The sequence below is a fragment of the Pogona vitticeps genome, chromosome 4 (assembly GCF_051106095.1).
Source record: "Pogona vitticeps strain Pit_001003342236 chromosome 4, PviZW2.1, whole genome shotgun sequence".
NCBI lineage: Eukaryota > Metazoa > Chordata > Lepidosauria > Squamata > Agamidae > Pogona > Pogona vitticeps.
This window is the reverse complement of record NC_135786.1, coordinates 26,514,519-26,579,844: the sequence shown is the minus strand read 5'-3', so window position 1 is coordinate 26,579,844 and position 65,326 is coordinate 26,514,519. Positions and strand designations below refer to the sequence as shown.

At 40.9% G+C, this 65,326-nt stretch overlaps 1 long non-coding RNA gene across 1 annotated transcript; it reads left to right on the top strand.

The window, feature by feature from the left end:
• Positions 1–11,923: 11,923 nt before the first annotated feature.
• LOC144588966 (uncharacterized) lies at positions 11,924–60,574 on the top strand. The gene is made up of 2 exons (XR_013544753.1): positions 11,924–12,763; positions 47,145–60,574. It is a non-coding gene; the product is annotated as an uncharacterized LOC144588966 (long non-coding RNA).
• The last annotated feature ends 4,752 nt before the right edge of the window (positions 60,575–65,326 follow it).

Genomic DNA, 65,326 nt, shown 5'->3' with positions numbered 1-65,326 from the left:
TAGACATGAACCTACCTGACACAATGGTCTGCTTTAAAAGAGGAATCTTCCTGCACCTTTCTGTGTTTTTTTTTGTTGTGGTCAGCAGCAGATCATGGACAAGGACTGCTCTCTGGTGGCTAACCCTCCACTTAGACAGGTAATTTATTGGGTCACCATGAGCCTTTTCTACTTCTTCCTGCTGGCCTCCTTTGCAGGGCTGTTATGAGGATAACATGGATGGAGCGGAATCAGGTACACTGCCTGGAGATCAGTGGAGGGAAGGCAGGATATAAATGTAACAAGTAGGAAAAAGAGCTGTGGGCTCAGCATGTATGTTTGCAAGCAGAACATCCTTGGTTCACCCCCTGTTTCATGGATTGTAATTTGTAATCAACAGAGATTAGGCTTCATCACCAGTCAGCAAAGTAAGCCAGCATGAGCCAGATGGGGCACAGACAATGTGCGACCCAGGGATCACACATAGCCCTCCAAAGCCATTTTTACAAGCACCAGATGCCTCCCCATCAGCAACAAACAAATAAATTTACAGAAGGTATGTGCCATTGTTTTGCAATAAAATAGTATGACGGGTCTACAAGAGAACTTCTTGAAATATCTGATTTTTATTTTATTTTGTAAATTTTGCTGATGTTCATGGCTGCTACCATCTCCAGTGAATCCCAAGTATAAAGAACTAGTCCTCAAGCCTTCTGAAGTTGCCCATCACTGAGCTGAATGGAACACACACACACACACACACACACACACACACACACACACACACACACACACACACACACACACACACACACACACACACACACACACACACACACACACACCTTGGCTCCTAGTTACCAGGTTAGAGATACAAGGATTTTCCATGGGAATTCTTTCCATATGCCATGTCACAGGCCAGGCACTCAAGAAGAAACAGTGAAGAACAATGTGCATCCAGAACATCCAAAATTCCTCTTGAGATCAAGTAAACACAACCCATGCCTGCACTTTTTCAGTTATTCAGAATTGCTTCTATGGATAATATTTATGTGGACTGGAACCCCTGTAGCTTTCGTTCCCCATAGTAAATATGTAAATACTAGTTCCTCTATAGATATCCAATCTGGTGGAGTGGATAGAGTGATGGACGAGGATTCTGGAGATCAAGGTTTGAATTCCCATTTGGTCATGGAAACATACTTGAGGAGTAGAACTGGTAAAACCACTCCTTAAATATCTCACTTACCTTGGAAGCCCTATTTGAAAGCCCTACTGTCAAGTTCCAACTTGACAGTACCTAACTAGACAATGACAACTCTCATTGCACTTTTACTTTACTTTTACTTTTATTGAACTTGTACCCCGCCCGTCTAGACAAAGTCTACTACTTTTACGTTTCTCACATTTATTCTGGCCTCTTAACTATCCTCTTGACAACTTTCTGAAATGATAGGAAGAATACAGTCATTTGAATGTTGAGCCTCTGAAACTCCTCATCCTTTTGATTTTCTTCCCCCACTAGTGTGGTCTCCTGGATGAAACCACCTTACATTGAGTGAGATCAATGGTTTTAGTTCCTCTGAAAGTACTTCCTCAGTCATCAGAAGAGCTTCTTGCTTCCTGTGTTAGAATCAATATTCAGGTATAGTTCTGCTCTTGTAAATCTCAGTGGCTTCTCGGTCAATTCTCAAACTCAGCTCTCCATCTCATGAAGTAGATAAACGTAATGTCCTTAAGGAAGGATTGCCGTATAGATAAGTAAAGGATTTTGCCATTTAAAGGGCTATTAAAATATTATTGAATGTTCTACCTGCCAAAAACTGCATTTTTCCACATTCTAAAACTTTTTTTAAGTGTTGGAACAAGACAGCATATGTTCCCTGCTTCAGCAAGGTTTTGCAGAAATGGCATACTGTCACTGTCATTGCAAAAGCACATTCAAGTTAAAAATGGTTTTCCTTCACCTTTCTATGGAAAAAATGAGTTAAAAAATTGCAATGACTCAGAAATGCTTAGTGTAAAAATCTTCATAATCTGGACCCATGCTGGAATGTCCACACACTTCTAAACAAAACCCAGAATCCAAGGCCATTTCCCAACAAAACTAATATTGATAGAACAGGGCTTAGGCAAGGGTTTTCAAAAATTATTAGTACAGTCCTGGGCATTTCCCAATCAGCATGACTACTGGATTCTGAAAGTTGTTCTGGATGTTCGTCTTCCACACACACACATACACACACAAACCCCAACCTTTTCCAAGTTTTGTGCCAGAATTACTGCCAAATAGCTCTAACATGTTTGGCATTCTGCAGTCTTTCTCAGCCATGCTTGTACAAGATTTCTGTGTGCCAACTGCGGAGGTGTGCAAAGCAGTACACCCCCCCTAAAAAAAAACGGAATGTGTTTGGCCACACAGTGTGTTACACCCATACTAGCCCAAAGAGATGATGGTGTGGGTGGGTCATTTAGTCTGCTAGGAAAGGTATAAAATTTTAAATTAGCTTTGCAAGATTACCCCAAGGATCCATTGCCTAGCACTCTCTTTATTACAACATACTGCCAGAGGTTCCCAAGCAACCACTGTTCCTTTTACCCAGTGATTGATACACTCCCTATCTAAACAGACTTCATTCCACTTTCAGCTGGATAGTTGCATTAGGGTGTGATCGGACAGAGAAACAGCTCACATGTTGAGCTACTTGTGGCACAGACTAGTCTGAGCTATTTTCCAGCAATCACACAATGTACAGGAGACAACAAACTAGCCTGACCCCACTCCATGGCTAAGTTGTACCTTTTTGATCCAGTGGTAGGGCTACTTTTATGCAGTGGGGGAGACCTGGGTTGCAGTGATTCCTGTAGAGACAGAAGCAACCATTCCCAGCATGATCAGATGTGAGATTTGTTTGCCATTTGATTGCACCCTCAGTTCGCTGTAGGAAAAGCAACAGACTTGCAGTACTTCAAAGACTGGCACACGATTTATTTGGAATCAGCTTTCATGGACTATAGCCCACTTCTTCAGATGCATGGGATATAACTATCTACTGGATGTTGTCTATGACAGCTGCACACATCTATCAGAGGTTGCAGTCTACTGTGGCTATACTCTATGCTTCTGATCTACAGTACCAAATAAAATGTGGTAGTCTATAAGGCAGTGGTTCCCAATCTTGGGTCCCCAGCAGTTCTTGGACTAAAACTCCTGGAAACCTTCACCACTATCTGTGCTGCCCAGGATTTCTGGGAGCTGTACTCCAAGAATATCTGGGGACCATAGGTTGGAAACCACTGCTTTAAGACATGGCAGCATTCGTTGGTTATTTGATGGACATCTGCCTTTTACACCCTACATTGATGAGATGAGAGGTACATACATATATTCAAGACTAATATTCTGTTGCAATTGAGAGACTACAGCCATCATGAATCCTCTATAAGATTTCAGGGAGAGGAATATGGAAAATTGCCTTATATCTGTCTATTTGTTCATCTGGCTCAATAAGGAAGGAAGAGAGCAACTGAGTCTTCAAAGGCCACATCTAATATAAAATATGCTGGCCAGACTGTTGCTTTCAAGACCACATCGCACAAATCTTGAGCACTGGCTCCCCATTTGCTTTCCAGCTCAATTCAAAATGAAGGATTTGATCTATAAAGCCTTAAACTGCCTGGGGTGAAGGCATCTGAAACACCATTTTCTCCCATACGTACTTGCCCAGAGCTTGAGATCATCAACAAAGACCCGTTACATCTTCTACCCCCCACCCCCACCCCCAAAGGTTAGATTGGTGAGGCAGGACTTTCTCAGTAACAGCACCCTGACTGTGGAAGTCTCTTCCAAGGGAAGATAGTCTGGCTCCCTCTCTGTTAATTTCCAGCTGGCAGCTCAAATGGGTTTGAAGGCTTTAGGTATCTGGCTGCAGAGCCAGAGGTTTAGAATTTGATTCCCCGGTGTGCCACCTTGATAGGGGCTGGATTCAAGCCATAGGGTCCTATCCAGTCCTGCAGTTCTAAGATGATGTTGTTGTTGATGATGTTGAATGATTCTAGGATTGGTTTTTGGAAATCAGTTTTTGGAGATTTGGATCTGTTTTTAAGTGCTTTCAGTTTGCTTTTAAAAAGGTTTAAAACTGTTTTTTTAATGGTGCCAATTTATTTTTAATCTTTTTCAGATGTTTTCAATCACTTTGATCTCCTGCATTACACTCGGGGAGAGCCAATGTGCAGAAAAGCAATAAGCAGATGCTTAGTGCACTAGATAAGTATTTGTTTTCCTAGCCCACACTTCTTTTGTTACACTGACTGACAGTAGCCTTCTGAGGTATCCGTCAGCAGTATGTCATATCACCTGTTTCACAATCCCTGTGACTGGAGATGCCTGTCATGACTCACCCACAGCAATGCCAAGGCATAGACCAGTGATCTGTTGCATGCAAAACATCACAAAGTCTTAAGCTCTCCACTGGAAGATGGATTGGCAGAACCCAGGTGGAACTGTGATTGAGAATGTTGAGCATTCTGGATTCAGACATCTCTAGACCTCTCTTATTCCTCACATTCCCCTGTGTTGGGAGAATAAGCTGTGTAAATCTGTGTTAGGAAACTACAAAACACTGAAATACTGGCACTGTCACCTAGTGTTACAAGTCTCGTTCTTGTAGTTTCTGTCCAGTTGCGCGCGCGCGCGCACACACACACACACACACACACACACACACACACACACACACACACACACACACACACACACACACACACACACACACACACACACACACACACACACACACACACACACACCCCTCTTCCCAAATTCTGTTGGGATCCAGCTTAGAGCTTCAGACTAAAACCATGATTCTGTCTGTAGACCAATTTAAACCATATTTTATGGATATGATGGGGAGGCCAAGAGATAGGAATGCAGCCAGTGTCTTTCCCAATAAAGGGAATATCTGAAACCAGGCTCAAGCTAAACAGGGTATCTGGTAAACCTTACATTATTCTGTGCAGCTAGTTACAGAGTAGAGGAGTTTAGTAGCTGGGCACATGCTTGGTATGTAGGTTCCATCCCTGTTTCTCCAGGGAAGGAAAATGGAATTGAAATCTGAAGCCCTTGAAAACCATTGACAATATTAGTTTCATGGCTTTTTAAAATTAACCCATCTTCTCAACATTTGTTTAGTCATGTTCTTTTCTTCCCGGGGAAGAACCTGATCTATCTATATACCCACTCTTCCTATTTTCTGTTGATGGTAAGGCTGTGTCAAATAGGGACTATTCATGTTGACCCAGAAATACCCTGAACTGAGGCAAACAGGCTCCATCTGGTTCTGGTGCAGATCAGGACCATCCTGGATTGCACTACGACAAGTGGGCCCAAAATGCAGTGGCCAGACTGATTACTGGGAGTAGTAAATTTGATCATATATTCCCAGTCTTGACACACCTTCGTTGGTTCCTTGTCAGTTTCTATGCTCAATTCAGGTTGCTCGTTAGGACCTATAAAGCCCTTAACAGTTTAGAACCTCAGTACTTATCAGAACAGCTTTACCAGAAATCAGGTACTCATTCCACCCACTCCTCCCAATCCATGTTGGGAGAAGTGGCCACACCGAGGGAGGGAAAAAAAAGATGACAAAGAATTAGGCCTTTTCAGTGGTGGCCCCCAGTCTCTGGAACAGGTTAACAACTGAGATACACCATGCTGTTTCCGTCCATATGTTCAGGAAATTGGCAAAAATGGAATTATTCAAAGCTGCCTTGAATAACGGAATCTTCAGAATGCTGGTGTTCTTTTTTTCTCTTTTCATTTTTCCTTTTGTATGAATTTTGACTTTACAGTTGTGTATCATCATGGACTTTGAAGGTATGTTGTTATGCGGGGTATTGTGGTGCTCTAGGTTTTAACCTGTAAACCGTGCAGAGTAGTTGCTTACGCTTATGGGGTGGTATATAAATCTAATAAAGAAAATAAATTTAGCATTTAGAGCAGGCCTCTGTGCTGTCTACAATGTGCAAAAGTGAATTAAATCAGGGTACTTGTGCAATTCTGGGGTGACTACAGGGTGGAACAAAGGGCTGCTCTCCACCCCAGGGTGGTGAAAAAGCACAATGAATCCTTATCCTATCAGACATTTGTAGGGTTGAAAAGATGCTCATCAGTTTGAATTGAGGAAAGGGGTATTATAGTAACCTGAGATGGTGTCAGAGGAGAAAGTGAGTGACCGCTGACTTCTGCACCTCCCAACTAAGATCAACCCTGGGTGTTCCAATCAGTAAGAAACTAGGAAGCCCTCAAACTGAGTTTGAAGAAGGACATTTTGGAGATTGCTCATTAATATGGTTGCCATAAGTCAGAGGTGACTTGTCAGCATGTAGGAATGACAATAATGTCATGGACCTGGGAAAGCAACAGCTAGCAATGTCTTCTAAAGGATATACGGTGCTCAGGTGACTCCCAGATACTTCTAATTGAAAGGCAATTTTTTTAAAAAGGGCAACTAATTTTTGCTTTCTGTCCTACCATGAGATTTGCCAGTTTGCTGCTCCAAGCACGGAAGAGGTTAACTCATATGCTCCTATTTATACTACTGCCTGCCAACTGCCCACAGAAAAGTCTTAAGAATAAATGAGCTGGAATGAGACTTACTGAAGTAGAAACACTGAAATCAGTGGCACTGAAGTTAGGAATAACTAACACATCCCATAACGTTCAGTGTAACTACTCTCATTAGTATTATATTTCACACTGAATCCTGTTTTACGTGTTTCATTGATTTTCAATATTAATCTTCTATGTCATATAACCACATTTATTCATATTTACTCAGAAGTAAGTCATGTTAAATTTAGAAGGGCTTACTTTCACATGAGGATTACAGCTCTATTATACTGTTTAGCTGCTCTGAGCTTGCACCTAAAGTTGATTTGTGGTGTTTAGAAGACAGTCGTGTTTAAGCCACAAAAGTTTAATGAATCCTCCACAGCTGTTCTAGTCCCCACCGCTGCTGTCTTCATGAAATGTTCTGTAGACAGTTGCAGGTCTCCCACTCTGGGGCTATTTGGGTGATATTTTGATAAGTAGTTGCAGGACGAATTGTATCTGGGCATCATCACCTCCTTTGTCCAGCAGAGGTCTCTCCATATCACCAGAGAGGTGAGCATTAAAAAAAAAAGGAAAAAAAACAACAACACAAAAAGGAGTACTGCATATAACCAGGACACTCTTTAATTGCAGTACTAGAGAGGCGGATGGCTAGGAGGCATCTGACTGAAGTACTGTCAAGTCTTGCCAAAAAGCAAAAGAAAGGATGAGAAACAGCATGGCAATACAGGACCAGAGAGAGTATCCGTTACAAGATATTTCTTGTTATTAAAAAAAAAAAAAGCCATACACAGAAAACATTTCCTCACTGGAATAAGAACAAAACTGGTATTTAAACAGTTATAACCTTAGAATACTTAATGGATTTTCACTATGTCCATCAGTAGCATTATAAACCAATGCGCTGCAACCAGCCATATTCCCACCCTCCAAAGGGCTGCATGCTCAACCAGCCTGCTGAGATCACCTTTCAAGAAAGGATTTTCTGGGTGCCCTTGTGTGCAGAGACTAGCCAGCATGGCTATCGGGAGATTCTGAGAGACAGGGGTAGAAAATGTAGCACTTCCAGCCTTTGGCTGTTTCTGAAAGAATTTCATACTATGTAATAACATGAATCAGTGGTGCGGGAAATGAGACTGACCTGTGGGAGAGGGTTTGTGATGTTATAGTTGCATGCAAATAGAACTGAAATACAGTAGCTACAAAAGTATGGGGAGAAGAATAAAGAAATACTGGTCAGATGGCAGTTTCAAAAACATTGTAGGATTTCCATCAGTGTTTGAAGAATACAAGTCTCACTGATTTCTATGGCTTTGATTTGCATTAAGGCTTTCGCTGTATATGGGACTGAAACAGATCAAATGACTGGCTGACCATGAAGTCGAGCTGCTGAGTTTCACCAGAATTATGAATTGGACTACTGTTTTTTTCACAGTTGCATTGTGGCTTCAACATTCAACAATATTTATCCTTGGTGGACTGGGAGTTGCACTTCAAAAGTCTTCTTTCGGTTTATTTAAAATGTATTAAATGAATTAACGGCAGAGTTTAGCAGTTTGGAACTTCCTGATGAAGTTAGGTCCACAGCCTTCTAGTTGTGACCTTTCAATTAGGGTTTCAATGACAAAAATGGTTCCAGAAAAGAAGATCCAGCAGGGAATGGGGTTTCTTAAATATTTTAAAGGAGATTTCTAAGATTTCCTAAAGTGAAATGGTTTACAGAGAAGTGCCTTTTTACAAGCACGTTTGGCAGCAAATGGCAGTAAAATAATGAGTCAGCAAAAGTAGACATGGTCTAGAGGGGCGGGGTATAAATAAATAAATAAATAAATAAATAAATAAATAAATAAATAAATAAATAAATAAATAAATAAATAAATAAATAAATAAGTGTACATTAGCAATGGGGGGCAGGGCAGGGGAGGGAAGGAGGTGGAATGTTTGTCCCACCTGGAAGAACCCATAGACATAGGTAGACTCATGAAATAACCGAGTTGAAGGGGGCCTATAAGGAACATCCAGAATTGCTGGAACCACCGGAGTTATGATTAAAGGGAGGGAGGAGTTGTAAATTTGGACAACATTTCTACCCATCTTCTGTGCTCCAGTATGACACCTTAAGTAGAATTTCTATTTCATTTCATGGAATACAAATACATACTTTTATAAGTATGAAGCTGGAAAAGGTTCCTGGTCTAAAGAATCATCCAACCACCTAAGCGATACGAGCCAGGAATCACAGTTCAGTGGCACATGACAGGGTGTACATTCCGAAGGTCCAGTTCTAATCTCTGGTACCTCCAGGACTAGAGAGAAGGTGAAAGGAAATACTTTAATCTTTAACTTGGAAAAGCCACTGAAAGTCAGAGTAGATTACACTAGTAAGAGATGTGTCACTCCACTGACAGCCTTTGTCATTTTCACCTGTGTCCATTTTTCAGTCTGCCTCATTTCCACATTAACTTGCTGACTGGCAGATTTGTTAAAAATTCAAGACAACAATTCCCATTTAAAGATGTTCCTTTTAAAATATTTTTCCTCTTAAAAATACACTTTTGACTTCATTTCCCCCCTCAAATTGTCTCAGATATTTTTCTTAAAGGACACATTTTGGGATGTTCTGGTTTTGTAGTCCAAAAGTAACTTTTCTAAGCTCCAAGATGGGTGAATGGTCTGTTCCAATGTGAAACAAGACCCCAGCTCCATTGTTCTATGATTCTGTGAACACCCGGCATTCTGTATAGGATTACCCCAGGCAGACTGCCCATGCTGAAGCGCTGCCAGCCAGATCCTATAGAAAATTTGCATGCTGAAACTACTGAAATTGGTAGGTTTAAGTATCACATAATAGCACAAGAACAAGTCTAGCTCTGATTTTAAATAGCTATTAGTTGCAGCTGGTGGTGAATGCAGTTGCAAAGTTTAACAACAAGCTGTTGCTTTCCTAGAAAGGAGGCACATCATAACCCACCTAGAGGCTAATTTCACAAGCAGCTGACACCAAACAGTGACCTCCTCTCCTTTGCCTGCTTTTTAATTAGCACCTGTACAGACTAATCACCTGAATAATTGCCTCTTTTCATGGGTCAGCAAATTAGCAAACCCTGACCCCTGATTCCCACCTGGATAAAAGATTTACTCACATATGTGTGCTGGATCTTGATGCAATTTATTTGTTTGTCCTGCACATGTGGCAGAATAGGGCAATTCCTTGTTCTTACTTGCCCATAGGGATGTATGAACCTGTTTACATACATTTCTATATCAATTTTGTTTGTATTTATTCATGTTACTTCCATGCTAATTTCCATACTATTCCGCAATTTTAAAAAAAATGTCCACAGAATTTTGCAGTTTTTCATGCAAACATGTTTGCACTTCCCTGCAAACACATTTCTTTAATGCACACATTTTGTCTGCATCATTCCTGATCTACTTATTTTGTGTACAAATTTTGTGATGCATACATTTTTGTTCACGATTTTTGAGTTTCCTTATTTGCTTGATTCGGAGGCAATGATAAACCTAAGCATTTCTATGCTAATATGAAGCATCGCTAGCATTCCAGCATCTTGTAAGTAAGATCTAAAGAGAGACCAGAGTAGAATAATAGTACATAACATAAACGTCTTAGTCTGGTTTATAGTGAAAACTGAGAAAGTGATCATGTGTGCGCCGAGAGGCAAAGTTTCATTCAGTGAATGGATTTCTCAGGCAAATCCTTTTCTTGGGACTGGGAAAATCAAATTAATGAGAAAATCCTTCCAGTGGATTTTGCACCCGACTAATCTTAAGAGAGCATGGAAGCTTATGAGAGTCAAACAAGACACGCCTAGTTTTGAAAAATAATATAGAAATTACATGGGCAGGATAAGACTCAGAAAGTATGACATGGTCTTTTTTACCTATTCTGCAGTGCAGATGACACCTCTCCATACCGCCACATATTATTTGTCTTACTGGCACTGTGTCTCACATGATGGAGCAAATTCTTGTTTATATAATTCTGTCCTACACTGACTACAGATTCAAAGTGTGATTTGGATTAGGCACATTGCAATGAAATACAGAGTTTGATTAACATAATGGTCTATCAAACGTAGATAGCATCTTAAAAAGCTGAGACATCACCTTGCCGACAAAGGTCCACATAGTCAAAGCTATGGTTTTTCCAGTAGCGATGTATGGAAGTGAGAGCTGGACCATAAAGAAAGCTGACCGCCAAAGAATCGATGCTTTTGAATTGTGGTGCTGGAGTGCAAGGAGAACAAACCTATCCATGTTGAAGGAAATCAACCCTGAGTGTTCACTGGAAGGACAGATCCTGAAGCTGAGGCTCCAATACTTTGGCCATCTGATGAGAAGAGAAGACTCCCTGGAAAAGACCCTGATGTTGGGAAAGTGTGAAGGCAAGAGGAAAAGGGGACAACAGAGGATCAGATGGTTGGACAGTGTCATCAAAGCGACCAACATGAATTTGACCCAACTCCGGGAAGCAGTGGAAGACAGGAGGGCCTGGCGTGCTCTGGTTCATGGGGTCACGAAGAGTCGGATACGACTAAACGACTAAATAACAACAACTATCAATTCCACCTTCTTCTAGAAATGTTAAGGGGTAGAGGCAGCCCTGTTGGTCTGTTGCAGGCCACCTCAGAAGTCTTGTGGCAACTTAAAGATTCAGTTTTCATGGACTGTGACCTACTTCTTCCAATGCCTTCAATTAATTGAGCTACAATTCACCAAGGCTTATGCCAAACAAAACATGTCAAATATTTAAGGCACTTCAACACTCTTTAAACTTTCTGTAAATTATCATGATCATTATGTAGTGTTAAGTTGATTTTGACTTATAGCCACCTTCCCAAGATTTTCTAGGCATAGCATACTCAGACATGATTTACCAGTCCCTGCTGCTTGTTGCTCTGGGACCATCCCACATGCTCAAGGCTGCACATGTGGCAGGGCGCATAACCCCCATTAGCCATGCACAGTTAGAATGATCTTGCTTGGCCTCTCTCCTGGAAGGCATATTTGGGAATCAAACTCCTGGTCCCTGGTTCTAGGTGCTCTGACCAATGAGCTAAAACAGATCTTTTATAGATTATTCCTCATAAATATCAATTTGAGCACTATATTGATACCTTTTATTACCAGAACTATTGAGACTTGCTTTCCCATACACTGGAGGTGGAGCTTTTATAAACTTGGATGAGACATATCAAGTCCCTTAGTCCCCAGCAGTAGCCTTGTATTAACTCCATGTTCTAGTGAAAGATATCAGCTGGCAGAGATAATTTTGCTCATAACAAGTCGTTCATGGATAGCTGGGGCATTCAGCAGCGCAGGCAAAGAACATGGCACAAAATAATGTTGGCTGATAATGTTACTGATACCCAGGATATTTGTGTGATGACGTGTTGGATGACAAATACAGAACACACGTTTATTCATCTTATACCTTGTTTTGTTTCCATAGGTATTCAATGCATATGCTTATAAGTGGGAGCAAGAGGAGAAATTGCTTCTACGCCAAGATGTTCCTCTGGCTTGAAGGCTTCGAGAACACATCTTGAAGTTCCACATAACAAAAATATTCAAGCAGTGGTGGTAAGAGAATCAGTGGTTCCTCCCTGTATAAACATCCAGTGCTGCTTTTCAGAAATTCGAATGCACAGCCATCTAGACAAAAGCACAACAGCCAGGTTCAACAAGTGTCCCCACCCAGAGTCATTTGCAACTTCTGGGCCCCCACACTCTTTCCCTTCATACAGATGGCATGTGAGTCTGTCTAGGAACCCCAGCACAGAGTAATCGCAGCTCCCTGGGAAAGAGGACAGCCCCCCTCCCTTTCTTCATGGGAAAAATATGCTTGCACAAAATGGTCACACAGCCTTATCTTTGATTTAGCCAACTCTGGTCCTGTGATCATTTGTCAAGATTAGCGGCATGCCCCAGCAAGGATGGAATCTTTCCAAATCCACATTATCATCTATCTACTGTTCTCATGGTCATTCAGAAAACTGCTGAGGAAATAGCAAGCTGTAGCACATTTCATGAAGTGGATACAGAGAAGGAGAAAGGGAAGGAGGACAAAGGAAGGAAAAATGCAAAACAGAAACCTAGGCAGTAAGTTGGAAGTGATCAAATCAGCAGGCATAAATATAGTTCAAGGTAATATTTTTTTCTGTGTCTTTTCCTTAGTAAATCACTATTCCTTAGGAATGGTTTATTTCTGTGAATTGCCAGTGTGTCATCCCTTCCCTTTCCATGGTCATCTATAGAAGCTGAGTGGTTAATGGCTGCAACTCTAAGATGGTCCCATGCCCTCTTTTAGGAGTCACAATTCTCCATTTGAAGGCTTGTCCAGGCCGAGTCAGATTTAAAGATAAAGACATTTAAGGAGGAAGATCAGGGACCTTGAACTGACCCATTCATGGTTAGCAGCACTTGGACAGTAGACTCTTCAGGCACCCAGGTCACCAGATCATTGTCTTCTCCACTATAGTGAGATGCACCATATTTCTGTTTGCATAATTTTTTTTAAAAAAATCTAATTTTGTATGTGTATGTATATTAGTATATGCAATTTTATGCAGATCACTGTCCTGATCGGTACTTCTGATTGCTGACAAATCTCCTCTTTGTTGACTGTAAACAGCTATGAGCATTTTTGGGGTGGTGTCAGATCCCACAACCACAATGATCTTTTGAGTGCCCATTGTCAATAGAAACACTTCCACTGATCTAGTACTGGGACCCCACCAAGGAGGATCAAAGTCATCATGTCAGTTTACCAAACATATTAATCAGGAACTTCCAATATTTTAAGGCAAAAAATAATAGTAGATGGACAGCGGACATACAGGCTCTGGAATTCCCTCCCACTGGATGCCAGGCTGGCCCCATCTTTGCTGTCTTTCCATATGCAGACAAATACCTCTTTCTTCAGGCAGGATTTCCCTTCGTGACTAGCTGTTTGAGAGGGGTTGATACGTGAATTGTTGTGCCTTGCTGCTTTGTACATGTTTTGGTGTTGATTCTCTTTATTGTTTTACTGTGGTATTTGTTTGAATCTTTTGTAATATTTGTATATTTACCATTTATAGTTTTTAAACCTTGTCTTCTACTAGTTTAAGCCAACTTGGGTCTTTTTTGAAGGAGAAAGGTGGAGAAAAATTATTTTAAACAAACAAACAAACAAAATGTGGATATTATGTGCTGTCAAGTTAGAACTGACTTACAGTGGCTCTAATAGTGATTGCAAGGTAAGCATGATATTTAAGGGACAGTTTTACTAGTTCCACCCCATCCCAGTGAATTTCCAGGGCTGAATTGGAATTCAAACCTAGGTCTTCTAAATGCTAGTCTATCGCTCTATCAGTTACACCACACTGCGTATATTGTGGATGCAACATACAAAGTTGGTGGAAAAGTTTCTGATTGCAAAGCTGATTAGAGACTTTTCAGAGACTATAAAGGAATGAAATCACTGTTGCTACTCTGTGTGTGAAAGAGATAGAGGGACACAAGAACAGCATGAGCATATGCAGAATGTCGTGAAGAGAAGAGCGGGAGAAAGAAGAGGCATATAATAGACCTGCATGGAAGAAATAATAAAAAAGGGTCTCTGAATGCAATGAAGAACAGGCAATATCACAGTTTCACCCAGACACATTCTGGATGAAGACATTCTGGCATATTAGCTTGTGGCAAGAATGTGGGCAGACAAGCAATGCTTATGAAGCTTCAGTGATGGATTCTTGGAGAGGCAAATCTATGAAATGCTCAAGTCTTGCATGCGCTGGAAGGAACGTGAAACTGCAGAGCTTCTACAGCCCACAAGAATTTTCATTATTTGAACGGTCCTGGCAGAACTCTGTTATCTTCCCCACTGGATTAGTGCCAACCCAAGGGTGAGATGAAGGGCAGGGCAAAATGGAAAGGAACAGATTCTCAGTTGTGCCTTATGTAAGGTTCTCTCTGATCTCATGAGCAAATATGGCATATCCAAACTTTATCATTTAGACTGAAGAGCAGGTCTGTAGCTGGGAAGTAAAGTGCATGCTTCTTACGCAAAGACCTCATATACAGATAGTAGGTTCTCAAGGAAGGACTGGAGAAAGCGAAAGTAAAGCAAAACATGCTGATTATATACTGCCCCATTGTGTATAAATCATTATCTGGGTGAGTTGTACAATTTAATTATGTAGGGTACACATTGGCTCCCTCCCCGCAAGCTGGGTACTCATTTTACTGATCTTATAAAGATGGAATGCTGAGTCAACTACCTAAGCTCACCAGGATCAAACTCAGGTTGTGAGCAGAGTCTTAAATCCAGGAAGCTGATGGCCACTCAGATCTGATACTGGCAGAGAAAAAGCCAGTGAGAACGCCAGTGTTGGAATGAGAGGGAGAAGACTGGGTTGTTGGGCTTGGAAAAACCAAGGACCTCTGGGGAGAGAACTTGTCCCTCCTTGCAAACATACTATCCCTTGCTCTTCGGTATCCTGTGGACAGAGTCCCAGAGCTGGATTAAAGAATGACAGGCAACCAGCCTTCCCAGTGATGAGAACCTGGGTTGCTAACAAGAATGCAGACATCTCACTGAAGGGAACCAAGAGGCAAGAGACTGTTGACTAGTGAACCTAACTAGGCCAGAGGACCTTACAGTTATTGCAGGTCAGTTGAATGTAACCCCTTTTCCAGTTCCAATGAACCCTTTTGTGTTTGAACGCCAGATGCAGGGAAGGGGTATCAGGAAACAGTTATCTAGTTGTCTTGCGTGCTCCCAGTGGGGCCACTGTGAGATACAGGGAGTTGGACTAGATGAGCCCATGGCCTGATCCAGCAGGGTTCTTCTTATGTACATTCTTAACTTTCCTGCCTTGAATTCATGCATCAAAGAACAGAGGAAGGATGCCCCACCGAACAAGCCAGGTCTGGCAGGCTCACAATTTCTTAGGATGCCCCACTGATCTACCAGTGCTTTGTTCTCTTTTCTAACTTTGGAATAGTTATAGTGTTGAAGCAGTTCAAGATAAATTAATTTTTGAACTCATGTAAGAACGTATTAAAACTACAAAGAAAAACTCTCCCTTATGTTTTTATGACATTGTAATAATTCTTCATAATATTGCAGAGTATCAGTTAAGTTGATGTAAAGTTATCTATTATGCTACTAGAATTAAAATATGCTAGCCAGGACATTGCACTATTTCAAGAATGTACAGATGGGAAGCATCATCGAGGCCTTACAGTATGGTATATTAAGACTTGTTATAAAGAAAAATTGACATAGGCCGAGTGTCCACTATCCACTGAAATGAGTTACTGAGTTGTTCCAGAGACACAAAACAACTTGTATTTCTTCAGAGAAAATTTACTGTCCAAATATTAAGTGATCTTTGGTTTTTGAATCATGGGAATTGCTTTTCAAAAGTTGTATTTTGTTTATTAACTTTTGTGGGGTTGTTCATATAATCTGAACTTTGATGTTATGTTTACTTTTCTAGAAAATGGATGAAGTTCTTGTTTTACTCTTTCCTCTGCAATGGCTACACTGATTTGGCATGGCACATCAGAATCCTACTAGGTACCAAATTTAAATGCTGATCTTCATGGATTAAAATGGCTTGTACTGCATGGATCCTTCCAGCCACTTTCTCAGCCAACCAGTTTGGTTGTGTCAATATGAACCAGTTAGGAAGGGTCTCTACACAACACAGCTAGTGTATCTGAGACCAGTCTGAGCATTCCAGTTAAGTTTGCTCTGAAGCAAGATATGAACATTTATAAAACTGGTAGTGGAGTGTGTGTGTGTGTGTGTGCGCGTGCGTGCGTGCGTGCGTGCGTGCGTGCGTGCACAGATTTGCACAAGCAGACATGGGTGTTCAAGCAGTTATGGAACAGAGCTCCTGAATATGCAGGAAATTAAACTGGAGCTCTATGGATACAAATCATAAAAGACTATTCTCCATACCTGCAATTACCTGATTAAAGCAAACATCAGTCTTCGCGAACCAGGTGCAACATGAATATTTTTTTTTCCATTAAAAAATATATATATCCCAAACACAAACCTACTCTCTGTTCTGTGTCTCCAGCCAAGGCTTTCCTGTAAGATGTTAGAATCAAGAGGTGGCTGCCTTCCAGCAGGAAAATATGATGTAATGCATTATAAAAATCATTTGTTCGTTTCCACACCATTTAAATACCTCAATCCCATCTCAGCACCTTGCAGTTCAAACATGATTTTTCATTTCTCTGGGACCAAAAGTTCTGTTTACAGATTGTGTCACTCAAGCAGGAAATGAAGGTTCAGTAGTAAGACTGAAATAATCACCTATCAATTTTTAACAGTGTGGAGTGTGGGTTTGAAAGAGAAATCCTACTGGACCCTCTGAGATCTCTCTGACATTTCACCAAAGTCTAACCAAACGTTTTTTGACATGAAGAACTGTATGGTGTCTGACTAATATTTCTGGGCTGATAAGAGATTTGTTTTCTTGTTGGATTTGTCAGGCAGATAAAACAACTAAGGTAAGTTCCTAAGAAGCACTGTCTCATAGACATCTGGCTTTTTCACTCCTCCCTTACAACACTGGGGTCCAGAAATATTTTGTGAACAGAATAGCCTCAATCTTCTTCATGATGTAGAATTAAACTCCCCTCCCCAATGGCCAAGATGTCCCCTTAGCTAGCACATCTGTGTTTGGTCTTTCTCTGCTCCTGCTTAGACATACACATTCTCTGTAGTGTAATTGACCTACCAACACACTGAAAAAAGTAAGGAAGAAAATAAGAATTTGATATTTCCCTCAACACAATAACTTGGGCTGAGCTTTGGAGAAGTTGCCAATTCTCATGGAATTTCCTGGTCTAAAGACTCTGCCAGATTTAGGCTATGCCTCATATTGACCATAAATACCTTTGCAACAGCACAAATCCTGGTCAAGAGGCAAAAATGTTTGGATAGAGAATAACCCTCTGTACTCAACAGTAACAATATTTCTTAGATAGGCTTTTTAAAGCCCAGTTGTGGGGTTACTGGTAAACTGATTGCCCACTTGACATCTGCAATACAGCACTACACAATTAGCCGATTTATATCTCATGCTCCAGAAACCTATGAAATCTCCATGCTAACCTCTACAATTGCTAGTGCAGTTGTCAAGAGATGGGAAATGTTGCTTAGTTCCCAGAACCACTGCCATGCTGGGTCCAGGATTCTGGGATCTGTAGTTTTTTAAAAAAGCAGTTTTCCCCACCTCTAGCAATTATTAAGTCAGTAGTAGGTATACAGTGTCAAGAGGAATGGAGGAGCTGGGCATTCCATCCCAAAATGCTTGATATTAAAAACAAAATGAAATGGTTTGCATTACAGATGTGCTGGAAATGATATTTTGAAATTCCCCACCTTATACGTGGACATCTAGCACCCCTTCGTGAATGGGCTTCACCAGAAGAGAATGGAGAATTCCAACGGCAATAGGGGTGTCAGCAACTGGGCAGCAGCAATAGCTGAAGGTGACACTGGAGGAGGCAACAGCAGTGGCACTCAATCTAACTTTTGTTAGTACTGTGCAGAAGGTGGCAGCGATAAACTACCACTGGACTTTCCTTACTTGAAAACCCTAAGATGAGACAATCTGGTGGTGATGGAGGTGGCAATTACTGGTAGCTAAAGGACACTGGCAAAGGAGACAATGGCAGTGACATTCAATCTGACTTTTGGATGAAATGGATGAAAGAAAAGTCTGATGCTGTACAACGCATACAATTGGAATATGGAATGTGAGAAGAATGAATCAAGATGAACTGGAAACCACAAAGGAAGAAATGGAACATATTCAATTCTCAAAAAAAAAAAAAACCACACCTCCGATTTATGAATGTGGGATATTGTACTTCTGTACTCACAGTTCAGAAAAGCAGGAAATGGCCCTATGTTGCTGCACAATATTGTGCCCCCATTGCCAGCAGGAGAAAGGATGCTAAGCTTTATATAGCAAACGGCAGCCTGATTGTTGACAACACTAGTAGCAGCAGTCAATATGGTCTACAGGGTACCCTCTTTGCTCACTACCATTCACAAAGTGATGCCACACAAGGAAAAATCCCAGAAGCTGACTGCTTTTTTAATCAGTTAACCACTTCTTACCCAAACAACAAAGCAATGGTCAGGGCTATTTTTCAACAAATGTGAATGGAGTGCAGTAAATATAGGACCACTGCTCTAACTTCCTATGCTAGCAAAGTGATGCTTAAGGAGTTGCAATAAAGACTTTCACCCTATATAGATTAAGAAATGCCTGATGTTGAGGCTGGTTTCCGAAAATGAATACCCTGTTTCCCTTAAAATAAGCCCTAACCTGAGAATAAGCCCTAGTATGATTTTTCAGGATGCTCGTAATATAAGCCCTACCCCAAAAATAAGCCCGGGTTAAGTGAAACCCTGCCCTCCACCATTGTCCAGCATTGTGCCGCAACCAGAAGAAGATGACATGACTGTAAAATAAAACATCCCCTGAAAATAAGCTATAATGTGTTTTTTGGAGCAAAAATTAATATAAGACCCTGTCTTGTTTTTGAGGAAACACGGTATGCACTTGAGATCATATTGCAAATATCTCCTAGCTACTGAACCACACGGTTTTTTTTAAAGATCAGTCTGTACTTTATAGACTACGGCAGAGCCTTTGACTGAATGAATCATGAGAAACTATGGTCGTTCTGAAAGAAATGGGTGTGCCTCAGCACTTTATTGTCCTGATGAGTAACCCTTACTGTGGACAAGAAGCTAACACGGGGACAGAATATGGAGAGACAGAATGGTTTCCCATAAGCAAAGGTGTCAGATACAGGTGTATTTCGTTACCTTATCTGTTTAATCTGTATGCAGAATGTATCATATGAAAAGTCAGAGTAGATACAGATGAAGGAAGAGTGAACATTGGTGGGAAAACATCAATAATTTAAGAAATGCAAATGACACCAATGACTTGAAATGACTTTTAGTGAAAATGAAACAAGAAAGCACAGGACTGCTGTTGAATAGTAAGAAGATGAAGTCATGACTACAAAAGAACTACACAACTTTGATGTTGACAGTTAAGAAATTGAAATACCTCTGTATACCTTGTTTCAATCATCAATTCAAATGTAAGGATGTCCATTGGAGAACAAAGCCACCCACACTTTTGCTTTCCTGATTACCATGTATGGGTGTGAAAGCTGGACAATGAAGAAAATAGTCAGGGAAAAAATGATTTGTTTGAAAGATGGTGCTAGAGAAGAGCTTTGTGGATACTCGGGAACATGAGAAAGATGAGCAAGTGCGTCCTATATCAAATCAAGCCTGAATTATTTCTGGAGAAAAAAATGGTTGAAACTGTGGCTATCCATGGAAACTCACGTGAATTGTGGAACGGCTTACACCTTAAATATCTCACTTCTCATGGAAGTCCTATTAGGTTCACTTTAAGTCATTCCAACTAGATGACACATAACAACAAAATCAATATTAATACAATTTTCCATATACTACAATGCTTTCTCTCTCTCTCTCTCTCTCTCTCTCTCTCTCTCTCTCTCTCTCTCTCTCTCTCTCTCACACACACACACACACACACACACACACACACACACAAACTGTTTATCTGTATTCATGGCAAGTTTGCAAGATTGCCCCCTCTCATTCTTTCTTGGGCACCCCAGAAATCTTGTTAAATCTTTGAGAAACTGAGAAGGGATGGAAGAGGAAAAGAGGCAGAGAAAGTGAGAGAGAGCCGAAACATGTGTGGCTGCTTTAAAGGAGCGTTTGTCTCTGGTTTGTTTAGTTATCCTCTAGGTAATTTTTCAGCTGATGAAGCCAAGGCTCTTGAAGCTGAGGAGCAAACAATATCCTTACTGTTTTCTGCAACTCTTGCTCAATTCCAGGCTACTAATCTGGAAGGATATTAGAGAAGCCTTATTTATAAAGAGCTGAAAATGTCCCCAAAAAGCGCTGCCATGGAGGAAGTTCTGCAATTAAGACTCAGCTTCAAAATGCCAAGTCGGTCAGCTGTCACTTAAAATAATACTCAGGGCTTGGATCTGCCCTTTTGCTCTCAAGTGAAGATCTTTATTTGGAGCTGTCTGGTATGCCCATTTCTCTGCGCTCTTTTTTTCTTCCCAATATGTTTTCAGTGAGAACTGTATACTGTAGCATGAATATTTTTAGGCAATGAAACATGGGTTGTGTTGCATGAATAGACTTTGGGGGTTGAGTTTTTTCTGTTTTATTTTTGGTGCCACATGGTACAGTGATATGGTTGTAGGATTAATTCAATAAATACAGTAGGGCCCCCATATCTGCTGGGGATTGGTTCAAGCCCCCTGTGGATACTGGAAACAATGGATAATAATGACGGCTAGAGAGAGAGAGGGCATTGTAAAAAGGGGGGCAGAAATTTTTTTACATGCATTACTAGAACTGGCCACTAGATGCCACCAGAAAGCATGCTATGAATTCTTCACTAACAAGTATTCATAGCAAGGTATCTGGCTCTCTCTAGTGGCTGGTTCTGGTAATACATGTGAAAACAGTTTTTTTCTGTGTTTTTTTCTTTTAATATTTTCAGACCATGGATAAGTGAATCCGTGGATATTGATCCCATGGATAAGAGGCTCCTACTGTACTCTGATGTTGGTCTACTCAACATCCACAAAATTATTGAATATAGACTAAGGACTGGATTGTCAAAATGCAAAATGATTCATTAAGTGAATACCCAATGTTCTCACCATGCAACAGAGAAATCAACTGCATTGATGTGTTTCATTTGTCATCATTGAAGGACTGTCATCTGGCACCAAGTTACCTATTAGTTGAAATCCATGGGTCTTTAACATATTTAGTTGTATGTTTGCTCATGCTGGATGAGTGAATCAGTTGTGAGAAGCAAGTTGAATCTCACTTAGAGTACTGTGCCCTGTTCTAGCATTAGCAGATTATTGATATTGGTTTGGTTCCTGGTCATCAGCATTGTTTGAATCCCTACAGGCTCTGTCCAGATAAGAGCTTGGAAGAATTAGCAGGATATTGCAGCATTAGCAGGGTACTGAGAACTTGAAATACACCCAGAGAAAGGCAAAAAGGACAGTACTGTATAAAACATCCCAGGAAGAAAGATTGAAGGAGCAGCATATAGTCAGTCAAAACAAGAGGTAATCAAGAGGTGTTATGAATATGGTACATCTTTAAATATATGAAGGTCTGTCACTGATGGAGCAAACCACTTCTCCATTGCATACAAGAAAAGGACTAAAATCAACAGGTCCAAATTAGAGAGGTAATTTCAACACCAGGAAAAACTTTCTGATGGTATGAGTTATTGCAACAGTGGACCAGACTGCCTTGAAAGGTGCTGGACTCTTGTACAGTATTACAGTTTTTCTAGTTGAAGCTGTATGCGTATGTTAGAAATGAAGTAGTAGTGAACTTCTGGCACTGGCAGGGGATGGAACTAGACGTTGCAACCCTGCGATTCTGTAGTGAAGAAACTTGCAGTAGAGAAATAATAAATATCATTAGGATGTAAATCTCCTGCTATCTCCTTCAGTACAAAGGTGATGAAAATACTTCATCTTGAAATGGATCTCAGTCACTCATTTGTTATACCCACTCTTACTCACTGGGCTCATCTGGATTTCTGCCCCTTCTTATTCTTAACACCCCAGTTCTTTTTTCTTCTGAGAAATCAGGATCTCTTTAAAAATTGATCCAAAATCTTCCAAACCCTTTTAAAACAATCCTCCGAGTCTTTGCTTTCTTTGCTTGAGCAGATTAGCACTATATTGAAAGCTTCCAAAAGCAGTAGAATCTGCTGCTAATCCACCTTGGAAATAAGTTGTGCTCAAAAACAACTGGAGGAAACCATAGAAATGACCTTCCTTGTTGGATTTTCATGTTTTATTTATAGAAACAAAGATGAATAGCACTAAATCAAAAGCTTCCAACACAGCAAATAGCCACTGCTTATCCACTTTGAAATCAGTCTTCTTTACAATCAGCCCTTTTTAAAAAAATATGGCAGAAACTCTATCATAATGATCTTCTTGGCCGAAGGTGCTTGTCTGTTTAATGGCGGAATAGTGCTAAACTGAAATCTTCCAAACAAAGAAGCTCTTGCTGCCTGAATGCTATGGATGCAAAGTTAAACACACACACACATGCACGCAAACAAAACACTTAAAGGAGTAAGTTTAACAAAGCATGGAAGAATTATGGTTTTTCTCACACTATGTCCTAGTTGATATCAATTTAAGCTTTGTATCATCTGCCCAGAAGGAAAATTGCTGGTATCATCATCATCATCATCACCATCACTACTACCACCACCACCACCATCATCATCAACAACAACAACTGCAGAGCTGGAAGGGACCCTATGGCTCATCAAGTCCAGCCTTTGTTAAGGTGGCATAATCATAGGTGCACAAAATGAAGAACAACTGGCCCTTTTCTGGATGAGCCCATAAACGTACAAGTTATCCCTTGTAATATAAAGTGACTGTTTACTATTTGCACATTATTTTTCAAAAATCCAAGATTTTTAAAAAAAACATTAATGCAGTTTTCTATTCTGATTTCCTAGCAGTAGAGAACTTAACATTGCAACATGTTAGATATTTATAAGATGTGAGATGTCACATTTTTCCTGTTTATTTTTCGGTTGAATTGGTCGCTCATGAAAAATGGGAGATGGACCGCAATGGCTAGACACAACCATTGTACGAGGAGAAGGCACTGTACAAACTGTCCCAGAGAGTGCTGCCAAGTGCCAAGCCGCATCACTTCTGATTTGCACCCCGTGCTCCCCCCCACCCTGCCACCCATACCTCGTTGGTCCTTTGGGTTGCACAGGAAACATTAAGTCCAACATTAGGAAATGCTGTTTTGAGGATGAGCGGAACAACTAGAATGAAAGGCCACTGTGGCCTTCTGCCAGAAAGCATTCAATGTGGGAAGTTCTGTGTTGAATGGCATTCTGGTACATCGCAAAAACAGTACATTGCAAAAACAGAGGGGGGGGGGAACACATTCTGCTCTTTCAGCATTCATGCAGAGAAGCAGATTCATTTATCTAAAGCTGGAAAGGCACATAAATGTCCTTGTTGTTTCCCTGGCCTGCTCTTAAATTGCCTGTAGACACGAAGAGGAAATGCCCCTTCTATGTATTTGCCCTGAGTACAATGTTTTTAAAGGGTTCTGTGTATTCATGGTTCTCGACCAGGGGTACCAGTACTAATAATGGGATAAAGAAGAAGACTAAGCAGGACTCAAGATTTTCAAAGCAATTACCATCACTCTATAACCCATTCGTCCCTTTCTTCTCCTGCAAAAGTGTGATGTGCCCCCACCTGTTGACCTAACCTGTAACAGATTATCCACTTGACTTTTCAACATGCTAATAGTAATGTTGGACATTAGGAGTAATAAAATAAAGTGGTGCCTCACTTTAGGAGCGCTCCGTTTGATGACGAAATCGCATTATGTTGAAGATTTTGCGATCGCTAACGATGTTCCCTATGGGGGAATTTTGCTTTGCGATGATCGGTTCCCTGCTTCAGGAACCGATCATCGCAAAGCGAAGATTTTCGGTCAGCTGATCGGCGGTTTCAAAATGGCCACCGGGTGAAAAACATGGCCGCCTGCTGTCTTCTGGCATGGATTCCTCGCTGCACGGGCAGCGAAAATGGACGCGCTATGGAGAATCTTCGCTGGACAGTGAGTTTTAAGCCCATAGGAACGCATTAATGGGTTTTAATGCGTTTCTATGGGCTTTTTAAAATCGCATGATGACGTTTTCGTTCGACAGCTATTTTTGCGGAACGAATTAACGTCATCATGCGAGGCACCACTGTAATGGCATAAAACTTGAAAAATACCTGATTTCATGCTTTTTTTTAAAAAAAGCCCTTTAAAATAGCTTCAGAGCCCACTTGTTCAAAAAGGACTTAAAACATTCCTTGTTGTAGCAATGGAGTGGCTTAATTCCAACTCTTTAAATTAACCTTCTAATGTATTTTCTTCTGTTTTCATTACAAAAGGCAGTAGTTACTTTTTACGAGTAACTACATTTCTTGTACTTTGTTACTTCCAAGCACTATGAAAAGATTACCTGTATAGCAACACATTGTACCCAATCTCTACAGCATCAGATGCTAAACTTTTTGACATCATCCATTCCTTTTTTAAATTTTTGAGATGCTCTTGTGTCTCTTCAGCTCCCTTTTACCATCATCCCACCCCCTTAACAAAACATAAAAGTTTAATTGAAAATAAAGGCCAACATGTATTTACCTTGAGTTCTTTATCAGAAGGAAAGGGAAAATATAAATAAAATGAAAGAACAAATAAAAGAAAGGATGTTAAAAAGTGTTATAAATTAAAAGATAAAAACAAAATGTTTTTCATTAGAAATTATAATGTCTAGTTCTGACTGTAATTGCTGGTATCTTTCCCTTATGAAAATCTCTGTCTCACACCCCACCCCACCCCCTTGTAATTTCTTCACAAACCCGGGGGGCAGGCCCTGGGTTTGTGAACCAATTTTGTGAGCCAATTGTGAACCTAGTTTGAGAACCAATGGTCAAGAGCAATGGTTCCCAATCTGGGATCCCTAGATGGTAATGGACTAATACTCCCAGAAGCCTTCACTACTAGCTGTGCTGCCCGGGATTTCTGGGAGCTGTAGACCAAGAACATCTAGGGACCCAAGGTTGGGAACCACTGTTCAAGATAACAGGGTCTGACAATATATGTTGGGTTTTCTATGACCAAATTACAAGGACTGCATATAGTTCGTTTCAGTGCTCTTGTGCATTTATCAGCTACATTCTTGTAATTGGCAGAGGTTTCAGCAGATGAAATCCCTCCTATTGTCACAGCTCCATGATGGACAGAGCTTAACCTGTTGGATTTTCACCCACCATGATAATGTCCAGTGTTTAAAGGGTGATGGTTCATTAGTATAGCACACTTTCCATCCTGAAAGTTAAGACACTAACCCAACACACCAGAAACTGACACAGAAGATAGACCAGACAAGCAAACTCCAGTTACATTCTGATCCCCATATTATCAGCTAACAGATCAGGAAGCTGTCTTCTTTCGCTATCCACTCCTTTCCAAATCTGCTTCAAAACACAGCCCCCACAAACATGCTCTACAAGTTCAAAATGCTCTCCGTCCCCCTTCCCACAAAAAAACCCAAAACAAAATAAATTCTGGCAGCCTTGACCCTCATCTGCTTCAACTTCTAGGAGACTTTTTTTTTTAACATAACTCTTCTGGTACCTAATTGTTCAGCTCTTACCATCCCAACTCTCCATGCTATATATGTAATACTCAACCACAAAAATACAACATATGTATACTTTCTTGTGTGCATTTTATATGCATTTTTGTGTGCATTTTTTTTCATTGACTAAAGTGCATTTGCACACATTTTTTCAAATGTATGCAGTGCTGGTCATGTTCATTCTTCAATATGTACACTTGGTTTTATGTGCACTTTTTCTTTGTGGAAAAGCGTTGCAAGTCTTTGAAATGTACAGATGGTTAAGGTACAAGGCGCTTCATCCTGCTGCCAGTCTCACGAGGTGCAGAAGCAATCCTTTCAAAAGGAAATGTGAAGCCAAGGAAATACTTATTCACTCTTAAATAAACATTCTGAATATTTGCATTTAAAAAAAAATTAACTCTACCTTGTGAGAAGGCAAAGTTCCTGTGCTCTGTCTCTAACACAACAATATTTCTGTGAGTTGAAACTTGGCTTCATTTGAATGAAACAGCGGGACAGGGCAGCAAAAAATCCTGGCTTACAGAGAGTGAACTGCCTGATAGATCACAATGTCCATTTATTAGGCTCCTCCCATTAGTGCAAGTGGCTAAATAAATGTGTTTTTTTTTTTTAAATTAAGCAGTTTCTCTGAACGGAGGCCATGACATATTGATGTCATGGATTTGTAAACCAAGAATAAATCCTGGTTTACAGTTTCAGCTTGTAATGCACAATTCTAACTTAAAGCTGTGATCAGATATACTGAGCAGAACATCTCTGGTTTGTTTAGTTGTTCATGCAAGTAGGAGGAACCAAATGGTATGGGAAACTTCTGCTTAAAGGTTGTAGCTGCATTCTGTTCCAGTGACATGCATACACTCCTGGCAGGAAGCGGCAGCTGCCAGCAGGCGGGGTAACCCCTTATTCTGCCCTTTTGCTTAGAGGTAGAGCATAAGATCAAAGGGTTATTTTAGCCAATCCTAGTTACGATTAGGTAACTAGTATCCTGTGTCTCTCATAACATACTACTGTATATAATCATGCTAAATAAATAAAAGAGCTCTCAGGGTGTTGCCTGTAGGCTCCGTTGGCTCGGACATCCGCTGTCGACTCCTTTGTTCCCTCTCTAAGGCAATTAGACTTCTTTGTTCTGTGATCACCCACAACTGGTGCCCGAACAGGGACATCACCTGAGGCAATCAAAGCAGCTCACCACAGCCGGCTTGGGCTCCAGATGCATCCTCGCATCCTCTTTTGTGTCCAAGTGAATATTATTAGTTCAAGATGGGAAACACCTTCATAGCGCTTCAAAATCAACATAAGAAAGACTTGATTTACTTGCTCCATAAAGAAGGCCACCATGGTGTATCTGCCTCAGTAGAGGATTTAATGACACAAACAGGTACTTATTGTCCTTGGTATCCTGAAGAGGGCAGCTTTAAGCTTTCAGATTGGGATAAAATTGGGAATAAACTGCACAAAGACCCCGTTGCTCTAGTTAAAGTCCTGCATACATGGCATCTTTGCCGGGACGTGATTTCAAAGATCGTGAACCCTTTGTTAGCCCAGTCTTTAGCTAACCTTCCAACAGCCCTTCAGAATTTGCCACCCTCTAAGCCACCAGATCTCCATGAAAATAGAAACAATCTTCCTTCCTACGCAGCACCTGCCACTCTTCCAACGGCTCCTTCTCCCCTTTCTTCTCCCTCCTCCCTCTTCTCCCTCTCCTCGTTCAGCAGTGCAGCAGATGTTATGACACAAGGAAGCCCAGAGCATGTTGCTGCCACTTTCCCCTTTATGTCTGTTCGTCCTGTGGTTCATAACAATCAGGGACACCGTGTTCATGAAAGTCTTCCCCTTGTCACATTTAAAAAGTTAAAAAATGTAGTTGAAAACGGTCTCCATAGCAGTTTTACTCTTGGGCTGATTGATGGGCTATGAAGAAATGGAAATCTTATTCCAGCTAACTGGAAAGCCTTGGTTAAAGCTATGTTCGCTCCTGCGCAAAAAGTATTATTTATGGAGGAATGGATAGATACCGCTGTGATTCTGGGCATGGATAATTTACAAAACAATATTGCTGTGTCTGCAGATATGCTAAATGGAGATGGACTGTTTGTCACCATAGCACAGCAGATTACCAGCCCTAACAGGGGATTGGCACAAGTGGGTGACATTTTTAAAGCAGCCTGGTTAATAATCCCAGACAAAGGCACCCCTTTAGGGTCTTTTGCCAATCTGTGTCAGGATCCTACAGAGGACTATATGTCTTTCATTAACAAATTGCAAAGAGCAATTGAATGGTAGGTGGAGAATACTGAGGCTGCTGATATTTTGATGAAACAGCTGGTGTTTGAAAATGCTAATATGGATTGTAGAACAGCCCTTCAGACTATTTACAATAAACCAGAGACTAACATTGTTGCCATGCTAAAATTATGTCAGAATATTGGGACAGAAACTCACAAGACACAGCTTTTGGCCGGGTGCGTCGCTGGAAGTGCCCGGCCTGACCTGAAGGCACTCACCCCACCTAGACAACATTCATTCATAACATTCATTTCTTTAATTGAGTTCATTCATACAGGTTTCATTGCATTCATAGGGAAAAGGTGGATACTAGATTCATATAGCATCCAAACTGCTGGATAGCTCAGTGGTTTGGGGTGGAAGTTTGATTCCCTACTACAGTGGCCCTCAACCTTTTTGAGACCATGGACCAGTTGGGTGGGCAGGCTCTGTGCACGGGGGGCAGGGGCACTCCCGTGAACATGACACACCCCTTGCATGAGCACAGCACGCCCCCATGTGAGTGCAACATGCCCCCATGCATGCAGGCAGAGGGGGTGGAGATCTTTCTCCACAGCCCAGTTCCAGCAAGCCCACAGACTGGCACAGGGCTGTGGACCAGGGGTTGGGGACTCCTGCCTTACTATGTCTCTTTGACAAGGGCTGGATTTGATGGCCCATAGGGTCCCTTCCAAATCTGCAGTTCTAAGAATGAATGAATGAATGAATGAATGAATGAATGAATGAATGAATGAATGAATGAATGAATGAATACTTTATTACAGTCAAAGACCTGTAAAACCAAATCAATATAAAATAGATACATATAATTATAGTTTCGTAAAGTCAGTCAGGGTAATGAAATTCCATTAAAATGTGATAAAACAACCTCTTCTTTCCAGTTAATAACATCATAAATCCTTAATATAAGTAAAACCTCTGCCAGTGTTATATTAAAAACATATCCATCTAAAATCACCTACCCAAACATTTGATTACGAATAACCATTGCTGCTGCACTTCCACACTGCAGTTCTAAGATTATTAGTAGTAGTATTAGATATTAAAAATATGCTTGGCTTCAGCTGATGCAAAGTAGCTCAAAATGAAATGGCTTTTCGAAAAGAAGTAGTCCAGTGTAGCTTACAGAAGTACTTCTTAACTGAATCTATTAATAACTTATTAAGAATAACAATCTAGTTTGGAGACTTTTTAGTCATCCTTGTCTTGTTGAAGCTGGTTGGATTGAGTTGACCTTGGAGGTACCTTTAAAACAACTAGGGAAAAAACAGGCTAATTGTGAACTTACACTGTACAGATGTAGTGATTTGGTAGTGTACTGATCCACATATACTGCTTTGTTTAATCATGTTTACACAAGGTTTAGGTCTGTGACTTGAATAGGATAAAGTTTTTTTTATTACACTGCATATTTTATATAGCTTATCAAAACAAGGAAATCAGTGCTACCATCTAGCAACTCTGTTAATTACCATAGTAAGAATTATTGTCTGTACTTTCTGTAGTTTGGTGCCCTCTGATCTCACAGGTTATAGATCCTCAATTAGCCAAATATATGTACGTCAAATGAAGCAACACTGCATGCATCTGATGAACTAGGCTGAGGTTCATAAAGACGATGTCAAACAATATCCATTAATTGTTAAGATATCACAAAATGTATTGTTCATTTCCACATAGTCCCTAAACTAGATGTTATTTGATGCATTTGACTTGGTTATTTTCATTCCCATGGTCAGGTGACATTTCATAGTCATCCCTCCAAATGGAACCCCACATGTAACTTGGCCTTGTAAAATTTTCAATATATATTCCAACCTCAGGTCATTACAAGTTCAGCAAACCTCAGAAATCACATCTGCTGAATTCGTGCTGGCCTGTGACCAAAATTTGTATTGAGCCATTAACACACACAGATCCATCTGGAAGTCCACCTTGTGATGAAATAGAACTGCCACCAGATATATGACTCTCTTGTACTCCAGTTTTATCCTGCAAGGCAAGAGACTTATAGAACAGAGAGCAACTGCTTACATTTGATTCAAATGTGTATGTACAGGATTTCGCCAAGATTTATTACTCAACAAACATCAGTTGAACAAGAACTGCTTCAGATAATATCATCCTCAGAAACGTAAGATAGAAAAAGAAAGTCCAACCTTTACTCCAAAACAGACATATTGTTCACCTGCCAAAGAGTAGTCTAATCATCTAGCCGAGAAGATCTGAAAAGTAGATGCCAGATTTACAAAGATGCTACCAAGTAATAGCACAAATTATTCCCAAACTCATGGATTTTCGTTGTGTTTTACTTGAACAATGTTCAAGCACAACACACCTAAAAGCAACTTTCTGCTGAGCCAATGGGAATTGGTGAAGGTAGGTGTCCAGGAACTAATACTGCCACACACACAAAACAAACTCCCTCTTCCTCCAGTGCAGCTTCTCCTGAGACTGATCTCCTGGCAGGTAACCCAAGGAACCATATATATCAATTCACACAAGGAACAGCAAAGACTAAAAGGTCCAGTCTTTTCCATTAAACGTTCCTTTCCGCTTTGCTCCATTAAATGGGCTATTACCTCACAATCTGTAGTGCACATTAGTAGAGGAGTTTATGATTTAGGAGGCACTGAGGAAAACAACGGTGGCAACAAATGGCACATGTATGTCTTGGCTTCTCTGCTATAGTCCCATCAAAATATGTTTTTCACTGTTCGAACTGCCAATGGAAAGCTATCCAAACTCAGTAAAGCCTTGCTTTCTGCTGGAAACTTTGAGTGAGGGTCTTATGCAGATATAGCATCATTAAACTATAATCCAGAATTATCTGTGCTTCATTCCATCAAGGAAAGTATTCTTTAGAAAGAAATAGTTGGCTTAGGTAGTTAACTAGTGATATAAATGGGGAAGGGGTTCAATATTTTCTGCCAAAAGAACAATGTTCCTACGTCTCTGCTTTAAAGAATGTCTAATGATTTTCGTGATGTTTTACAGAACCTGTTTTTCCCCTAATATATTCTCCAGAAAATCTAGTTTTATTAGCCTGCTCCAAAAATAGCAAACATGATTATCTGAATTCTTTAAGCCTCTCAAGGCTACTACTTCATGCCTGATTTTCCTATGCTGATATGACATTTGTGAAGGAGTAAAAAAAGCATACACAGTGCATTGCAACTACACGATTGTGTCAATGAATACACAAACACATGTAACAGTGGTCCTCCTTAGGTTGTGTCCCCACCTTATCTCACTGCTCAGTAAATTCATTCCCATGACCCTTACTTTCCCAGTTCTACCACTCTCAGCTCTTTTGCTTCCTGAAATGATTCTACATCTTCTTGGCTGCCATTCATAACTGGAACAATCTCCCAGAATGTCTCTCTCTCTCTCTCTCTCTCTCTCTCTCTCTCTCTCTCTCTCTCTCTCTCTCTCTCTCTCTCTCTCTCTCTCTCTCTCTCTCTCTCTCACACACACACACACACACACACACACACACACACACACACACACACACACACACACACACACACACACACACACACACAGAGGACAGTACAATGATTGCACATTCACTCTTGTGATGAACAGCAAGACAAAACAGGAAACCTGTTATGTGATTTTTCTTCCACACATGACTTTATAGGATTTTAGCCACAAAGAGTGAGATCAGATGGATTGCATCTGATCATGCTGGAAAATGTTGCTTTGCTCAGAGCAATCTCATTTAAAACAACTCTTCTGTATATAGATAGCTCCACCATAGGTCCAAAAAGGAGTGGACCTACCACTGGACCAAAATGGAATAATTGCAGTTTGCTTGTAAAGGTAAAGGTAAAGGTTCCCCTTGACAATTTTTGTCCAGTCGTGTTCGACTCTAGGGGGCGGTGCTCATCCCTGTTTCTAAGCCATAGAGCCAGCGTTTTGTCCGAAGACAATCTTCCGTGGTCACATGGCCAGTGCGACTTAGACACGGAACGCTGTTACCTTCCCACCGAGGTGGTCCCTATTGATCTACTTGCATTTGCATGCTTTCAAACTGCTACGTTGGCGGGAAGTTTGCTTGTGCTCCTATTCAAATATTTATTAGAGCTTTTCCAATCCGGCATGCTGTGGCTGGAAGGTACCTTTCTGGGCTAGGGTGACTGTCAATCACTAATAGCAGTAAATAAAGATGGAGGTATTGGTATTCATATATGAATACCCCTGCACAGGTGACAATAATGGGGGTCCACCCCCTGGGGCCAGATGGTCCACTCACAATTCTGCTGCTTCTGTGAGCTATGGGATCCTTCCTATCACTCCGGAGCTTGTGATCTGTGAGCCACTCTTCGACCTGGCAGAGAGGCTTGTCGTCATGCCTCATCCCAGGAGTGGCAAGCCAGTCGTGAGCTCTGGAGTGATAGGAAGGATATTGGAGGTTGCAGCAGTGGCAGAATTGTGAGTGGACCATCCGGCCCCATTGGGCTGGACCCTCGTTATTGCCACATGTTCATATACAAATATGAATACCCTCATCTCTAGCACTAACCAATAGTTCCTTCCCTGCTTGATTCAAAGACAGTCCCACCTCTCTTCTCAGTGTATCTCTTACTCTCTGGTCACTTTGTTGGAAGCAGTAAGTCTGGTGAGGACTGCTGAAAGTCAGTAGCCATGTTTGTTCTGATTGCTGTAGATCAGTTCAACTGTAAGTAACTGAAACCTTTTATTCTTGCTCCTAATAATGTCTGAGACTGAGTTATTGAGACTGTGAGGTCCAATTGATGAGGGAAAAAAAAGGGAGGGATTAATTTGGGAACTTGAAGCTAATTCAGCTCTAAATCCCTGAACTTCTGCCACACGGCTTGAGTAGATTAACTCAAATTCCAAACTCCCAACAGCAACCCCGTGACAGAGTTACCCTCAGTCAGAATGAATGGTACTGTTGGTTTCCATGACATGTACACTACCAAGGTTCTGTTCATAAAATCTAGATAGTTTCTCCCATTCATAACTCATAACCATTCCTCATTCAGTATAATTTAACTGATCTATCCAATCTGAATTTGTTTCGGAAATTTTGACTTCATTTAATTTTCAGAGACTTTGATGAAAATTGGAACAGAATTTCAGTCCCATTACCAGGACATATGTAGCACACATGTAAATAACCCCAGCATTTATAAACATATTGCGCAAACCCCTCTCTGTAAGCACCAGAGGGCAATGGGGGAAGCTCTCATTACAAAATTATGAATCTGCGGACATGCAACAGCCACACACTTAGAAAAACTACACACCTAGAGGTCTAAAGAATTTCAATTCCTGAAGCATACCTTTAGAAGTTTTCATGGAAAGCCTAGTACATTCCTTGTGCAATTATCTGTACTAGTGCAAAATGGCTGTAGAATCAAAGTAAAAGTATAGAAAGTCAGATTTTAATTAAACAAGATTTGATCTGGCATGCTTAAACATGGAAGGATGAAATATTAGTACTCGTCTTCAAACCAAACCACCCAGGAAACAAATCCTCATATTTTCTATGTACCCTCTGCTAATGAGTAATAAGTGGACAATTTACATCTCATTCTAAATTAATCTGAAAAAACAAAAAAGGATAAGTTTAGCAGACGTGAAAATTAATTTGATGCTGTCTGCAATGTTCATGGTGTCAGACATCCCATTCAGACAGATGTTCGGGATCATCTGAGGTCTTTCTACACCCTGTGCTCTTTCCAACTTATGGATGGGAGGATGACATTCAAGAGATGGTACAGGCTACAGAGCCATGTCTGTGCCATATCATACTTCTGATATAATAATCGCAATCATGCAGCAAGGATTAGAAGCCTCACAGCTTGTTGTAGCCTCCAAGCATTGGTCAGAAGTGATGATAATGACAGAGTCTGAGGGGTATTTGCATTTAGCCAGCTGTTTGGTCTGCTTCAGGAATGGGCTGCTTTATTCCTATTGCCTGTGATCAGTCAGTGTCTTTGCTGGAGTGACCCAGCCACCCCCCAGCACAGCAATCCTACCCCGCACAGGACAGGGTTGGGCTGGCCCGCAATCTCCTGTATGTTATCTGTTCCCCAGAAAATAGCTCACTCTGGACCATGCAACAAGTGGTCCAAAATGTGAGCTATATCTCCATCTGATTATACCCTAAGTTACAATATGAAAACATAACTTGTTATAATATTAAAACATGTTTATAAACAGCTTATAAACAATGAGGGAAATGCATTTCAATTAAACTATAAAATGCAAGCAAAGCCATAAAATGTGGTAGGAGGCCTTTTTTAAACGGTTCCATGCTTTTGTGGCAAGTTACTATGTTTTTGTTTCATGCAGCTGTTTTCTAATGCATACTTACTTCAGTAATTAATATTACATTTTGACATGCTCCGTTCCACCATTCTTTCCTTTACATCTTGCTTGAAATAGTTTCTACTTTTTGGTGCAGGCAGTATTGCTCTCTTTTGGTTCATTCCTAGTGCTTGTGACTGGTGACAATGAGCCAAAAGCCATCCTGTTTTCATTTGCCAGTATCATGAGATGGCTTAATAAGAGAGCTACTTCAAAATACTGGCTAACTAAGGAGCAGAGGAAGTGAAAACAATTTATAGTCTCCATTAGGGTAGTGAAAATGCATTTACATTTTAAAAAAGAAAATCCTTCTCTTGTCTTAAAAGGCCAATCAAGAAATGTCTGCGGCAGAGTCTGCTGCCTTTAAGAGAAGGAAAAGAAGTGGATTAAGACATGTATGTGTAGAAGTGGGTCATAAACTCAAACTGAAAGAAAGAGTGGGTTTTACAGGCACTACAACACTTTTGTTTTTGTGTGTGTGTTTGTTTTTGTATTTCCTAAAACAGACTAATAAGGCAACCTCTTCAAAAACAGGAATTCTTATCTATGGCTGGGTTGTTTGTTGTTATCTTACTGGACTTTTATTGTGACAATGATTTTTATTTTTGCTTTCCATTCTAAGATGTCCAAGGAACGTCTCCTATTCAACAATCTATGGTCAGTTTAAACAAAGAAGCATTTCTGTGTCATCGAAATACATGTGAAAAATACTTTTGTGCCACTTTCTCGGCTTTGTTCAATAGTTAACATACCAGCACAGCCACTCTCATGCAGTTGTGCTCTGCAGGTGAAACTCACTGGCAGACCTCGAGTCATTTATGCTCTGTCGGGCATTCCTACCTCACAAGGTTGTCCTGAAGGTACACTGGAAAGGAAAAGAGCTATAAATGTGATATTGTGCTCATTGGAGGAAAGGCAAGTTATAAGTATAATTAATTAATTAATTATCAGCAGAGGTACTTTGTAGTCCAAGCAGGGGCATGCCTCATGCTACCAGACTGATAGTATGACATTTGATGTGACTTACTCAGTGGAAAATGTAGTTTGCAGCATGAAACATGGGAAGACAGGATCTCTCTGGCTACAGGGTACCTGTACCAAAACAAGGAGCTGGCTTGAGTTTTCTAAGATCAAATTACACATTATAGTTAACACATAATTAAAAGAAGAAAACAAATGCACATCAGCCATGACATCCTCGCCCAGCATTTGTGTCTGAGCAGTTTGGAAAAAGAGGGTGTCCAAAAACTCTCAAAGCAGCACTTGTCTTCCTGCAATTGTAATTTGTATTGATCAGAGGCACCTAAAAGACTGTCCATAGAGTAAGCATAAGTCCACCTTATACCCGGTCCTTATTTATGAACACGAGTCATATGACTAAAGAGCTATGAAAGGAGAGTGTCTAGTCCTGAATTTTATAATGATTTTTATCTCTATCACAATTTGTTACATGGCCTCTTCAAACATGCTCTTCTCATGTCTTGGCACAGCTTCGGATCTCGTAATGGAAATCATCTGGTGAATGTGGCAGACACCAGAGCTTGCAACCTGAAGTGCATGGCAGAAACCTTTTCATTTCTTCAATTTAGCAAGAAAAGGCTGGTCTTAACTATGTGGTGTACCACATACAGTGCCACAGCTCTGCCTCATGGCTTCTGTCAGATGGAAGAGCAGGCCTCAGGAAACATTGTGGTCGAATACAGTTGAGCTTCCTCGGGCTTAGAGAAACTTGAAGATGAGAAATTAAATTGTCCCTGTCTCTCTCTCATCGGTGTTTTGAAATGAGCAGCTCAAAAGCTCTCTCAAAGTATTGGTAACATCTGGTTTGTAAGCAGCAGACTTGTGTATCATATATTTTGGAGACTTGGGATTTTTAAGAGTTATTTATGAAGTGGTTCTAAGGCTCAGAGGGAATGGAAGGAACAGACAGGAGCTCTTCTTTCCCAATATATTTCACAGATACGTTTCCCTAAACAAATTTGGGAAGACCTCACATTACTCCATTTACTCCATTTTCATTCCTCCTATCTAGGGACAAAACGGGTGTGAAGGGGTCATAATTCACAAGCCTATTCTCATCTAAAGGGTTGTTTAGTTAGGTGAAGTAACAATATTTTTTCATGAATACTTTTAACAATAGTTTCTTTTTGACTCTGTTGGTATGCTAATATATCTGGCCTTGTGTGCTATGCACCTTGATGGGGAAGATAAATTTGCTGTTCCACCTCAGGCAGCAAACTATCTCAAGTAGGCCTAGGACAGTCTTTTATCTCTCACGTCTTATGGAAACTTAATCATCAAAGTCAGCAGAATATGGGACAATCTGGATGAGAGTCAAGAGCTCTATTAACTAGAATATAGGTCTGAAAAGAAAAGAAAAAGTACTGATGACAGCCATGAGGGGGTGGTCACTACCATGCTAGCCCAAAATGGAGGTGGCAGGGAGGTTCTCCTCACCCCATGAGCTTCATAAAGAGAAGACTCTTGTTAATGCTCAAATTGGACTTTATTAATGTGGGGGGAAAGGAGTCCCAATAGTCCGTAGGGGAGCTGAGTGAAGTCTACTAGCTCCTTACTATGTCCAGTTCTCATTCAAACCAGAATTCTTTGTTAAGCCTTCTACAGATGTTAATAAAGTATGTGTCATGTACATGTGATGAAAGGAGCACACTAACCCCACCTCCTTAATAATCACTCTCTCTGCCTGAAAGAAAGTAACAGCAAAGGAAGTTTGGCCACTGTGCTCTTTTCATTGTGTGTGAAGTACATGCAATCACTAAAGGCCTAAAAAGGGTTATACATTCTCTGGCAGGCGCCCCTTCAGACGCAGTGCCCCAGGTTTCCTGCCCCACCTCCTCCAGGTGCAGCCTCTGAGTGGGCGGTGAGCTGGGAAGCACTGAAAATCTGTAATAAACTTACCTAAGTTTTACAGTTTTATTTTTTGTAAATCAGTGTGTGTTCTGCATCTGTTTATATAATTGCCTAACTTTATATGGCATTCCATTAAATGTATTATGGTGCTTTGGATATGAATATTGTAAACGTCCGCTTTCAGATCCTAACAAGGAAAAATAATGTCAAAGGCATCCCCAAGAGATAAAATATATAAACAGCCAAGAAGAAACCTGTGGTAGTTGAAAAGAGAGTTGTCCTTTCCCTATTTCAAAACTAGATCTATTTCCTGGGATTACTCGTGGCGACTTAAAGAAAATATTTACAGAATTTATATTCACATCCCGTTTTCCGTCAGCTCGTATGACTCTTTCCTCTGTCATGGTTTCCCCTCTCAAACAATATCTTCCTTTGTGAAAGAATAATGTTTACTCTTGATCAGAGTGTGGGAGAGAAATTTAAACGAAGGGGCCCATCTCCTGCCCTCCACAGTTCCCTTCCTTGTTACCCCTGGATGAGACATATGGTCACAGACATAAGCTCCTTGAAGTGCAGTCAGATGGGTAACAATTCTGGAAAGAAGCCTAAGAGGTGGAGGAAAGGAAGGCTCAGATAATGATATGATGTATATTCATGTTGAAAAAGAAGCTGGTCATTTCTAGGAACCAGCATTATGGAAGGTATGTTAATTCAAGTGAGTATAGCCGCACCAGCATCATGTCCCTTGAGGAGAAAGAAGGTAGGTACTTAAATTACTGTTTATTTTATGCATTTGATCCCATGTAATAACAGTAAAATAACAGTTACTATAAGTTGAATGGCAGTGTCATAACTGTTGGGGGGGGAACTATTGTTTGAAATCTTCAGTTTCATTGTTGTTATGTGCCCTCAAATCACCTTCAGCTCATGGCAACCCTATGAACGAGCCATCTCCAGAATGTCCTATCCTGCTCAGCCCAAGCCTGTGGCTTCATTTAGAGAGTTAGTACATCTCATATATGCTCTTCCTCTTTTTCTTGCCGCCTTCAATCTTTCCCAGCATTATTGCCTTTTCCAAAGATTCCTGCCTTCTCATGATGTGCCCAAAGTACAGCAGCCTGTGTTTCAACAGTTTTACCTCCAGAGATAGTTCAAGCTTCATTTGACCTAGGAATCACTTGTTCACCTTTCTGACAGCTCAGGGTATCTGCAAAGCTCTCCTCCCATATCATTTTTCAACAAATCACTTCTTTTCGTGTCAGCTTTCCTAACTGTCAGTTAAGAAAGCTGACAGTTGCCTCCAGAACACTCCCAAATCGCTGTCCCTTTAGGTGTTTTTTGAGTTTGGGGAACAGATAATAGTCAAAAGGAGCCAGGTCAGGAGAATAGGGTTGAGGGGGCATCACTTCAAAACCTAAGGATGTCAGTTTTGCCATTGTTTCACCTGCATTGTGTGATGAGGTATTGTCATGCAACAGGATGACACCTTTGGAGAGCTTTCCTCAGGGTGGAATGGGTGAAAACCTAAGCAACCAACAGTTTGTTGCAGGCCCCATTTTAAAACTATTACAGTTTCAAGAGGGCTTTTATATCTGTTCACCCTGCACAGTGCACCCAATAGTTCCACCTTGTAGATGCCTTCCAGCTGATGAGCCAGTTAGCTAAGAAAAATCCAGCTAACTGTTTCTCCAGACCACATTTCCTGGAATGCCTCTGAGGATATGACTGAGTTCAGGGACAAGAGGGTTTAAGATGTGTGAGGGTTAGATAAACAGAATTATCAAGGGCCTACTCTATCTGTTTGGATGGGCTATTTTAGAGGTTCCTGGCAGCGCATCAGAGCAAGATTTCCATGATACTGAGTCAGAGAGTATAAATACTTGTTTTACACAGGCTGCATCATCTTATTGTACAACCAAGCCAACAGCTGCACGTGTCAGTTTTGAGTTTATCAGACTTCTGGAATAGGTGTGCAGACTTCGTCATCAACAGCCTTTACTTGTGTGGTGTCCTACTAGAGAACTAATCACTCAGATATGCCTTCCTCCCAATGTACACACATATAGCAAAAGTAGAGCAAATTGCCAACCTTAGCGAGTGTCTCTCTCAGAGCCTATCATGTGTCCTTGGAGAAAGGTTCCCTATGTATGAGGCTAATTTTGTTTTTATTGGATTTCATTTTTAAAAATCTGGGATTCTTGATTACAGCACATCTGTTTGCTGAATAAAGACTTAACAGTACAATCTCATGGCACATTGGTTAAACTGCAGTACAGCAGTCAAGACTCTGCTTACAGCCTGGGCTGAGGTAGCTGGCTCGAGGTTGACTCAACCTTCCCTGCTTCTGAGGTTGGTAAATTGAGTACCCAGGTTGCTGGGGTGATGGGCAATGCGTAGCCTGCATACTTAAATTGCGAACCATCGAGAGAGAGCTTTAAGCCCTATGGGCAGTATATCAGCAGCCCACTTTGCTTTGAATTCTGCTGGCCTTACTCCCAGGTGAATGTGTATAGGACTACAGCTTCAGAATCAAAAACAAAATGTTGTGGTGCACAAAAAACCCACACACACATTATGAACAGAAACATGGGTTTAGTTTTGTTGGGTATAGTGATTTATTGCCATGGACATTATTTATATTTTCCCTTGTTTGCCATCCTTTCACCATCAGCTACATAAATAATTTAGCTCTGTTTCTTAAACAGTGCTTTTATTTTATCACAGGAAATATATTTTCCATTATTTGCAAATAGCTCTATAAATCATGAGAGCTGTTTTTATTAGTATCAGAGTTGATTCTTCTGAACAGAAGGAACTAAAGTCGGTATTGCTGTTTTTTATTTGGCCAAGGACTTTCCCTAGTTGTTGATAATTTTCCTTAGCTCTTTCCTTGTCCTCCCTCCTTGTATTCTGCCAGTGAAGGAGGACTAAACCAAGAGATAGATTCGATTTTTGTTTCAGTTCATTTCTGCTAAATTCATTCAAAATTGGGATGGGAAAAATAGTGAAAGTATGAGGAACCCAAGGATAAGGGCTCGGACTGTTCAGCTCCTAAGAGCCTGAATTTGAATCCCTGTGCATTGGATCATACTCATGCGAAATTAGATTTTGTCACCATTCTTTTTTCCTGAGGGGCTCAGAAATTTCTTGTAAAAAATAAGCAGCGCACAGAGTGCTGTCCTCTGAAGATGCCGGCCACAGAGACTGGCTAAACATTAGGAAGAACAAACTTCAGAACACGACCAAAGAGCCCGAAAAACCCACAACAACCATTAAACAATAAGCACTTTTGAACAAAAATGAGTGTTAGGAAATACACCACTAAAGAAAGAAGGGAGAATATGAATACTGTTTTCTATTTTCTGTATACTTGTGTATATGTCAAACTGTTCATTTATAAATGATTACTCTGATTTATAAATGGGGGACGTGGTGGCGCTGTGGGCTAAACCGCAGAAGCCTGTGCTGCAGGGTCAGAAGACCAAGCAGTCATAAGATCGAATCCACACAACGGAGTGAGCTCCCGTCGCTTCTCCCAGCTCCCGCCAACCTAGCGGTTCGAAAGCATGCAAATGCAAGTAGATAAATAGGGACCACTTCGGTGGGAAGGTAACAGCGTTCTGTGTCTAAGTCGCACTGGCCATGTGACCACAGAAGATTGTCTTCGGACAAAAAACGCTCGCTCTATGGCTTGGAAACGGGGATGAGCACCGCCCCCTAGAGTCGAACACGACTGGACAAAAATGGTCAAGGGGAACCGCCTAGAGTGGTCTATTGACTAGACAGGCGGGATATTAAATAAATAAATAAATAAATAAATAAATAAATAAATAAATAAATAAATAAATAAATAAATAAATAAATAAATAAATAAATAAATAAATAAATAAATAAATAAATAAAATTACCTTTACTCTGATTTAACGTGAAATGTAGACCACCTCACCACACCAGGAAAAGCTGAGATTAAGGCTGAAACAACAGCCTTGCAATACACCAGAGAAAGTGCATTTGTTGCAGGTTAATGGCAAACAGAGACAATCCTGCTTGTAACACAGACCCAAGCTCTTTTTTCTTTGTTTTAATCCAGTGTGTCCCAGTGGATGTGTCTGGTTCTGGATGCAATGTGACATAGTGGGAACATCATGCCCTGCTCCCATCTCCTATTTTTTAAAAGTATTGTGATGTTTACCACGTGGCCCTTGCTTGTTTCTCCAAACAAAGGGCTCACGCTATGCCGTCCCACCAGGAGACACCAATTGTGACATTCTCCCTTTTCCTCACTGCCACCAGTGGACTTCTTTTATCCACAATACATAAAGAACTTTAGTCAGACACTTGTCTGGTTACTGCCAACAGAATTTATTTATTGAAAGGTGTTAAATTTAATCAGAATCACAGATGTTCTTTATTCAATGCATACAATCAAATCATTAAAACGTCATATATCTTGCCACATAACTAATCACAATCTGCTCTATCTATCTTGACCAGCTTATTTCCATTAGTATCTGTTCTCACTATTTCCCTGACTATCTCTGTCTCTCGCTCTGCAAGTTCTATATCTCTCTCCACATCTCTTCTGCCAAACCTCCTTATATCCGCTGACTCCGCCCCTCCACTCTTCTCATAGGCTCATGCAAATGAGATCTGGAATATGAGTGACAGGAGTGATGTGGGGCAATCATCACAGGTATTTATGAGCATCTTCACATCTTGGGAGAGTGTGTGGCCTTGCCATGTCACAGCAATGAAGAACACTGTGACCGTGTGAAATAGTTCTGATCTGCATTGGAACCAGTTTGTCATGTGTTGGCCATTCTTTCAGTGATGTCTGTACTTTCCTAGGCTGGTGCTTGCATGGCTATTATGTTGTATACCAGCAGATCCCTGCTCAAAGCTTCACCAGCTTTGTAGAATCTACCAGAGCTTCCATTTTGCTGGCTCAGCCTCCAGAAAGCTCAGGGCCACCTTCACATAAAAAGTAGACCTTTATGACAAAGATGCAATATAGAGAATAAAATACTACCTTAACATTCTCATGATTATTGTACTGTATAGTACAATATAGTACTATACTGTAGTGGTGGACGTGGTGGCGCTGTGGGCTAAACCGCAGAAGCCTGTGCTGCAGGGTCAGAAGACCAAGCAGTCATAAGATCGAATCCACGCCCGTCACTTGTCCCAGCTCCCGCCAACCTAGCGGTTCGAAAGCATGCAAATGCAAGTAGATAAATAGGGACCACCTCGGTGGGAAGGTAACAGCGTTCCGTGTCTAAGTCGCACTGGCCATGTGACCACGGAAGATTGTCTTCGGACAAAACGCTGGCTCTATGGCTTGGAAACAGGGATGAGCACCGCCCCCTAGAGTCGAACACGACTGGACAAAAATTGTCAAGTGGAACCTTTACCTTTACCTATAGTACATTAAAAATCATAGCTAGACAACGTGCTAGCCTTTCTCAGTGCTTTCAAGAGCAATACAAATCAGCGATGTGAAGGAATCTTGATAACGTTGTGAAGGAATCTTGATAATGTTCTCATCCTGAAAGAGACAACCTGCTGAGAGGCCATTAATCCAATGAGATTTCTCCTTGTCTGTGTGAAAACAGAACAATGAGCCCTTTTTTTGTGGAGGTTTCTGCAGTTTGTACAAAAGGCTTTTGCAAAACTATTGGCTTTTCCCATGGTGCAGCGAAGTCCTGCATGTACACTGAGCAAAACCAGTGGATGAGAGATCAAGAAAGCACGAACAGCCAATCATGTGTTTTTATTTTTAAAAGGCTGATAGGCAGAAGTTATTAGAGTTTTGCCTAGTTTGCACAAAAAATTGTTCTTTCAATCTGAAAGCATCCACTGAGACCAATAAAAATATATCCCCATCCCACAGGTAAGAATATATTTTTTGCAGATTCTTGTTCTTGAGAGGAGCAAGATTTATATCCGTAATTATAAATGCTTATTGCTGTTCTTGTTATGGCATATCTCGTTCCTCACTTTCCACAGTATCACTTTATATAGGAACTTAGATTGAAATCTGTAATTTTCTTGAGGGAGGAAATCCAACTTTTTCAATATCCCTCCATGTGGACTGACAGTACTAGACAAAGAGCAAGACTGAGCATCAAAGCAGATAATATAATGGCCTGTAATTAGAAATATCTGCTTATAACAGGATGTGCCTTTATTTATCTCACAGTCTTGCATTTTGTGTCCTTTGTTATGTGAACTGAGTTTTAGTTGGTCGCTGAAAGGTAAACATGGGCTTAATTATCAAGTCTGATTGCCCAGGAACATATCTCAGAGGAAATCCCATTGTGAGAGGGAAAATGGGCTAATCACAGGGGGCAAGTATTCCACATATGAAATTTTGGCCCAAAGCATGAACAGTTCAATGTACACAGAGCTACTGTCTTTGCTCAGCCTGTTTTAAAAAAATATGCCAGCTGCTCCCAAGTATTTCTCCATTCTTTCTCCGCATCTAGAAATCAGCTTTGTGAGTGAGAGAGTGGAAAGAATTCCCAGGGTCCTCTTGAGGACTGTGAGAGGAGGAGGAGGAGGAGGATTAAATGCTCTGGCATCTATATTGCTTTTCCTATTCCCCCCCCACTTCATTTTTGAAGGCTATTTTAAAAAAGGTCTGCAAATAAAAGTGTATAAATCGCTGTTATATCCGCCTATCCCTTCACAGAGGCCTGACATCCTCCTTTCCAGATGGGCTGACTTATAGGGACTGCCGTTTGTGTGAGAGCCCTCCGGGGGAAGGATCAGGGAGGTAGTTCCTGCCCTCATTTAATTTGGTAGGATGCCTTCTTCTTCTTTTCCACTTTGTAAGAATGAAGGAAGCTATAACTGAGAAACTATTGCAGTTATTAAAATGGGTAACCAAGTCACCCCCAACTCAGCAAGTCCACAGCTGAGGAGATACCATCCTCCAGTTATTTGCTGTGAAATGAAAACCATACGGCTTAATAAATGGGACAACCCAATAACACTTTGCTAAGATTGAGAGTAGCTGCCGTTCATCTTCAGGTATGTTTCAAGCCAGAAGAATGTGTGGTTAATTCCTGTCTTATAGAAGGGAAGGGCCCTAAGCCATCCTTAAATGTGGAACGAGAAAATCTTGATAGTAAGTGAAGCAAACAAAAGCTACACTGATACCGTCAGCTAAAAACAAATGAAAACTTTTATTTTACTCTTTTATTCTAAAGCAAACTAAAAGAGGTATTTGCTTGTTACATTTCTATCCTGAGTTCAAGGTGGTGCACATAGGTCTCCAGCTTTCTATCTTCATAGCCCTGTGAGACTGAAAGACTATGAGTGGGAATTTGAATCCAGATTCACCCTTATATATAATGACTCCATTGGAATGCACTAAAGCAGAAGCATGATTTACATGCTCATCACTTTTCTGAGATTTATTGGCCATTCACCAATGTGATATGAAAACCATGTGGGGAAGCAGTCCTTACTAAAGCATTTCAGAAAAATACCCTTTGGAAAGGCAATCAAATATAAAAGAAGACAGATATTGCTCCATGCGCACTTTTTAAAGAAAAGGCTCATGCTAATGTTTTGTCTTGCACTGAGCAGAGGGTTGGACTCAATGGTTTTATAAGCTCCTTCCAATTCAGTTATTCTGTGATTTCTATGCAATGGCTACATGTTCTACAAGGCATCTGGAGGAAGTTTTCATTTTTCCCCCCAAAATGATGCACTGCAATGCTGTCTTAGTACAGAATTTTTTTTAATTGACTTTCTTTGGTTTGTATTCTCAAAGGCTTTCATGGCTAGGATCCGACGGCTGTTGTAGGTTTTTCCGGCTGTTTAGCCGTGTTCTGGAGGCTTTCCTTCCTAATGTTTCACCAGTCTCTGACAGAGTTCTAACTCCTGTCCTCTGAAGATGCCGGCCACAGAGACTGGTGAAACATTAGGAAGGAAAACCTGCAGAACACGGCCAAACAGCCAGAAAAACCAACAACAATCATGTCAGGGTATAGAATTTTATAGGCCTGAACCCATATATGTTTCATTAATGAGCTGCCATTATGTGCAGATGAGAGAAAAGCTGAATCATCCTAAGCTGATGCAATGAGGTGAGACCACAAAGAGCCCAGGTGCAGAGATGAGGTCACCTGGAACCCAATTGGACTGGACAGAGACAAGATTATGTATAAATATGGACTGTGTCTGTGATATGTTCTCTTCTTCTGATGTGATTTTCTGCCATGCATGCTGTCGGACTGTGTGAAGACTTCTAGATGTGCTGTAGAGACCTGCCTGTATATAAGTGTACATATATGTAAATATAACCGTCAAAGAAGAGCTGGTAAAGTGTCTTCATTTACTCTGCACCAGAAGCGTAACAGAGGTTATGGGCCCAGAAACGTGCGCTGCGCAAGACAGACGGTGGTGAGTAAATGTGGGTGAAGTAAATAAATGAAGGAAGAGAGCAAAAGTGACAGTGGCAGTGAAGTAGAAGATTTGGGAGAAGACAGTTCGTCTGTTAGCCCAGGAGGGGAAAGGAAACAGAGAACTGCGAGAGAAGGCAGGATGGCATACAGCACGGGAGGCGTAGGAGGCTTGGCCATAAATAGACTGAATGGTAAAAATTACAGGACATGGGCAGTCAAAGCAGAAATGTTATTACGAAGAGAGAGCCTGTGGTCTTATGTGAGCCGTCCTCCAGCCCAGTTAACAGAAGAGCAAGAGGAAGAGCATGAGAGAGCTCTGAGTACTATTATTTTGTCCCTAGAAGATGAAGAATTAGTGCATATACAAGGACTGAACACAGCCAAGGCAGTCTGGGACAGACTGAGAGGCATCTATCTGAGAGAAACAGCAGGCACAAAGATTTCCCTAACCAGGAGGCTTTATAAATGCCAAATGAGGTCTGGGGAAAGTGTCTCTAAGCACTTACAAACCATGAAGGGACTGTTCAATGAACTGCAGTTAATGAACGTTGTTTTCCCTGAGGAGCAAAAGGTTTACCTGATTTTGAGCAGTTTAAGTTCAGAATTTAACATGCTTATTACAAGCTTGGAAAGCCTTTCCGATACACAACTAACTCTTGAATATGTAACAAGCAGAATCTTGCAGGAGGAGGAATACTGGAAAGAGAGATTCCAAGCTGCAGAAGAAAGCCACGTGGGAGCTGACCGGGAGAGAAAGAGACGGAGTCCAGACGGCAGCGTGTCCCGAAGACGAAAGCCAGAGACAAACAGAGCCTTCCATCCTTCCGAAGTCGGTAAAATGAGTACCCAGCTTGCTGGGGGGGCAATGTGTAGCCTGTATAATTAAAATTGTAAACCGCCCGGAGAGTGCTTGTAGCGCTATGGGGCGGTATATAAGTCCAATAAATAAATAAATAAATAAATAAATAAATAAATAAATAAATAAATAAATAAATAAATAAATAAATAAATAAATAAATAAATAAATAAATAAAGCCTGTTACCAGTGTGGGTCCAGAAATCATTTGCAAAAGGATTGTTTAAGAGGAGAGACGTTTCCAAATAGAACGGATTCCGAAGCAGCAGTTTACAAACGCTCTGCAGAGAGCAGCAGCAAGAGATCGGTCTCTCTTGTCAGCAGAAAAACAAGAGATAACTTCAAGGACACCCACGCAGCTGAATGGCTAATTGACTCGGGGGCCGTAAATCATTTGACTAACAATGTAGAGATGTTTTGTTTTCTAGGAAAGACAGAGCTGAAGAACGTGACCCTGGCAAATGGACAAAAAGCAGACGTAACAGGAGAAGGGAGAGTGTATGTTCCCAGTCTGAAGTTGGAGATAAGTAACGTGTTACTTACACCCACAATTGATTATAATATTCTAAGTGTGTCAGCACTTGATAAACAGGGGGTTTGTGTAATGTTTGAAAAAGGAGAATGTATAATTAAGAAAAATAACAAAGTAGTGGCCAGAGCGAAGCAAGAGGATGGAAAATATGGCTAGAGATGTGAACATAAGAGACTGTAAGAATTACCTGGTCTGTCAAATTTGTAAGCAAAGCAAAACACATGTTGCCCCAAAAGGGAGACAGAGTACCAGAGAGACAAGCAGGCCATTTGAATTGGTACATGCTGATCTAATAGGGCCATTTCCACCTTCATTAGGAAAGGCAAAATTTACACTGGTAATTGTGGATGATTATACACGATTTTCATTTTGTTTCACACTGAAATCTAAAATAGAAGTTTTTCAAACATTTAAGAATTGGCTTAGATCAGTTGAGCGGCGCTTTGGCCACCAGGTGGCGCAACTGCAGACTGACCGAGGTACAGAGTTTACAAATACACAATTCCAGAGGTGGTTAGAATCCACAGGAATCAGACATAGAAAAACAAGCCCATATAGTCCATTTCAGAATGGAGTGGCGGAGCGAAGGAATGGGGTGCTCCAGAACATGAAAGATGCACTGCTGGCTGACGCAGGGTTGCATCATGCGCTTTGGGCAGAAGCTTTGAAAACTGTGAATTTTTTAATTAACAGAATTTGGTCATCCTTGATAGAACAAACCCCATATTATTTACTGTTTGGTAAGAAACCTTGTTTGAAGTATTTAAGAGTGTTTGGATGTACCGCTTGGGTACATGTGCCAAAGCAACTCAGGAGAAAAGGTCAAGCGAAAACAAAGAAAATGAGGTTCCTGGGTTATGAGCCTAGCTCAAAGGCGTATAGATTTCTAGATGGTGATAGAAGCGTTGTAATTTCTAGGTCTGCCAGTTTCAATGAGGGGGAGAACTGGGACAAGGTACACGCAAATTCACAATTATACATTCCACTGAGTGAAAGAAGAAGAGGTCAGTTTAGACAGAAAGAAACACATGAGCAAGACACAAGGTCCTCTGCTGATGAAGATGGAGAAGATGAAGATGGAGAAGATATTGAAGAACACGAAGAACACGAAGAAACACACGCTAACGAGGTTAGTGAGACAGAGGCACAGACAGAAACACAAGGTCCCAGAAGGTCCCAAAGGACAAACAAGGGTATACCACCCAAGAGGTTTGGAATGGGTGGTGTGAGAGTGTGTCATGTTTATATAGAACCAAAAAATTACAAAGAAGTTTTAAAACTTCCTGCTTTTGAAAAAAGAAAATGGTTAGGGACCATGGATGAGAAAATGGAGTACATGAAGAAATGTAAGGTGTTCACAGATGCAAAGGTGCATACAGAATACACAGAGGTTACAGGTAACAAGTGTGTGTTAAAATTAAAAGTTAAAAAATAATGTGTAAATGTGTTGGGATTATGCTGTGTTCAGGCATAAAAAATTAGGAGGGGTGTCAGGGTATAGAATTTTATAGGCCTGAACCCATATATGTTTCATTAACGAGCTGCCATTATGTGCAGATGAGAGAAAAGCTGAATCATCCTAAGCTGATGCAATGAGGTGAAACCAGAAAGAGCCCAGGTGCAGAGATGAGGTCACCTGGAACCCGATTGGACTGGACAGAGACAAGATTATGTATAAATATGGACTGTGTCTGTAGAATGTTCTCTTCTTCTGATGTGATTTTCTGCCACGCATGCTGTCGGACTGTGTGAAGACTTCTAGATGTGCTGTAGAGACCTGCCTGCATATAAGTGTACATATATGTAAATATAACCGTCAAAGAAGAGCTGGTAAAGTGTCTTCATTTACTCTGCGCCAGAAGCGTAACAAATCACTTTGGTTTGTTTCCAGTGACCATACATGCTGGAAGTAAACCCAAACAGAGCAATCCTACCTGTACCAAAAAAAGAGGAATCACTGATGAGGATTTAAAAAGGTGCAGGTCAAAATGCTCTGGGGATGGGCTGCTATGCTCCAGCAATTTATGTCACATGATCACTGGAAAAAGAAGTGCAGCAGACGGAATAGCAAGACAAACAAACAACTGATCACATCCATTATTAATTCAAATGTAGCATAAACTCAGCAAGCCAAGATTTTAAATTCTTAGATATATGACCAACTCTCATGCTCTACATTTTGAAATGCATCAAGTCTTCAATGGATTTCAACTTAACAATAAAACAGGATGCTTTAATTTTAGTAAGATAGTAGTAATGTATACGCTCATCTGACACTATATCTCAGTGGAACTTCTGAATAGATGTGACTAGGACTGGGCTTCACAAATAAATCTGGGTTTTCAGAAACTGGGAGAATAGTTTACTCAAATGAATGAAGAGCTTCAAGAATACTAAAGGAAGAACTATAGTGAATGCTGTTCTAGCTAAATATTCCAAATGAAAATATCTCTAAAAGATTGTTGGAAGACTGAATGTACATGTTTGATGCTTTGCATACATATAATAAACTCTGATGTAAAATTTTCTAAAATGAAAACTTCCCTAGCAAGTTTTGCAGTTTGGAACTTCTTACAAAAACTTGAAACAAAAGCTTGTAAGAAAATTACAAGAGTTTCAGCTTTTATTGAAAATGTAAGCGAGGCGTAGTCATCCTGTAGCAATGTAAACAGCCATAAATATTGGTAGAAGACGTTGGGGGTCATTTAAAGGACACCCCATTTGTCTATACTCACTCTGCTTTACAGCTTAATGTGGGATGATACTTAGAAAGTTACCTTTTCAAAGTAATTAGTTATGGAGATTATTCCAATGTCCCAACATGTAGTTAATTATGGGAAAACATATGGACACCTGTTTAATTTAAAAAAAACCTTTTATTACATTTGTTTGATATTAAGCTGCCAGTTTTAAATAAGAAAGGCTTGAGGAGAAGAAACTCTTTTATAATATCACCTCCATTGTGCTTAGGATGGTCATTTACCTATCACCAAAAAGAGAAGGAGTATCAAGTGTGTATAGTGAACAGAGTAATGGACTAGGACTCAGGAGAACTGGGTTTGATTCTCAGGTTCTTCCAAGGAAACTCACTGGTGTGTGTGTGTGTGTGTGTGTGAAACTGGTAAAACTACTCCTTAAATACCTCACTTTCCTTGACTACTGTTGCAGAGTTTTGAATTCCTAGTAAAATTCTCTTTTTGCTACACAGTAGAAGTAAAGAGATGCACAGAAGAAAATAGCTACATGTTCTCCAAAGTCCTCCTCTTTCTATTTAACTGGTGCTTAAACTCTCAATAACTCACTCTTAAGACATTTGTAGGAGAAAGAATGAAAAAGCATTTATTTACTTACAATTGCTTGAAATTGCAGACTTGTGTATACTGCTTTCTTTACTGCACACATACTAGCAACCAACCAAACAGATCAATAGCGACAACCGCTATTGATAGCAACTGACAAAAAAGAGGAATAGAACATTCAGTAGAGAGGTGAAGGAATGATTGGTTGGTGCTAGACAGATAAACAATCACCATAGCTCAGAAAAACATGCTGCAGGGTGTGTGTGTGTGTCTGATGGCCTTTCTAGCAGAGGACAACTTAAAAAATTGAACTGTCCCACTGGTGACATTTCAGATGAAGGTCTGCTCTCTGTAAAAGTGGACATGTGGCTACTGTGACTTCTGTAGTCCATGGCTGCGTATTAGAGGGGAAAATAAAAAGATTGTTTTTCAAGGAAGTTGTGTTAGTGAGTTCAGTGAGAAACAGCTGATATATTTCCAACAAATTCTTGATGAATGTCCAGCCTGCACCAATGAGCTTTTTAATGGGACAACCTCCTGTATTTTCCACTGGAGGTGAGAACATGAAATAAAAAGGATTTTTTTCCAGAAGATATACAACAAAAGAGTTCTCTTGTCCATGGACCAAAACACCTGGTCTCGTCAATGGCCCAATGATCAATAAATAATGGAATGTGCTTCATTGCTAGACTTATTTCCCTTGTCTTGGCAATGGTTTTACATGTAGTTTTGAGACTCTTCTTATGCATAAATCATACATCTCTTACTCAAGGACCCTGCGGAACATTTGTACTGTAATTTGGAACTTTCTATACACAGAGACACACATGCCATTTCTTCTTTAGATTTAGTTCTTCAAAAGCATGTGAAGTGTTTGGAAGCTAAGAAATTATTTGCCTTTCCTTTGTGAGTGGTTGATTGGCTGAGAGCTTTTCTTAGGTTGAAATATGGTGGTGGGTGGGAGGGTGGAGTGTTTAAAATGTTTGTCTTCCCCATTAGTGAGATGTGATTTATTTAATCACTGCCCTGAAGTCTGAAAACATGAAATATACTGTCCAGGAAGCCACTTAAAGCACAAACTTCTTTGCTCCGATACTCTCTGCCTTTCACAGCCCACAGATTTTTCTTGCCTCTTTGGTGTTTTTATCCCAATCATAGGAGGATGAGAAAGGGAGGGAGGCCAGGACAAAGCAGCAAGCCTCCACTTCTTAGGTGAAAACTGAACCAGATTAAAAGGATGCAAAAACAATTCCAGAAAGCTTTCATGGCCAGGATCTGATGGTTTTTGTGGGTTTTTCAGGCTCTTTGGCTGTGTTCTGAAGGTTGTTCTTCCTAACATTTCGATGAATGGATGAGGTTTGTCCAACGTGGGTCTGTAGAAGGGTGGCTAGGTATTTTGCAAAATAAAGTATTTCTGCCATACATCAAAGGGGTCATGGACTGCATGGGGAAACTTTTGGAAAAAAAACACAACCTACAAACAATATTCAAGCCCACCACAAAAATGCAACAAATGTTCCAGTCAGCAAAGGACAAAAGGGGCCCCCTCACTACTGCAGGAGTATACTGGACAACTAACAGTTGTGGCCAGGTATATATTGGAACCACAAAATGAAGCATCCACACCAGAATCAAAGAACATGAGAGACATTGCAGACTAAAACAACCGAAAAAAATTGGCAGTAGCTGAACATGCCCTAGAACAAGCTGGACATGAAATTCTATCTCAAAATACTGATGTACCGGACAGCACCAGCAATCATTATGTTAGACTGCACAGGGAAGCCAATGAAATCAGGAAACACCAGCAGAGCTTCAACAAAAAAGGAGAAAGTTTAAAACTCAACAAAGCCTGACTCCCAGCACTGAAAAATACAGCCTCCAAAAGGTCAACAAACCCTACCCAGCTACAAGGACTAGTGATCACTGCACACAAAAGACCAGCTAACAACACCCATCAGTCACAGTGACAGATAATCTCTCCCTCTTATCACAACAATACACCCACAACAAAAAACATTCACCCATCTTCTGAAAAGGACAAAAGCTGATCCCACAGCTATAAATAGTCAACGGTCCAAAGAAACTGCACCAGAGCACAGAGTTCTGACTCCTGCCCTCTGAAGATGCCAGCCACAGAGACTGGCGAAATGTTAGGAAGGACAACCTTCAGAATACGGCCAAAGAGCCTGAAAAAATGACAACAACCAATTCCAGAAAGGTGTGCCATTTGATCATTTTAAATGGGGAGCTCTAGACCCTGATGTTGGGAAAGAGTGAAGGCAAAAGGAGAAGGGGATGACAGAGGATGAGATGGTTGGACAGTGTCACTGAAGCTACCAAAAAGAATTTGACCAAACTCCAGGAGGCAGTGAAAGACAGGAGGGCTTGGCGTGCTCTGGTCCATGGGGTCATGAAGAGTCGGACACAACTTAACAACTAAACAACAAAAGTTCATAGGGTCCAAATCCTCTCTATCTGACCAGCTCTCTGTTCCCTCATGCGGCAAATCTCCTAGTTATCTCTCATTACTGTGTGAATGGAGATAACCAGAAAATCCTCTTGAATGCAGTTGCTTCCCAAATTTCCCTCTGCTTCCATGACCACCTGAGCCCACCTGCTGTCAGTCCTCCCACCATTCTCTGTGTGTAGAAGGGGGAAGAGAACCAAAGGTGGGTGCTCTGAGCTATCTTTGAAAGCACCAGATGAGCCCTGATCACATCTCCAGATGCCATCCGGCCTGCAGAGAGCTACCAGGTGAGGAATGTGCCCTGTTCAACTCCATATGGACTCTTACCCACCATTATAAACCATTAGAAAGAGGGGTCTTATACGCAAGTGGTTAGAGCGTTAAATTCGGACTCTAATGACCTGGGTTTAAATCACCACTGGATCATGGAAGACATGGGGTGAACCTGGATCAGTTACTGCACTCTCAGGAAGGTCTACATCACAGGGTTCGTGGGAAGATGAAGTGGTGAGAACAGCATGTACACCTCATTAGAGAAAGGCAGAATAAAAATTTAATAAATGCTCAAATATGTAAATAATATCTGAATAAAATATTGTTCTTGTAGTTTATCTCAGCTTCAGTGCATAAAAATTGGTTCAGTTAAATGTGCATGGATTTAAGTGGACCAACACAGGCAGATGTACTATAGCCAGTGTCCCTTTGGGCTGATGGTCAATCAATTAATCCCAGATTAATAGGAAAAGGAGGATTTTATGAAACTCATGAGTCCCATCCCTCCCACAAGTTTTCAACAAATCATAACCTCCTGTGTACAACAGAGAACAACCATAAAAGATTTCAGGACTGGTCCCACTTTCCCCTATGCTTCTATAAATTGATATCAAAATCAAAATTCACACAAAAGTGTTGTGGACCATATTCTCTGAGGCACACTCAGAATTCCCAATATTAAGAGCAGTGTAGGATCACTTTCTCATGTCAACAAGCCAGGTTACATCCATATTGTTGTAGAGTTTTGAATTTTTGGTCAAATTCCTTTTAGTCGCACAGCAGAAGTACAGTGATTCACATAGCAGAATAGCTTCAGGTTCCCCAGAGTAATCCACCCCTTTTCTCATTAAATGGCACGTACAGTCTCAATAATTCATTCTCAGATTTCAATAGTAGAAGGAATAAAACTCATTTTCTTTACCTACAATGTGAACAGCTCAAACAGCAACCTAATAAAACATGACTGCTCTCAGCACCAGACTTCAATACAAAGGGGAAAACCTTCAAAAGCAGAGAGGCAGGGCACTTTTAGAATTCAGACATGGGATGGAATGATTGGTTACTATTGGATAGAATGACAGTTGCCCCAGCCTCGAAAGGTCCCTCTGAACTACACCTACCAGGAGCAGCATACAAGGTTGTAAAAACTCCAACACATTTCAGCCCTATTCTACATGGGTTGATGGACAGATATCTGAAGTGCAGATACCATAATGATTTCTGTTCCTATTGAGAAAATAAAGCAGCACCAACATTTTGATGTTTCATTTCCACACAGAAACCAAGGACCATTTATGAATAACTCTCATAACATCATTGAAAATGCCATGAATCGTTATTTCTCTATCCTTTTGTTCACCTGCTGAACTCAGATCATGGCTTCATAGTGAGATCAACTATTATCTCCAAGTTTTTATCATGCTCTAATCTTCAAGGTTTTGGACTGACTTTCTGCTCCAATGAATTTAGACTCTCTTGTTTTTTACAATCACTGAGCTGGAGGCATTTTGATTGCTTCCAGGATTACTGCCCACCATGTTTATTCTTGAACAAGGAAGACTTCATAACTCATGGAATCTCTGCAGTTCCTGACAGTGTGTGTGTGTATATTATATACATATTGTGCAAGAATGATTACCGTATCCAGTGATACTTTATGTTCATCTAGCCAATATAAACAAGTGGCCGGACTTAACTAAAATGCACTGGATGAGGCTGAAGAACTGGACTTACATGTTTGGTTTTATTAGCTTAAAAATCCATTCCTGTTATTATTTCTCTCTCTGGCTTTCCTCCCTCTCTCTTCCTTTTCAGAGAACCCTGCAATATATTTAAATGAAAACCAGATACACTCAGGAGGAATTTGAAATATGAGGCTCAGTATAAGCAGCAACAAAGAAATTTCAGATTAATAAGAAAAGCTGGAGCTACTCCAGGGCTATGTAATAAATGAGGGTCAGAAAGAAGTTCCCCTGTGGGGCATAGTTTGGGTTGAACCTCTGCAGACAGTCCTAGACTTAACCACACAGGTCAAGTAACTAGGGAGAGGCCATCATAATGATGCCCCTCCCTAGCAACCTCTACCAGAAAATGTCTTCCCTCAGAGAAGCCTCCCCCAGTATGTGGTCCCTGGATTGTTTGGACTACCTTCCCAGCAGACCATACCTTTTATGCAGAGCAGGGATTGGTGGGAGTGAAAGACTTAATAGATCCAGGTGGCTGTCATAGAGCTTAACTCAAAGTGTTCTACATTTATTTATTTGTTCCTCACACACACACCCTGACAAGAGTAGGTAGGCCAATAGCCAATGATATGAAGCCCCAGCAAAAATAATGACATCACAAAACACTTTAGCTAGAATATAGTAGCGCAAATCACATTTGTGCCTCTCCCGACGTTCTTGTACAACATCTCCGATCATGTTTCACTTTTGGTTAACTTGGCTAGGGCTGATGGGAGGGATGGGAGTTAAAAACCTCTATAGAGGAGGTTAGAGTTTTTGTATACCTCAGTTTAATCATCAATCCAAAAGGGAGACCACAGCCAAAAAATCAGAAGACGACTGAGACACAGAAAGGCAGCAATGAAGAAATTAGGTAAGATAACCAAGTGTAAAGATGTGTCACTTGAGACCAAGGCCAAGATTATCCACACTCTTGTACAGTGGACCCTTGACTTACAGACAGCTTCACTTACAGACTTTTTGAGTTACAGACTTCTCTGGCCGCAAAATTTAGGTTTGACTTGCAGACTGAGATTTGACTTACAGACCAGAAAAAAAACCAAAATGGAACAAAAACGGCCTGTTACGGGATTAATCAGTTTTCAATGCACTGTAGGTCAATGGAAACTTGACTTACAGACTTTTTGACTTGAGAACCGCCTTCCAATACGGATTAAGTTCTCAAGTCAAGACCCCGCTGTATTCCCAGTCACCATGTATGGGTGTCAAAGCTGGTCAGTTAGGAAATTGTTTTGTTTGGAATGTGTTGCTCAAGGAGAGCTTTGCATATACCCTGGGCTGCCAGAAAGGTGAACAAGTGAGCCCTAGATCAAATGAAGCCTGAACTATCTCTGGAGGCAAAAACTGAAATTCAGTCTGTCCTCCTTTGGGCACATCATGAGAAGGCAAGATTCCTTGGAAAAGACAATGCTGGGAAAGGTAGAAGGGAGCAAGAAAAGAGGAAGACCAAGTACAAGATCTACTGACTCCCTAAAGGAAGTAACAGTTTTGGGTTTACAAGAGATGAGCAGTACATTGAGGACAAAACGTTTTGCTAATTCATAGAGTCACCATGAGTTGGAGGCAATTTGTCTTCTTTGCAACTTCAACTCTGTGGCGAGCCATAAAGATTATTAAACCATCCAAGCAAGCAGTCCCATTAAAACAATAAAGGATTTTCTTTCGGCTTCTAAATAAACGTGTTCAGGATTGGACTCCACATAAATCTGCTTCCTGTAAGATTAGTCTTCTCAAAGTTTTAGATCATGTGGTATGCTGCAAACCATCTTGCATCAACACACAGCAGCAAAACTATGATACCAAAAAAGATTGCAAATCCCAAGTTCTCAATGGTATTTATTTACTATGCATCATGTGAGGCTCATGTTACAGTCTTAGAGGCCAAATAAATTTCATGAGGACTGTACTGCTGGCCTCAAAGTTGTTATCACTGCTAAAAAGTCCAATGGAACAATTGAACAATGGAACAGCAGGGAGTTGAAAGTCTCTTCCCCACAGCAGATATGGATTTGCAGTTGCAAATACAGAAATATTTGCTTATTGTATGAAAATGTCCCCTTTCAGAGAACACAGAACATCAGAGCCACTGAGTGCAGTGTTTATTCATTTCACAACATCACAGCTAGAGCATCCCTCTGTTCTGGAGTTCTGAATTGGAAAATAGGTACCGTAAATGACCTGAAGAAAGTTACTGTTTTGATTACAATTCCTAAGGATCCCACATTGGATTATGGGTTTGCAATCTAATGATGATGCTTTTCCTGAGCTCTGAAGCCCGAAGGAAAAAGGAATCAATCAGTGACAAAGCTACAGAGGCACTATGTTAGAATTGTTACAACCTCTCATGCTGCCTGTAGTTTGAATGAATGACTGGGAGGGGCCTTTTCTGGGCTGAGTTGACTAGCAATCTTTCCAGCATGAACCAATCATAGCCTATAATTAGGCCTGTGTGGGAAAGGATGGAGATGTTCAGAATAGGGCTTGGGTGGCACCTTTCCAATGTCACTAGCCTTTAAGCTCTCACAGCAGAAGGAATGCCTTGTGAGATGTTGAGAAATACGTTTCTTTAGTCTTTGTTGTAGTGAACTACATCACAATGAGCAGTAAATGCCAGACTCTGGAAAAGTTCCCTTTTTGGACTACAGCTCTGAGAGCATGATGTTGGACTACATGCAGACAAAGAACTATCTTTTCTGTGTTATGATAAATATTGGCAATCAAGCCATTGAGCTAGCAGTCCTGAAAGAATAAAGATGGCAAGTGTTGGACAGAGATGAGCTGAGAATTTCATTGAGAAAACCAGGCTAGATGAATATTTCTTGTGACAAGGTGTATGACTGAACAGACATGCATGCATCTATGCATTTTCCCATCAATGAATGCCAGTGTCACAAAGCATATATTTAGGAGGAGCAATGCAGAAGGTGATAGGAGTCTTTGCACTTTTAATTGATTTGTCGTAGATAGATGGAATTCCACTGATATCTTCTTAAATTCTCTCTTCGGCACAACTATTAAAGAGGGAGGAAGCCTTCTATCTTTTGCATCTGGCCAGTCTCCCATTGCCCTGATAGCCACATAAGTCAGTTCAAATGTTTACTGCCTTGACATGGTAGAGCCTTCTTGCAGGTCTACACCATGTCCATACAGGGAAACTGGATGCTGTCACAGAAAAATTTCACTTTGGAGCAACATTTAACACCCCAAAGAGATGCCTGCTTTTCAAACATTGTCTCTTCAAATATTGTCTCTGAACTGTTGATTTTGGATATGGAGTGCTACTTTCACATAAAGGTACTTTCAAACAGTCAGCTGCCAAGGAAAACACAGGGCTGGTATAGTCCTATGATGGACTATATTTCCTAAACACAGGTATACTTGATGCTACTTTTGAGCACACATGTTCAAAGTTATTATTTATACTAATTGGTCTATACTAATCAGAAGAAAGGAGAAAGGACTTGGATTCAATGACCCTTATAGGCCCCTTCCAACTCAATGATTCTGTGATTCAAGGTACAAATGCAAATTTGAATATATCTTAAGCTGAAAAACAGTAACTGAGATGGAGAGAGAACCTAGGAACCTCGTATCTTCTGTATCTTTCAAAGTCGTAACTAGAAATGTTGCCACCCAAAGCAAACTGCACTGTCTGCCACTAACTAGGCCCTGAAATATTGACATGAGAGCCACATCCCAAGAACAACAAACAGCAGTATGTGGTGCCCCCAAAGGGAAAAATAAAATTTCTACTTTCTGAAAAAGGAAAGTGAATCAAGTAGGAAGCATTGCCATTTATTTCCCTAACATTCGTCAAAAGATCCACCTCTAGTTTTCAGTGCCCTATAAATGTTGGTGCCCTGAAGCAAAGTCCTACAGTGGACCCTCTACTTACAGAATGAATCTGTATTGGAATGGTGGCTGCAGGTTGAAAAGTCTGTAGGTCAAGGCTCCATTGACCTACAATGCATTGAAAACCGATTAATCCGGCCGTTTTTGTTCCATTTTGGGTTTTTTTCTGGTCTGTAGGTCGATTCTCCGGCCGTAAGTCAAACCTAAATTTTGCAGTCAGAGAAGTCTGTAACTCGAAAAGTCTGTAAGTCGAGCCGTCTGTAAGTCGAGGGTCCACTGCAGTTAGCCTGCCCTAGTTACAGCTCAGATATCTAGATCTAGATCTCTGAAGTCCTGTCAGTGCAGAGTCGGCCCATTGAATCAGTGAGGATTCAATGAATCAACATCTCTGTAAGTTTCATTGATTCAAATGGTACTATGCTAGTTGCGCCTTACTACAGTCCAGCTACAGTGAACCCATTTGAATGGATGGAACTTACAGAGGAGTTGACTCACCAGATTCCAACTGATTCAATGGTGTGACTCATGGCACTAGACAACAAGATTTCAGACTATATAATATCTACAAGATTCAGTTTGATTTTCATTCAACAAGCAGTCTTGATTTTAACTGAATACCTTATTCTAAAGTAACTAAATGGGAATGTTTTTCTTTTCAAACTATTCATGCTGAATTACATAGACTTTTGTCTCATTACAGCAATGCCTAGAGTGAACGATGCTTGTTGATAATCTGCAACAACACTGAAAATCCTGAAGGAGTGTCACCCCCTTATTCATCCTGAGTTTCTTGGTTCTTCCCCTCTGAAGAGTGACAAAGCTGTAACGCTTCGTCCTTCACTTCCTAAAACAGCTCATAGCTGAACAAAACTATACTGCTAGTGCTGAAGTAAGATTACACTGCCAGTCTAATATGTTTCTGTATGGAGGCAGGAGATGTTATATTTGACTCAGGAAGCAAAATACCTTGTTCTGGCACTGACAATGTGAAAAGAGACAAGCCAATCAACTGATGGGCTGATAGTACATTACTTTTCAAACTGATAGCACTTAAATGTTTGTGTGGTGAGACCCCCCCCCCGACCTTTGTTCCTGAGCAATCAGGCTTGCAAAACAAACACACACCCATGGACGATCAATCAAAAACAAATCAAACTAGGTTGCAAGATAGAACTGTGTGCTCTGACAAGACTTCTATCAGCAATTAGAAATTTCTTGATGATTTCTTGATGCTAACAGTATTGTCTGGACTGCATCTTTAGGTGTGGAGGGAATGCTGTTTTCTCTAGAGCAGTGGTTCCCAACTTTGGATCATCAGATGTTCTTGAACTAAAACTCTCAGAAGCCTTCTAGCTTTACTGGCTAGGATTTCTGGGAATTGTAATCTAGGGTTGGGAATCACTGTTCTAGAGCACTGCAAATTTAGTCAAATAGCAGTTTTGAGACAGGACAATATTGGGCATTAATACTCACACTTTTGTATGCTGTGTTTCTTCAAAGAAAATGAATTAATCTGCTAATTAGAACAAGAAGCTTGCATTTAATAATTTTTGGGAAGCCATTTAGAGATAGACCAAAAGAGAAATTCTACCTTAGATTACAAAACTCAGTAGAGTTAGCCCATGAGATAGATTTCAACTAGACATGGGGACAAATAAAAAAAATGAACTGAGATATTCATTAAAAATTGCTGATTCATTAAATATTCATCCCTTTATATTCATCAGTTCCAGAGACCCCGACAAATACAGGTAAAGGTAAAGGTAAAGGTTCCCCTTGACAATTTTTTGTCCAGTCGTGTCCGACTTTAGGGGGCGGCGCTCATCCCGCTCTTCAAGCCATAGAGCCAGCGTTTGTCCGAAGACAATCTTCCATGGTCACATGGCCAGTGTGATTTAGACACGGAACGCTGTTTACCTTCCCACCGAAGTGGTCCCTATTTATCTACTCGCATTTGCATGCTTTCGAACCGCTAGGTTGGCGGGAGCTGGGACAGGCGACGGGCGCTCACTCCGTCGCGTGGATTCGATCTTACGACTGCTTGGTCTTCTGACCCTGCAGCACAGGCTTCTGCGGTTTAGCCCACAGCGCCACCACGTCCCCTTAATACAAAGGGATGAATATTGTCCCATTTTTATTTGTCCCCCATAGGAAGAGAGGGAAGGCTAGCCCTCCCTCTCTTCCCAGAAAGGCTAGCCCTCCCTCTTTTCCTATGGCCTTCCCATTCTGCCTATGGGCCCGCCAATCAACTGATTAGTGGACCGATGGACAGCCAGCCAGCCCCACAGCCACCCACCCCCACAGCCTATTCCCCACCCTCTTCCACTTCCTATCTTAGCCGCTGCCACTATCTGGTGCCACAACCTGCAGTAAGGGACTACTGGCTGCCCTTTGCAAAGATGGAAACTACAGCTTCATTTAGGGTAGGGGAAATGCAGCTGTCATCTTTGCAAAGGGCAGTCTGGATTCCCTTAGCCTGCCTTAAGGGAATCCAGGCTGCCCTTTGCAAAGATGGAGGCTGCAGCTTCCCTGCTCTAATTGAAGCCACAGCCACCATCTTTGCAAAGGGCAGCCAGTGTCCCTTACTGCAGGCCATAGCGGCAGAGGCCAGCAGGAGACTGCTGCGTCAGTATGGCGGCAGTGGGGACAGCAGTGCAGCAGCCATAGGGGGCAGCAGGACAGTGGTGGGGGGCGGTGGCAAGGTGGCAGCAATGAGGTGTGTTGTGGTGGTGTGGGGGCAGTGGTATGGCAGCAGCCACCACCGCCAAGGTAGGGAGGCTACAGGGGCAGGGGGGCAGATTGAAGGGATGGGAGGGTCAGCTTCTTTTTTTAGACAGTCTCAGGCTATCTACCCCCCCCCCCAACAAACCAACAAATAAATTCGTGCTTCGTCGGTTCATGGAAGGAGCTTTGTGATTCATGATTCATCAAATTTCACAGATCACGAAGAAGGACAAATTGCCTAAATGGAGATTCATCTCCATCTCTAGTTTCAACAAGTGCATGTGTGTACTTGCAAAAACTGTGAACGAGACATAAGGTCTGGCTTTTCCTGGGACAAAGAAATACCACAACCTCTTGGAGAAAATGCAGGAAGGAATTTGAGCCTAGGAATAGCATTCCACATTTTGACAGAATATTGGATATTTATAATAGTACTATTGCTAATCTACCTGGCTATCTTTTATTTCTATCACTGGTTCAGGTTACTTCTTAGAAGCTTTGCTGCCCAGCTTCCAACAACTCTTTACTGTCTGCAAAAGACAAAGGTAGCTTATGGAGCTGACCAACATATTTTTATGCTTGCAGAGACAAGTACTTTTACATGTTTTTAATTTATAATACATAGAATCATTATGGAGTCTGTAATATAGATACGCTGTTTTATGCTTACTTTAAAATGTTACAATTTTAATATTGTAAGAAGCTTGAGCTGTTCTACAGGAAAGCTCTTTTTAAGAAAAATGCATCTAATAAATTGAAATAAGCATGGTCTTTGCTATCATCATTATCATCAGCTGTTTCCAAACAGGTACTAGCAACGCATCTCTGTAACTGTCTAGGAATAATCTTGGCAGAGCTACTTAGCAAATGGAGAGTGGCACCAGGGGCAATAATAACAGATTCACTGAATGGAATATGTTGGTTTTAGGCTTGTGTTATTAAAATAAATTGTATGAACAAGGACTGAGAGATATTTTGGCATATTATGAGCTGCTGGATTGTGTCAAAACTGACCAGAAGGAATCATGTTCTTCTCTGCGAAGCACAATGAAGCAAATACTTTTTCGGATTCATCCATGTTCCTCTTCTCATTTTCCTTGTCTTTTGATGGATGTTGTAGTTTCGCAAACAATAAAGCAGAATTGTGAGAAACCATAAACTCTGTTTTTTTTTATTCTATTCCTTTCCTTTTGACTCTCACCCCTCCCTCTTTTGACTTTGTCTCCACCCACTGCTGAAATTTCCCCCCTAAGGGAATGGTATAAGAAAAAAAGATTCTTCCTCCCTGTTGTAAGATAATCATCACCATCCTTATCATCCTAGAACTGCAGAGCTGGAAGGGACTCTATGGATCATCAAGTCCAGCCTGGCAGGGAGGCACAGTAGGGAATTGAACTCCCAGCCTCTAAATGACTGAGCTATCTAACAGTTCCATAGGGCCTTAAGGCATTCAAGGTAGGACTTCCTGGGCAGACATCGAGGGCCTCCTATGTCAGAATGAACAGAAAGGGCCCCCGCTGTGTCAGGGCTGCCTTACACTTTGAAGGAAGTGAAGTAATGCATATTGCTATGTAAAGAGTAGGTGTAAGAATATTAAATGCAAAGACCATTAAGTCTGAGGTTTAAAATAATCTGCCTGCACCACAGTGGCCATGGTGCTCATAAAAATCCAACTGTTTCAAGCACGACCTGTAGGCAGGAGCATGTTGAGAGGAAAGGCAGAATGAGAAGGTAAGATGTGAACACTGGATTTCAACATCTGTAGGATTTTGCCCAGAAACAGCTGCCTCTGTGTGACCTCAGGACTCAGCTTTTACATTTAGCTCTAGGGGAGCCTTTAAATGTCAAAGGTTGTTACTCTCATTTGGATTTGGAAAGCATTTTTTGAAACTACATGCAAGATCAGTATGGGTCACTGCCCTGAGAAAAATAAGCAGGTTTGCCATCTCTAATGGGAAGCCCATTGGAACTGTAGATTTATATATCTTTCAGTCTGCAAAGCAGAGTGTCAAGTCAACAGAATATGTACTGTATTGTGTTAATGGCTTCAGTTTCTCCACCACCTCTGCCTTCTTCTTTTTCACATCCTATTGTTATTATTATTATTTGAAGGTTAACTACAGAAACATTTTTTTAAAATCTCACTAGTCTAGTAAAGGGAATAAAATTCACCAAAATGCTTGACTCTAGAGGAGAAAGAGAAGGGGTTTGGAATGATAGGTATGTGTCTGGAAGACGGCTGAGATCAACTGGCTAACAGAATGTCATGCAAACTAAAAAATACCTGTTACCAATAGCTTAGAAAAGTTACTTTTTTCCCTATCGTCAAGAATTAACTCAAGAAAATATTTGGGAGCTTCTGACTAAGCCCAATACCTGCACTGGGGATTTTCCAGACTAAGACAGGAATTCTATGGGAGACCTGTGAGAGGAACACTGGTCTTGAGCAGGAGGGTATTTCGGGTCATGTCTGAGGCATGTCGGCGAGGTTTCCTGTGGGAAGCTTTGTACCATGCCTGCCTGATTGCACCATGATTCTAGACACCTCAATTAGCCCTTCACTCGCATGAACACTGAAAATAAAAACAAAATGACATTCATTAGATGTTTTAAGAAGTGCTCAGGCATGTAATCCTCCTGGAATGAGGCAGCCATAACAAGTTACTGTAGTTATTGATGCCTGTGTCAGTTAGTCTTTTCCAAGGATTAATCATGTTCAAGAAAGATCAAGCGCCACTGGATGTTTTTGAACTAGACTTCTGTTTTCGGTTGTACCAAAGCCCTCTGGCCTCAGCAGGGTTGCATCAGTGTAAAGAAGAATGAAAAAGTGAACAAATGAGGGCTTTCTGTTCTTTTTCTTTCTTGTTCTTTCCTGATCTTTTCTTTTCTGTTCTTTTTCCCCCCCTTTCAAATCAGCACAAACTAAAACAAAAATATAGGCAAAAAATTAATCTACATTTCCTCAGGGTGGACATTATAATGTTTGTGAAAAGAAATGTAAAATGTCATTATGAATTCTGTAAGCATTGGAAAGTATACTAGTAGAGAGCAGCAGGTTAATGTTGAACTTATGGTCCTCTTGAACAGGAGGAGATACTCTGTCTGGAGACTTGTAAATAGAGGACTTATATTTATTGTGTCAGAAAATCCATTCAGAGTACAGGAGAAAGGTATAGTTTTAGAAGCTGCAAATGATGGCTTCTATCCTGGGGCAGTTCTGATATCCATTAAGGAGTATACCCCATGTCTTACATCTCTTTAACAAAGAGAACACCTACTGTATTGAGTGTGGTACTATGCATATAAACAATTAGTTACTTAGGGTGCAATCAGATAGCAGGAAAGGTACACATTCATTCACACTGGAAAGCGTTGCTTTTCAGGAATTATTGCCCCCCAACCCCGGAATAAAGACTTGAGACAAGTATTATGGATTAAAACACAGGCCACACTTCATTGATAATCATTCAGAGAATTTTTTGCCAATCAATTGGCAAAGGGGGGGCCTGCTGTAGTGCGGAAACAGATAAATCCGTAATCATATGGGCGAGTCCCCGGCCCCAGGTTCTCGTGGTCTTAAGGACAGCAGGAACCTGGCTGGCCGCTAATAAACACCCCCAGACCTTGAGCCATCTTTACTTGATGACTGTTGGTCTGGAAGTGGCCCAGCGCATCTTTCCTGCCCAGGTGCTGAATCGCACGATTCGCAGCCCTG